The sequence below is a fragment of the Balaenoptera physalus genome (assembly GCF_965194825.1).
Source record: "Balaenoptera physalus genome assembly, chromosome: 3".
NCBI lineage: Eukaryota > Metazoa > Chordata > Mammalia > Artiodactyla > Balaenopteridae > Balaenoptera > Balaenoptera physalus.
The window spans coordinates 123,582,778-123,654,866 of NC_138890.1; the positions used below are offsets into that span (position 1 = coordinate 123,582,778).

The following is a 72,089-nucleotide window of genomic DNA, read 5'->3' on the forward strand; positions in this document are numbered from 1 at the left end:
AGATTTTAGTTTCTTCATTGTACCATACCTGGGCAAAAAAAAAAAAAAAAAAAATCTAAGACTGACTAGAAAAAAGGAAAACATTTAAAAGTAGATTTCCAAGGTCCTTATCATTAAAATGTTAAAATGGAAATAATTATATTGGCAATGAAAATAAGCACTGAACAGGGACAGGCCACAGGGACAACATCCTCAGAACATCAGTGTAAAATGAGAGAAAACTAAGGAGTCGGTCTAATGGGTGTTGACCCTAAAATATATTTGGTAATTGCGTCCTGTTCCTTATCTCTATTTTTGTTTGACAGTCTCCTTCACATATTTCTTTCACCAGCTTATCTGGTGTCATATTAGAGAAGTGTGGACAATTTGAATAGTGTATTACTATCCAAGCTTACAAGCCTGGCTTCTGTAACAAAGATCCCATAATAACAGCGGCTTAAACAGAATAGAAGTGAATTTCTCTTTCACATAACAGTCTGAATATAATGGTGACGGTGTCAGGGACTGTGACTCCTAATTGTTTGCTCTGCCAACCTCAACCCTCATCTTCCATTTGACTCTATATCAGCTACTCCACCTCCTGCCTTCACCTGAGAAGGGGCCTTTTCCTTAAAGGGCAGGTTTCAGAATCTTTGCATATCTCTTTGATTCACATTCATTTGGCAGGAGCTTTGTCATGTGACCACATCTTGGCTGAAAGGGTGACTGGAAATGTAGTCTTTGAACTGGAAGTTATGTGTCCCTGGTAAAACTGAGTGGGTCTCTTATTTTTCATACTCAATTTGCTAATGGTCCTTTGGCATTTCACCTGGCTTTCAGGATTCTTATTATTTTAGGGACGAAACTTACTTCCAGACACACTTTATGTGCTTTGGTAAGAGTTCAGGGTGCTTCCCATCTATTTGTTTGTCAATCACAAACAGCAAGCACCTTACACTAATGATAGTATTTGCTCATGCTTTCCAGTTCCTCCCTGATGGATACCTCTGACGTTAGGCTAAAATTTTAGTTTATTTTTGCTTGTGATAATATTTATCATAGTACTCAAGTTCCACTAAATTTCAACTCTAAAATGCCCTTTAGTGTCTTTAGTTATTGGATTTGTTGTGTGGGTGTCCGTGTGTGTGAATAAAAGTTTTGTTTTATTGGCGAGTGGGGGATGGCCTTCGTTGGGCTGAGGGGTGAGCTTGGTAATCTGAAAGAACAACTAGAAAATCTGGACAAGATTTTTAAAATATTTGGAGACATCTCAGAGAAAACAGCCAGTGGAGGGGCTTCCCTGGTGGCGCAGTGGTTAAGAATCGCCTGCCAATGCAGGGGACACAGGTTCGAGCCCTGGTCTGGGAAGATACCATATGCCGTGGAGCAACTAAGCCCGTGAGCCATAACTATTGAGCCTGCGTGCCACAACTACTGAAGCCCGTGCACGCGTAGAGCATGCACTCCACAACAAGAGAAGCCAACACGATGAGAAGCCTGCACACCGCAACGAAGAGTAGCCCCCCCTCACCGCAACTAGAGAAAGCCCATGCAGCAACAAAGACCCAACGCAGCCAAAAAGGAATAAATAAAATAAAAATTTTTTTTTAAATTAAAAGAAAAGAAAACAGCCAGTGGAAAATATTGGGGCTATATTCTAAGAGAAGAACAAAGCTGAGAGGTCAGGCATTTGGGTTCACTTTGCTCCTAAGGGCTTCTATGAATTCTGCAAAGAACCTGAGCAGAGTATTCCTCAGATGCACAGGTGTGTTCCCTTTATAATAATTCATCAAGCTATAAAATTAGAATTTGTATAATTTCAATGTGCGATATACTTTAAAAAATTTAAAAGGAAGCATGTTTGAAATAAAACAAAGAAATTATATAGAAAATAATATACAAACACCTACAGGCCCAAGATTAAAAGGATTCTATCATTTAAAAACTTTTACTTTCTATATTTGTAGTAAATGTTTATAGTAAATGTTTTGGATATAGCCAGATTTCTACACCCACCTGTGTTTCCCCCATTCTTAGAGGAAACACCATACTGAATTTGGTACACCATTCTTAATGCATGGATTTGTACTTTTTCTATACATATAGTAAACATGAAGAATCTAGTCTAATACTTTGGGTTTTAAGTTTCGTATGGAATATCACTATCTTTTGCTATTTGGACTTATCACTCCATATTGCTTTTGAGATTTATCCATGTTGAAATGCATAGATCAAATTTATTCATTTAGACATCTCTATATAACTTTAGTGTATGGATAAGCCAATTTATTATTCATTCCCCTACACATTTGCTATTAAAAACATTGCTGCAGCAAACATCACTGTACATGTCCCTTTGTTCTCATGCTTGAGAGCTCCCCTTTAGGGGACATCTAGAAAGGAAAAGACAGGGTCCTAGGGCATACGTATCTTCAACCTGAACACATATTGTCAGATTGCTCTCCAGAAGGGTGTCATAATGAAACTCCCAAGAGCAACGTGGAGGACCTCCTGTTACCCCACATTCTTACCAGTACTTGGTATTATCAGGCTAGTTATTATTTTATGTTTTGGGGGAGTTTAAAATGCTATCTCAATGTTGTTTTACTTTATCTGCTCCTGACTACTGGTGAGGTTGATCACATTTTCCTTATGTTCACTGGCCATTATTTTTTTCTCTTTGTGAATTGCATGCTAAAAATGGACCATTTTTTTCTATTGGGTTCATTGCATTTTTCTTACTGATTTTTAGAAGATTTTAAAATGTATTCTGTGGGAAGAAGTGAGAGAGTGGCATTGACATATATACACTACCAAATGTAAAATAGATAGCTAGTGGGAAGCAGCTGCATAGTACAGGGAGATCAGCTCGGTGCTTTGTGACCACCTAGAGGGGTGGGATAGGGAGGGTGGGAGGGAGACGCAAGTGGGAGGGGATATGGGGATATATATATACATATAGTTGATTCACTTTGTTGTACAGCAGAAACTAACACAATATTGCAAAGTAATTATACTCCAATAAAGATGTTAAAAATAAAGATATGTAAAAAGCAAATAAAAATAAACATTATATTTGTTTTCCAAAAAAATAAAATAAAATGTATTCTGAAACTTTATTCTTTGCCTAATAAATGAGTTGCCAATATCTTCTCCCAATATATGACATGTCTTTTTGTCACAATAAAGCTTTTATTATTATTAAAAGTTTTTATTTATTATTAATGACAATGTAGTTCAAATTCGTCATTCTTAAATTTTTGTTTGTGTTTTTTTCTATCTTAATTAAGAAACAACTACTTATTCCAATGACATTACTTTTTATTCTAATAATTTAAAAGTTTTGTTTTTCAAATTTGAGTCTTCAATCCATCTGGAGTTGTTTATGTATAATATGAGGCACGTATGTAACTTAGTATTATATATAGAACATCACAGTTGTAGCAGAAGTTCCATCCTTTCCCCAGCTAACTGAAATGTCATCTCTGTTACAGGCTTATCTCAAATATGTATGTGTGTCTTTTTAGAATGTGCACTGTGTTCATCCCTGAATGAAGGTCTCAGTGTCCATCTGGTATCATTTCTCACCAGCTTTATGGAATTCCTTTAATGTTTCATGTAGTGAAGCTGAAGCTGTGCCACTGACACATTCTTTCGGCTCTTTTTTATACTAAAATGTCTTTATTTGCCTTTTTCTTAAAGGATATTTTCACTGGATATAGAATTCTAGGTTGACAGGTATTTTGTTTTTGTTTTTCCTTTCAGCACTTTTAAATGTTGTTCTTTTATCTTCTCTACATTATTTCTCTTGAGATGGTAGCAGGTTTTTTTTTTTAAGATTATTTTTCTCTTCATTTTCCATCTGGCTGCTTTTAAGATATTCTATTAATCTTTGCTTTTCAGCCACTTGATTACGATGTACCTAGGTGTGGTTTTCTTTGTGTTTATTCTGCTAGAAATTTTAAAGTCTTTTGGAAATGTGAGTTTAAAATTTTCATTGAATTTGGAAAAATTTTCTTTATTATTTCTTTTTTTAAAAATAGATTTATTTATTTATTTATTTTTGGCTGCGTTGGGTCTTCGTTGCTCTGCGTGGGCTTTCTCTAGTTGCAGCGAGCAGGGGCTACTCTTTGTTGTGGTGTGCTGGCTTCTCATTGTGGTGGCTTCTCTTGTTGCGGAGCACAGGCTCTAGGTGCACGGGCTTCAGCAGTTGTGGCTCATGGGATCTAGAGCGCAGGCTCAGTAGTTGTGGCACACAGGCTTAGTTGCTCCACAGCATGTGGAATCTTCCCAGACCAGGGCTCACACCTGTGTGCCCTGCATTGGCAGGTGGATTCTTGACCACTGCACCACCAGAGAAAGGCCCGTTATTATTTCTTCAAATTTTTTTTTTCCACCCCACTCTCTCCTTTTTTTTTTTTCTGTGTCTCTAATGATATATATTTTTTCTTCTTGTCCCATAGGTCACTAAGGCCTTGTTTATTATTTTCACTTTTTTCCCTCTGTATGTCTAAATTTGAATAGTTTCTATTGACCTATTTTCAGATTCACTAATATTTTCTTCTGTAGTTCTCAAGCTACTTTGAAGCCCATCTAACAATTTTTTAACATTTTAGAGACTATTATTTTAGTTTTAGAATTTCTGTGTGGCTCTTTTCTGTAGTTTTTGCTTTTCTGCTGAGCCTGCCTGCCCACCCTCTCATTATGCCCAGCTTTTCCTTTACGTCCTTGAACATACTTCTAATCATTGTTTTGATGCCTTTGTGTGCTAATTCCAACAACTGCCTCATCTATGGCTGTTTTTATTGACTGTTTTCTATCCAAGTTTAGGTCACATTTTCCGACTTCTTGATATTTCTAACAAATTTTTATCATATGGTCAACTTTATGGTTGCTCCATTGTGAGAGTTTGGCTTATATTGTCTTTCTTTAAGGAGTGTAGAATTTTATGGTGGATCAGCTTGATCCTACTGAACCTTGATTTTAGACATTTTAGGATGAGTCTAGATAGCCCTTACTGTGGAGCCAGAGCAGCTCTGCTAAAGGCAAAGTATTTTTGAAGCTTCAGTTGAATGCCTGGGTTGTTCATGAGGTCTCTCCACTCTGGCTTGTCAGAACTCCAATGTTTTAATGTGTCACCCTTAGAATCCCTGATCTCTTCACTGTCTCCTAGAAACTGTTCTCTGCAGGCATCCTTGAGTCCTGCTTTGTGCATTCACAGCTTACTGTTTGGCTTAAGAGTCCAGAGGACCCTTATAGAGATTTTGGGGGTTCTTCCTCTGCACAACTCTCTCCTCCTGGTACCCTACTCCCATAAATTCCAGCCCCAAACTCCATATTGCATTCTCCATCCAGGCCTATCATTGCTGTCTAATAGGTTCCTACTTCCTGTTTGAATGGAAAGTGTCCTAGTCTGGAAAGAGCTGGGTGAATGTGGGCCTCATCACATCCCTTCACTAGAGGATCAGAGCCCAGTGCTGCTTTTTATCCAATGTCTGGGAAGAGCGTCTTCATATATTTTGTTTTATATGTATTTACAGTGGGAAGATGATTGTGATCCTCATTACTCCATTACTGCCAGAATCAAAGGTGTCTACTTAAGAATTTTTACATCTATTATATCTAAATTCCTGTCCCTTCTTTTATTCTCAGCATTATAATTTGTGCTACCTCACCTTTTTTCTTCAGCAATTTAAGTAGAGTCTGCCCTTCAGACTCAGACTGGAGCTACACCATTGGCTCTCCTGGTCTCCAGCTGAAGATCGTGGGACATCTCAGTCTTCATAGCCCCATGAGCCAATTCCTTATAATAAATCTATCTATCTATCTATCTATCTATCTATCTATCTATCTATCTATCTATCTATCTATCTACCTACCTACCTACCTACCTACCTACCTATCTATCGTGGTTTGTCTTTTCATTCTCTTAACCATGTCTTAGAGTGGAAGTGTTTTAATCATAATAAAATTCTGCTTATCAATTTTTTTTCTTTTGTCAGTCATGGTTTTAGTGTTGTAGTTAAAAGTTCATCTCTAAACAAAAGTTCACAGATTTTTCTTCCATGTTTTCTTCTAGAAGCTTTATAGCTTTGCATTTTACATTTATCTCTATGACCCATCTTGAGTTATCTTTTGAGGAAGGTGTAAGGTCTTACCCAGGTTTTTACTGTGCATGTCAATATCCAGTTGTTGACATACAGCACCATTTGTTGAGAAGACTATGCTTTCTCCACTGAATTGCCTTTTCTCCTTGGTCAAAGATCCATTGGATATATTTGTGTGGATCTCTTTCTGGGCTCTCTATTTTGGTTCATTAGCCTGTTTGTCAATTCTTTTATCAAGACCACATTACCTTGATTACTGTAGCTTTATAGTAAATCTCGAAATCAGGTATTGTGGGTCCTCCACCTGCATTCTTTTTCATCAGTGCTTTACTTCCTTTTTTTCCTCTCACTCTCCCACTCTATGCTTCCCCTTACCACATTCCAATTAGCATCAGAATCTTCACCTTGTGTTCTACTTATGGAAGACCAATGTTATGGACTGAATGTTTGTGTCCCCCCAAAAATCACATATTGAAGCCCTAACCCCAGTGCGTCTGTATTTGGAGATAAGGCCTCTAAGGAAGTAATTAAGTTTAAATGAGGTCATAAGGGTAGAACCGTGATCCAACAGGATTAGTGTCCTTATGAGAAGAGACACCAGACCCTTCTTTCTCTCCCTCTCTCTCTCTCTCTCTCCATGCATGCACCAATAAAAGACCATGTGAGGACATAGCAAGAAGGCAGCCATCTACAAGCCAGGAAGAAAGGTCTTAAAAGAAACAAAACCTGACAGCTTTTTAACCTTGGAGTTTCAGCCTCCAGAACTGTGAGAAAAGATATTTCTGTTGTTTAAGCCACCCAGTCTGCTATTTTGTTATGGTAGCCGGAACAGACTACTACAACCAGAATAAGACAAAGTACAACTTTTATAAATATCAAGTAGTTGGATTCTGTTTCCTTAATCCAATCTGGTAATCCTTGTCTTTTAACTGGTGAGGTTAATTCATTTAAAGTTATTCTATCCCTGACAGTTTTCATTTCTATCACTTTATTTTATGCTTTCTATATTACATATTTTTCTTTTTTTTTCCTCTTTTCAAAACAAGTATTAAACTGATATATTTCCCTTAATTCATTCTTTCCTTCCATTGGTTAGGAAATTATACACTTAATCTTTATGATGTTATGGTTTATGGTTTGATTTTTAAAAATGCATGCCTTCTGAACAAAGTTCAAAGTGGATCAAGAATTTTACCACATTTCCAAATATTACAAGGACTTTAGAAACTTTAACTCTGATGGCCCCCCTTCTCTTACATGTCATTTTCTCAGATTTTTATTTCGACTTTGTTTTTATGAATCTCACATTGTTCATAATTATTTTCGTTTTTATATTGGTAACATGTGTTTAGGTTTACCCTATGTTTGCCCATTATTTTGTCCACTATTGCTTTTGCAAACCTCTCTTCCTTCTGGGTCCAATTTTCTTTTTTCTAAGGTAAATACTTTAATAATTGCTTTAGCAAGGGTATGTGGGTGGTAAAGTCTCTATGTCATTTTGTTTAAAATTGCCTTTATTATGCTTTCACTCTTGATTGATAGTTTGTCTGATTTATAATTCTAGGTTGACAGCTATTTTTTTTCAGCAATATGAAGATATTAGCCAATTGTACTCTGGCTCTATTGTTACCACGAGGGGGTCTATTGTCAGTAGTTTTTCCTTTATTTATCTTACTTAAAACTTTTTATTCTGGGACCTAAGTATTCATGCTTTTCATCAATTTTATAAAATTCTCAGCCATCCTCTTGTTACTATTTGACTTCATTATTCTTTTTCTTTTCCCTCTTGAACTTTTAGTAGACATATATTAGACCTTCTCATTCTCTCTTCATGTCACTGAATCTCACTTTCATATTTTTAATTTATCTTCCTCAATTGAGTTTTACTTAATTTCCTTAGATCTATCTTCTAGTTCAATATTTTTGCTTCAGCTGTTTCTAATATGCTCCATAAGCCATTTGGTTATTGCTTAATTTTAAAAGTTCCATTTGATTTATTTTAGTCTTCTTGATATTTGTTTCTTGTGTATTTCTTACAGTTTTGATTCTTCTCATTACCTTTAATTATTTGAACTCAATAATTTTATATTCTCCATTAGAATATGCTGTAACGTGAAAATATTGATCTTCTAACGCTGCTACCTGTTCCATCTTTAGTTTCTTACCCATCTTGGATTGTTTACTTGTGAAAGTTGAACTTGAGAGGCACTTCATTGGTGGGAGTCATGGAGCATGTATGCTTTGGAGTGGTGGGGTCTTTGTATCTGACAAGTGCCCCAGAATTATCATTGGTACAGGGGCACATTGGCGTTCATTTCTCATTGTGAGGATTCCTAAACCTTGAGGACCTTGAGGGTAGTGTAAACTCAAACCCCACATCTATGCCTGGAGCAGACCCAAAATATAAATTGCCCAGGAACTCAGGCAGAGACAGATAAACTTTCCTGTTGCCTTCCTGTGTCACTGCACACAGCATTTTCAGTCCTGTATTTTACTCAGGAACAGCCCTTTAAAGTTTCTAGTTCTCTCTTCATGAGCTTAAGGATTTATTCTGCTACCCTGAGGATCTTAAAATAAAAGCTCTTAGGGCGCTTGAACCAGCAAAGTCCCAACATCCGATTTCCCCCACACTCACTTCCACCTGGGGTTAACTGCCAAGGGAAGCCTCAGCTGTGCCTCATGGGATTGTGCTCTGTTTTTCAGATTACCTGCCACCTGAGAATTTTTCTTACTTTTCCTGTTATCTCAACGACGCATTTTGAATAATGTTATACTTTGTGTACTTGGGGGAAGGGGTTCAGGTAAATGAATTCACATTATTTAGGTAACAAGAAGCCCTGAATTTGCTTCTTTAAATGTCTCAAATTTTGAAGTTTGATGAAAATTATATGCCAGATCTGAAGTTACTTTATTATTTTGTCCACCTAAATGACACTCAAGGAAAAGTAACATACGTTTAATTACTTATTATTCTGCTGTGTTGTAATGATCACAGAGTCAGGGCTTGATGTTTCCCTAGAGTCTATTTTGTAGGAAGTATTTTCCTATATTCAGTAACCCTGTTAGTAGCTTGAATCACTGCACAAACACTCATGTTTCATTGAAAACTCAAGTTTTCATGCATATAAAGAAACTACATCCCAATTGAGGGCTCAAATTAACATGTGGAATACATTAATTAAGTATATTTTATGTTCACTAACTGTATCATACATTAATTTGAATTTATGCTTTTTACCCTGAGAATGTGAAACAAGATGGGGTTTCACAGCTGTTTAAATCTCCTTTAAAGAAGCAGAATTGTATTAATGAAACAAAAAGGAATATATTGGCAAGAGAAGACTCACCTTGAGTTGATAACACATGGATCAAATGCTTCTCTTTGTTAGTTTATGAGCATCTTTAAGGCAGGCAAAGTGATGTACAAATTATCTTAGAATCTCTGAAGTAGAGCATCAAGCTTGCCACATGATAGGTGGTAAATAGCTGTGGAAAGAAGAGAGGAGAGAGAGTGTGAGGATGGCAGGAAAGGAGGAAAAGATGTAAGGAAGAAAAGAAGAAAGGGAGGAAGGGAGGAAGGGAGGGAGGAAGGAGGCAGCTTTTGCCCATCACTATGATACCTATAAAGAAAGAGGAAACCTAACCCACTTCTAGAATCTGGGTGTCTGGGGCATAAATGCAGATGTCCTTAAGTATTACTTCAAATGTTTCAGTTCAGTGAAATCTTACATATTCCATCAACATGATTAAATATTTTAGCTCCTTGCAGCAAAGATTACATAAGAATCTCTTAAGCTACATGCCTGAACTGGAATTTGTGTTTTCAGTGGTGTATGGCACTTGAAAGTCTCTGTGAAGTTGAGGAGCATGCAGCCCATGTCAGCAAATCTTATCACTCCGATGAGTCAAATATTTCTGAGCTGCACCCACGTTTTGAGAGGACTGTTTCTTCCTTTCTTAATGACCTAAACTTCATTTTTATCCTGACCCACTTCTTATAAACTTCCATGTCTTTTCTTTCAGCAAAAACTAAATTTCATAGACAGGATAGGATGGTAAAAAGCTCTTGTTTTCTTCCTGCTCTTGCAGAGACCTCATCAACTCTGTAAATGTTTCTCTTCAAGGGGAGGAGGTATTGTGACTGAACTGTACCTTCAATAAAACTCTTTCCAGCTCAGGGGGGAAATTTCCTTGGCTTGGCCAGGGCATTTTAGTCACACCCAGATGAAATAATGGATGTGAAAGCACTTTGAAAGTCAAGTATCTTGTCAAGCTGTATTAACGTGGTGAGTGTTATACTCTGCACGAGGATATGGGATGAGGATGGTCAGCCATGGGTAGACACACAGCCAAAAGCTAGTGCAGCACAAAAAGGTAGTATCCATTCTGCTCCAATTGTTCCCTCCCTTAGTCCAGGCTGCCATAGAAAAATATCATAGATTGCATGGCTTATAAACAACAGAAATTTATTTCTCACAGTTCTGGTGGCTGGAAGTCTAAGATCAAGGCTCCAGCAGTTTTGGTGCCTGGTGAGAAATCACTTCCTGGTTCATAGATGGCTATCTTCTTGCTGTGTCCTCACATGGTAGAAGGGGGCAGGGAGCTCTCTAGGATCTCTTTTATAAGGTAACTAATACCATTCGTGAGGGCTCTACCCTCATGACCTAATCACCCAAAAGGCCCCATTTCCGAACACCATCACATTGGGGATTGGATTTCAACATATGAATTTGGGGGGACACAGACAATCTCTAGCCCTCCCAAATGTGCAAATCACTGCCCAAGAGTTTCAATATGGGGGAACTACCAACAGTAGAAAAGAAGAGGAATGTACCGTGTTCTGAGAGGAACCTCAAACAAGGAAAGATTGGGGCCATAGACCTGAGTGGACTTGGTTCTCCATTTCTTATGTTCCCTCTGGAGGAGAGGGTGGGAGGAGTAGGGTCCCCTGGTCATAGGATTCTGGTTGCTGTTGATGTCACTTCCTGCCTTGGCAAATTGGACTGGGAGAATGAGTGTAAAAAAGAACATGCTCTCTATTTCCCTCCTCCCACCATTACTCTTTCTTTCCTCATTTGCCCTACTCATCTTTCCTTTAAATATATTTTAAAAAATAATCTTTAATACAATTTTATTGGCTCCCCATCCAGGTAATAGTGTTTCTTCAAGTGTGATCCATAAACCTCTGGTGATTCCAGGGAATGTAGAGACAATTTGACAGTTTCAGAAGCTACAGCACTGATAATAAAATACTAATAATATCACAGCATAAAACGTTTAAGAGCTTATATAGTTGATAGCATATATTTTGCTTCATATTTGGCTAAAACCACTGATGTATAGAATTTGAATAATTTCTCAGCATAAGTGGAGCATATATGAAGAAGAAATGATCAACATATTTTTATTATGTTAATATTGAAAAGTCATGGTATAGAAAGATAACATTTTAAAATAGTTAGCAAAGAGTTAAATACCAAAAAAAAGAGTTAAATACAATTCATGAGATAGGTGTATGGGATCAGTACTAAAGGACACCATTTATATATGCTGCTGTGAACATTAAAAGAGACTAAAGTACTTGAGCATTAGAACCCTACTGTTTGCAAAGAGAATAGTTGGCAGAATATTTCCTGATCTTGATCTAATATTGAAGTAAATGAGGAAAACTGAATACTATTATGTTCTAGCCAATAAGCATATATCTTTTTGGTTCATGAGCAAATACATAGGCATCTTGTATCAAAACCTTGCTTTTTTCCATTAAAGTATGAGGAAGCCAAAGGGAAATTTGTCATAAGAGTTTTTGAAATGAGGAAGGTGAAAACAATCATTTCTCCATGATACTAATGATGTCAATAAACACCATTTCAATGATTTCAAGGGTTTTTCTCAAGAGGGATATCTCAAAATACAGTCAATATCTTGAATAGCTGAAATTCATTACTTGTGAGCTGAAATAGCATAATTTTTAAGGCTAAGAAAATGATACCAGGATTTCTGATACAGATCAAATTGAGCTAAATGTTTGACTCTCTACTGATACTTTTTTTTTTCAAGATAGGGCTGGTGTTGACTATACTATTATAATTATATTATATATTATAACATATAAATATATAATATATACAAAGTATATATATAATATATAATATTTATATTATGGTAGACTGTTAGGGTCTTGATGATAACGTGACATTTTAGTTAAGGCTTGAAGGAAGTGCAAGAGAAGAGCAAGCCATTTGGATGTCTGGGGAAGAAAACTACACTCAGAGGGAACAGCAAGTGCAAAATTTCTGAAGCAGAAACATGCTTGGTGTCCTCAGGGTATATCAAGGAGGTCACTATAGATGAAGTACAGTGAGGAAGGGAGAGAGTAAGAGTGATGAAATCAGAGGTAGCAAAATATTGGGATAAAGTGAGGACTTTGGATTTTACACTGAGATGAGAAGTTATTGGAGAATTTTGAGCAGAGAAGTGTTTATCTCCTTTTTAATGAGTTCACTCTGACTGCTGTGTTGGGAATAGACTGAGGGAGGCAAAAGCAGAAGAAGGGAAATCAATTAGGAGGTTATTTCAGTAACTGAGGCAAGAGAAGACAGTGGCTTATACCAGAGCAGAAGCAGTTGAGGTGGTAGGAAATGGCTGGAGTTTGGGCATATTTCCAGTCACTTATTCAATAAATGCTTATTGAACATTTACATACCTGGTACTATCTTGAGTACTGGAAATGCCATGCTGAGCCAAACAAACAAACAAAAACAAAAAAACAAACACAAACCACCAAGGTCTCTATTCTCTTGAGTTATGGTCTATTTGGTGATGGGAGGTTGGGAGTAAAAACAGGCAATATAGATGCAAACAAATAAGCAGGAATACATACTATGAAACAAGTTAACCAGTATAACGCGAAAGAGTGCCTAGGTGGGTAGATGGACTTTGCTACTTTGAATTGTGTGTCCGGAAAAGGCCACTGAGTAAGAAGTGACCTATCCACTTGGACCTGAGTGAGGAGAAGGAGGCAATCAAGTGAAGATCTGGTGGATGATCATCCAGGTAAAATGAACTACAAGTTCACAATCAGAGAGCTTGCTCAACCAACAGACATAAATTTGGTAGTGTGGCTGGAGCATAGTGAAAGAACGGGAAAATGATAGGAAGTGAGATTAGGGAGGAAAATTACGTAGAACCTTGAGGGCCATAAAAAGGAATTTGGACTTTATTCTAAGTATTTTAGAAAGCCATTGGAAGCCTTTAAGTAAGAAAACGGCATGATCTACTTTATAGTTTTAGAAGATCCCTCTGGAAACTTTGCAGAGAATGGATTCTGTTGGAGACATACAAATGCAGAGCTCAAGTAAGCAGTCGGAAGCATGAGTCTGAGGCTTAGGAGAGAAGTCAGGTTTGAAGGTACAAGTTGAGGAGTAATCAGTGTATGGATGGCATCGAAAGGGAAGGATATAAGTGAAATGACTTCAAAGTGAGTGTGGGTGGTGAAGAGTCAGGACCCCGAGGACTGCCCGGTCTCTTTCAGAGACCACTTGTTCATCTGCTTCCTGTCACAGCAAGACTCTCTAGTTCTTACCTCCCACCCCCTCCTCAGCCCACTGCGATCGGACATCGCTACCCACTGCTTTACTGCATCTGCCCCTGTGACGCTCACCTTTCCCTCCCTGAAACACACAGCAAATGGGTTTTAGTGAATGAATAACAAGCAGGAGAATCGGGGAGAATGAGAGCATTAGAGCGACAGGACACCAACAGAGAAAGAGCAATGTCTCCAAAAACTGAGGAGTGACAAATTAAAGTGTTGAGGAGGGTCTCCACCATATTTGAGAGAAAATTCCTACCAGAAGTACTGTGGCTTGGGTCTGACCTCTCAAATCTCAACTGCTTGCCTGTGTTTCTGATCACCATCTGCTCCTGAATTTCCCAAGGCCAAGCTTTACTACCCATCTCTGTGACTCCAAGTTGGGCCTCCCCAGGGCTGTGCCAGCCTGGCATGCCACCTGCTATCTGTTATCAGGCCTCTCAGACTCTACATTATTCTGCCTGCTAGACTGAACCTCTCTCTCACACCTACTAATACATGTCCCTTTCCCACCATCTCTTGTGTGGCTCTAGTCCTAATTCCTGATTTTGCTAGTCTGTGCATCTTGCAACAATTAATGAGGTCCTGATGAGCCATGTCTCTCAATGTGACATTTCCTATAACTATTCCAACTTAGTATTCTTTTACAGTATTCTTTAGGGTGTGGAAGATAGCTTACGAGTGCTGAGTTTTAAGTCCCTAACTTACTACGCCATAAGAATTTGCAAACCTTAAAAGGTCTCTGGGCTCAGTTTAATACATACGTTGTGATGAAGCTTGACTCCCAGTGAAGCCTGCCCCTTTACAAAGCATGTACTCTCATATGTTTATCAAAATTAATAGAAACAGTGAGGGAAACAGGGACTGAAATGAGGAGCACTTGGTAATAAGGTCTTTTTAATATCTTGTAATGGGAAAGGCTGGACCGAAATTCGGTGGACAGTAAGGGCTTTGCTGCAAATTATAACTCTTCTCCCTGCTGCTTGGTAAAGGAAGACACAAGAGTCCTGAGGGAGTTACTAGAAGTTGAAAAGCAAATGTCACACTAATCTTGAAAAATCAACTTACAATTTAATATATATTTATTGAATTACATAGTCTATTATTTATTTGAAGCTTGTTATGGGTTGAATTGTGTCCCCTACAAATTCATATGTTGAAATCCTAACCCTCAGGATCGCAGAATGGGAAAACAGGTTTGCTGCAGTTGTAATTAGTTAAGATGAGGTCATACTGGAGTAGGGTGGGCTCCTAATCCAATATGACTGGTGCCTTAAAGGAGAAATTTGGACACACACACAGGGAGGGTGTCATGTGAAGATGAAGGCGGAGATCTTCAAACCAAGGAACACAGAAGATTGCTAGCAGACCACCTGAAGCCAGGAGAGAAGAATGGAAAAGATTCTCCTTCAGAGCCCCCAGGAGCCAACCTTGCCAACACCTTGATCTCAGACTTCCAGCCTCCAGAACTGCGAGACAATAAGCTTCTTTTGTTGAAGGCACCCAGTTTGAGGTACTTTGTTACGGCAACCCCAGCAAACTAATACAAAGCTTGAGCAGACATAAATTAGATTTTCTACAATATTTTGGTCACATTTTCCATCTTGCATTAATAAACGTGCAGCACAGTTTGTCCGCACTCCAGAATTTTGCTAGCACAAACACTCATCTCATCACAATCACCACGGGGAGGAAGAAAAAACAAGCCAAGCCGAGGTGTGTGTGCAAACACATGCTCGCTCTTCTGAAGAAACTGAAGGCCCACTTCTTAATTTAGGCGTATTTCCAAAGAGGCTGAAGAAAGGAAATCACATTTAAAACAAACATTTACCCCTGTTGCTAAGTAAATGCCTCACAACATTACTATAGTATCAGACATGAAAATTAAGCCAGAATTATGCAGCTGGGTCTAATGCTGTCTATTCAGGCGCTAGTGATTGACAAAGAGAAATAGTTGCATTTTGTATGATAATTGATTGGGGATGTGCAGCATGCATTTCAAAACCGTGTCAGGACACTTTTGCATATCAGAAAACAATCTCATTAACACATTTCATGAGACGCTTGTGTAGTCAAGGAATTTTAATAATTCCCGAGGCCTTGGACAAGGAATACAATTCAAACCATTTCAGTAACAGAAAAAAAAAATCGATAATCTTTATATTGCCATTGGTAATGTCAAACTCATAATTCCACCTTTATTAATATTTCATCGTTTTATCGGAATAATTACTACTTTGTAGTATAAGTAAAATTATGTGCTTATGGAAACATGGACATGAGCAGCATATTTCTTCCATTCAGCTGACACAGTAAAATCTACTGAAATCGGGACTAGGATGACAGAGGGTATGCAAGAAAAATGCTGACGTCTTATTTGTTGTTTTCAAATTTATACAAAACCCAAAGGGTAAAAACCAGCCTGAACAACAGGTAACCTCCCCAAGCTTGATCCGGTGGTTTAACTTCATGAAACTTGCACTGAACGAGACATTAGGCTTCGCACAGCTGACCAAGGACTCAGGAAATCACCGTTTCTATTCTGATGCCACATTCTTGATCTGCCCCACTCCCATCCCGCCTAGACACACAGGGCTCAAGACTCCTTCTGAGCAATTCAGACAGGATGGAGCAGCACATGGAATCCGCCTAGCAGACCCTAACCAGCCTGGTTTCCAAAGCCCGTCTGTTAGAACTAAGGTAAGGGTGAGTCATGGGGCCCATGTTCACCACCCAACCTGTTTGGGAGCATTGCTCTGTCATTTTCACAGCTAGACCTGCAGGCAACATGTGCTCTGTTATGATAGGGCAAGGAGTGCTCAGCTTATCAGGGATCTGATTGGCAGAGCAGCCTTAGTACTTTATAATAGTTGTTAGAACTGTTTACAGAACAGTTTTTTGCACCTCAGGGTAAATCATGTGGCGTGAAGCCATGCCCCATCCCATGGGGAGCTGGAGGCCAGTGGGAAACTTCAGTTTTCCCAGGAAGGGGGAACCTCTCTCTTTACTCTAAGCACTACAGAGGAGGCACTAAATTTAAATGGAAACAAGAAAGATGTAGGTGAGATCTGAAGAGCTTAGGCTCCTACAGGAAGAAGAATGGTTTGTCTTTCTAACAGAATTCAGAGTTTCCTTGGAGGGGTTTTATACAATGACAAGGAAGATTTCTCTTTCACCCATTTTGGAATACCTATATTCCATGTACCTTGGAAGATATCGAAGAAATATGTCAGACAAACTGGTGCCTCATGGTTTTAAAGGACTAGGACTCTGTTCTTTTCTGTTGCTATGAAATCCCTTGGAACTATAGGAAAGAAATTAGTTCTTCCAACTCTTAATCAATGAACACCTCACATTCCACCCATGGGTTCTCTTCTTTTAGGTGTCTTTGCTGCTAATCCTCTTTCTTTTTTTTTAATAGAGCTTAATTTCCAGCCCCTCCCCCTTCCAATCATTTATTCTGTTGGTCTTTCTGATGACCAACCCCATCTTTTTTTTTTTTTTAACATCTTTATTGGAGTATAATTGCTTTACAATGGTGTGTTAGTTTCTGCTTTATAACAAAGTGAATCAGTTATACATATACATATGTCCCCATATCTCTTCCCTCTTGCGTCTCCCTCCCTCCCACCCTCCCTATCCCACCCCTCTAGGTGGTCACAAAGCACAGAGCTGATCTCCCTGTGCTATGCGGCTGCTTCCCACTAGCTATCTATTTTACATTTGGTAGTGTATACATGTCCATGCCACTCTCTCATCCTGTCACATCTTACCCCTCCCCCTCCCCATATCCTCAAGTCCATTCTCTAGTAGGTCTGTGTCTTTATTCCCGTCTTGCCACTAGGTTCTTCATGACCTTTTTTTTTTCCCTTAGATTCCATATATATGTGTTAGCATACTGTATTTGTTTTTCTCTTTCTGACTTACTTCACTCTGTATGACAGACTCTAACTCCATCCACCTCACTACAAATAACTCCATTTCATTTCCTTTTATGGCGAGTAATATTCCATTGTGTATATGTGCCACATCTTCTTTATCCATTCATCCGATGATGAACACTTAGGTTGCTTCCATGTCCTGGCTATTGTAAATAGAGCTGCAATGAACATTTTGGTACATGACTCTTTTTGAATTATGGTTTTCTCAGGGTATATGCCCAGTAGTGGGATTGCTGGGTCATATGGTAGTTCTATTTTTAGTTTTTTAAGGAACCTTCATACTGTTCTCCATAGTGGCTGTATCAATTTACATTCCCACCAACAGTGAAAGAGTGTTCCCTTTTCTCCACACCCTCTCCAGCATTTATTGTTTCTAGATTTTTTGATGATGGCCATTCTGACTGGTGTGAGGTAATACTTCATCGTAGTTTTGCTTTGCATTTCTCTAATGATTAATGATGTTGAGCATTCTTTCATGTGTCTGTTGGCAATCTGTATATCTTCTTTGGAGAAATGTCTTTTTAGTTCTTCTGCCCATTTTTGGATTGGATTGTTTGTTTTTTTGTTATTGAGCTGCATGAGCTGCTTGTAAATCTTGGAGATTAATCCTTTGTCAGTTGCTTCATTTGCAAATATTTTCTCCTATTCTGAGCGTTGTCTTTTGGTCTTGTTTATGGTTTCCTTTGCTGTGCAAAAGCTTTTAAGTTTCATTAGGTCCCATTTGTTTATTTTTGTTTCTATTTCCATTTCTCTAAGAGCTGGGTCAAAAAGGATCTTGCTATGATTTATGTCATAGAGTGTTCTGCCTATGTTTTCCTCTAAGAGTTTTATAGTGTCTGGCCTTACACTTAGGTCTTTAATCCATTTTGAGTTTATTTTTGTTTATGGTGTCAGGGAGTGTTCTAATTTCATACTTTTACATGTACCTGTCCAATTTTCCCAGCACCACTTATTGAAGAGGCTGTCTTTTCTCCACTGTATATGCTTGCCTCCTTTATCAAAGATAAGGTGACCATATGTGCGTGGGTTTATCTCTGGGCTTTCTATCCTGTTCCATTGATCTATATTTCTGTTTTTGTGCCAGTACCAAGCTGTCTTGATTACTGTAGCTTTGTAATATAGTCTGAAGTCAGGGAGCCTGATTCCTCCAGCTCCATTTTTCGTTCTCAAGATTGCTTTGGCTATTCGGGGTCTTTTGTATTTCCATACAAATTGTGAAATTTTTTGTTCTAGTTCTGTGAAAAATGCCAGTGGTAATTTGATAGGGATTGCATTGAATCTGTAGATTGCTTTGGGTAGTAGAGTCATTTTCACAATGTTGATTCTTCCAATCCAAGAACATGGTATATCTCTCAACCTATTTGTATCATCTTTAATTTCTTTCATCAGTGTCTTATAATTTTCTGCATACAGGTCTTTTGTCTCCTTAGGTAGGTTTATTCCTAGATATTTTATTCTTTTTGTTGCAATGGTAAATGGGAGTGTTTTCTTAATTCCACTTTCAGATTTTTCATCATTAGTGTATAGGAATGCAAGAGATTTCTGTGCATTAATTTTGTATCCTGCTACTTTACCAAATTCATTGATTAGCTCTAGTAGTTTTCTGGTAGCATCTTTAGGATTCTCTATGTATAGTATCATGTCATCTGCAAACAGTGACAGCTTTACTTCTTCTTTTCCGATTTGGATTCCTTGTATTTCCTTTTCTTCTCTGATTGCTGTGGCTAACATTTCCAAAACTATGTTGAATAATAGTGGTGAGAGTGGGCAACCTTGTCTTGCTCCTGATCTTAGTGGAAATGGTTTCAGTTTTTCACCATTGAGGACAATGTTGGCTGTGGGTTTGTCATATATGGCCTTTATTATGTTGAGGAAAGTTCCCTCTATGCCTACTTTCTGCAGGGCTTTTATCATAAATGGGTGTTGAATTTTGTCGAAAGCTTTCTCTGCATCTATTGAGATGATCATATGGTTTTTCTCCTTCAGTTTGTTAATGAGATGTATCACGTTGATTGATTTGCGTATATTGAAGAATCCTTGCATTCCTGGAATAAACCCCACTTGATCATGTTGTATGATCCTTTTAATGTGCTGTTGGATTCTGTTTGCTAGTATTTTGTTGAGGATTTTTGCATCTATGTTCATCAGTGATATTGGCCTGTAGTTTTCTTTCTTTGTGACATCTTTGTCTGGTTTCGGTATCAGGGTGATGGTGGCCTCATAGAATGAGTTTGGGAGTGTTCCTCCCTCTGCAATATTTTGGAAGAGTTTGAGAAGGATAGGTGTTAGCTCTTCTCTAAATGTTTGATAGAATTCGCCTGTGAAGCCATCTGCTCCTGGGCTTTTGTTTGTTGGAAGATTTTTAATCACAGTTTCAATTTCAGTGCTTGTGATTAGTCTGTTCATATTTTCTATTTCTTCCTGGTTCAGCCTTGGCAGGTTGTGCATTTCTAAGAATCTGTCCATTTCTTCCAGGTTGTCCATTTTATTTTCATAGAGTTGCTTGTAGTAATCTCTCATGATCGTTTGTATTTCTGCAGTGTCAGTGGTTACTTCTCCTTTTTCATTTCTAATTCTATTGATTTGAGTCTTCTCCCTTTTTCTCTTGATGAGTCTGGCTAATGGTTTATCAATTTTGTTTATCTTCTCAAAGAACCAGCTTTTAGTTTTATTGATCTTTGCTATTGTTTCCTTCATTTCTTTTTCATTTATTTCTGATCTGATCTTTATGATTTATTTCCTTCTGCTAGCTTTGGGGGTTTTTTGTTCTTCTTTCTCTAATTGCTTTAGGTGCAAGGTTAGGTTGTTTATTCGGGATGTTTCCTGTTTCTTGAGGTAGGCTTGTATTGCTATAAACTTCACTCTTAGAACTGCTTTTGCTGCATCCCATAGGTTTTGCGTCGTCGTGTCTCCATTGTCATTTGTTTCTAGGTATTTTTTGATTTCCCCTTTGATTTCTTCAGTGATCACTTCGTTATTAAGTAGTGTATTGTGTAGCCTCCCTGTGTTTGTATTTTTTACAGATCTTTTCCTGTAATTGATATCTAGTCTCATAGCATTGTGGTCAGAAAAGATACTTGATACGATTTCAATTTTCTTAAATTTACCAAGGCTTGATTTGTGACCCAAGATATGATCTATCCTGGAGAATGTTCCATGAGCACTTGAGAAAAATGTGTATTCTGTTGCCTTTGGGTGGAATGTCCTCTAAATATCAATTAAGTCCATCTTGTTTAATGTATCATTTAATGCTTGTGTTTCCTTATTTATTTTCATTTTGGATGATCTGTCCATTGGTGAAAGTGGGGTGTTAAAGTCCCCTACTATGATCGTGTTGCTGTCGATTTCCCCTTTTATGGCCCCTCTAAGTATTTTTTTAACAGCATTTTATAAATTTTTGTTTTGTGTCTTCATTTTCATTCTTTTCAGTCTATTTTCTATCAATATTTCTGATTTCTTCATGATTAATTTGTTATTTAGGAATATGTTGTTTAATTTTCACATCGTCATGAATTTCCCACATTCCTTTCTGTGTTTTGATTTCTACTTTCATTCTACTGTGGTTGGGGAGAATACTTTGTATAATTTCAATCCTTTTAAATTTTTTGAGGCTTTATATGAGATTTTTAGAAATATTTTTGATAGATATTGTCAAATAGCCCTCCCAAACCAGTACATATCTTCCCACTATGTGATTGATTAAAATATTCAAAGGATTTGTCAAAAACCAGAGTGAAATAAAATCTTTTGTAATTCCCTTTCTGAATTTATTTAGTTAATCACTAAAATTAGCTGAAATTATGTTACTCTTGTGGAGATCACAGAATGATAATTAAAGTGCCCACTTAACACTATGGTTCATGCTAATGCTGCATATTTATAATACGTTATCTGTAATCTTCACTATAAAATAGGTATTAATATTCCCATATTGCAAAGGAAGAAACTGAGTGTCAGATCATTTAAGTAACTTGTCCAAAATCACATAGAAAATGAAGAAGTATTGGAATTAAGACTCAAACTTATTTCTACCATCATACTCTTCTTCTAAGGCCAAGGAAAAATGGTCACACAGAGATCATGCTTTTCCCTCATCTTTCCTTGCTTCTGTAATACCCTAAGACCTATCAGGAGTCATGTTCAGACTATTCTCAGCAGCCACAAACTTCCATTTTCTATTTCTACTTTTACCTTTTTCCCATTCCAGAGGCCAACTGCGTCTTATAATTGGACAACATGCTTATTGGCTTCTTCCCAAGTGAATTATGTCTGCACAGTGGATTTTGCATTTTAAAATACTGAATCATTCATACCTTTAGATGGGGCATGAGCTCTCTAGTAATCTACTGTGCTCACAGCCTTATTCTGACTGGTATTGGCCTAAGCAAAAATGTGTGTTATCTGCCTGATCCTTGGGGATCTCTGAATATGTGAGTATTGATGTAGAACCTTGGCTCTTTTTTTTTTTTTTAACTCAATCTATGGTAGGAAATGTATTTTACATTTTGATCCAGTACACACTCATTTCCTACATATGTATGTAAAAGAACACACCCTTACTATTGATACATTCTATTATTTAAAAAACTCTGGTCATGATTCAATAAGTTTATTTCATGAGACAATAATGGGCTATAACCTATAATTTAAAAATAACTTACAGTTTGAGAACCCAGAGAAAAGGCTAAACTAGGCCAGTTGTTCATTGTGTACTAAATAATAATTACTCATCATTAAGAATAAAGACACATCTTTCTTCCCACCCCACCTCCCAAGTTCTAAGGTCAAACCTTCTATAATTATTGTCCTCAACAGCCAAGTCCCCAAATGCTTGACTACTTTGACCCCTAGAAAGCCACAGTAAATGATAAGCAGAGACTAGACAAATTACACTACTCAATTGCACGTAACCTTTTTGAAGTCTCCTTCGACTGGATTTCCAGCACACCCACATTCGTATTGCAAGACCAAGTTTAGAAGAAGGTAAAATAAGGAAAATGGAAGGCTTGGCAGGAGGGGAGGAACTAAACAATGAGTTACTTGGTTGGGGCTTTGGGCCAGCATGCCCTGCCCAGTAAAGGAGTTCATTCTATGGCTCCTAAAAGGTTAAGTATTAAAGCTCTGAAATGGGACTTGGACCAGCCTGAGCTTCCCTGGAAGCTGAAGTAGAGGCAAAGGCGTGGATGGTGACATGAGTGAGATGGGTCTGAAGTCCAGAGACAAATACTTTGTGAGAGGCAACAGGGCCCAGATGCCCATCAAGGGTCACTTTCAGGCAATGCCAAGGCAAAAATCAGCCTGTGATTCCCTCTTTGGGAGAGGCCATAATGATCCACTTCCACTATGAGGATGTGGATACCTTTTTCATATGTCTGCCCCCCTGCATTCCCCCACCACCCCACCCACCCACTATGATTGCATTATTTAATGGGATTAAGAAGGTTGATCTAACAATGAGGCATCATTCAACACACTCTACTCTGAATAAAAATTTAAAAGAACAATATTTGGAAGGGACACTTTCTGGGCAGCTTTAAACAAACAAAATTACTTAATAACCCTTGTGGAAAAAATTACAGTAGGTTACAAGAGGGGAGGAAGCCATGGTAATTGGAAAAAATGTATGTTCCTTTGGAACGACTTAACTAATAGAAGACACTTGGTTTTGTTAGTAATAATTGAAACAGATTTCCATGATGAAGTAGGTGAAATGCTCCCATGCTTGGAATTTAATAGAGAATTGTTTTAACATGTTGCCTTTTCCTTTGCTGGTATTCTAGAGTCAAAACACAGAGTTTCTCTATAACCCTAGCAATACTTGTATGGAATTCGGGATTGTTGAGGGTAACTTAGATCTCTTCCCAAAGAGTTAGTTACTGCAAGTATTAGAAGGATCTTGATACACAGTCATATCCATGGCACAGCAATACATCCTCCAGCAAAAATGGTTTCTATCAGTTTCTGCTTAGTTGACTATACACACACATACACACACACACACACGCACACACAATCTCAGAGTTTTCCCTGGAACATGCATGAGGTCCTACTTGACCTATTTATATGGCTATAGCAATCTGTTCAATTAGGCTCTCTGGAAGCTTTCCTTGGTTTTCTGAAGTTAAGTCCATCTGTTTTGCTGCAATTTAGTGCTAATATTAGTATGACTTGGAAATATAAGTTCAAAACCCAGTCTAGTTGTCCCACTTATATCCAGGGACACATACCCTTTTTGTGGCTTTTTCATAACCCTCCTATAGGTGATGTGCTTTGCTGAATACAGCTTGAGACTTATCCATCATTGTTCTCAGGCAATTTCTGTGCCTCATTAGTCAGGATAATTGAGAATCAGCTGGATTTGTCAAACAAAGTCCACTGGCTTAGCTTCAAATTTTTCTTGCGTTTGTCCTACACTAGATGACATTAGGAAAACAGTATTGGTAGCAGATCAACTCTTGTACCCAATCTTGTACCTAATGGCTTAGCTGCTTGACATAATAATGTATGTACTCTGCAGTGATGTCTACTGGCATGGGGTGAGACAAAATGCTGTCTGGCTGGGACAGATAGGGTCCCCACTCCTGGAAAATAAACATATTTGCTGGGTTATTCTTGGAAGAGCTGTTTGAAAATTCTTCAAGCAAGGGGTAGAGAGTGGTGATGAATTACAGACATAATGCCAAATGAGTCCCCACCTCCCCAGCTCATAAGTCCCACAGTTGGCTACAGATGAAAGTCCATAGGGATAGAAGCAGAGATTAAAAGTGCTGGCAGCTTGGACCACTCCTTCCTGTGAGCTCATTCTATGCATAAAGTGAAAGAAAACCTTATGAAAATCCCAGACTTTGAGAACCTCAACAACCTGGACATTCAGAGTCAAGGATGACCTGCACCTAGGACCACAGCTGTACTGCACAGACCTCTCATTCATTCCCCCAACCTTCTCAACCATAGAATAGAACATCCTATGGAGAGCAGTAGCTAGAGATGTGAAGCCAGAACCCATGAGAGACCATGACTACTGACAGGCAGATTCTTCATGTCCAGAGTCAGAGGGTGAGCACCTAAGCCAAGTTCAGCACAGCCATCTTACTAAGCCTCTGTCTGGCTGCACCCCCCTCTCCTGCACTTCCAGGTCTCTAGCCCTTGTTTAGACTCTCCTGTTGAGCCTGCTCAGCTACTCTCTTTCTCTCTCTTATTGCACATTAATACTACTCTTTGAGTGGTTACTGGTGACTTATAACTTCAATCTTTCTTCAGCTTCTAGCACAAACCATGAGTATAGAATTCATGGGTTTTGTAATGAGGCAGATCTGGATTTGATTTCTAGCTTTTTTTTTTTTTTTTTTGGCCTATTTGCAGTGACACCTTGAGCAAGATGCTTAACTTCCCATCTGTAATCCCTGCAGGATGGCTGGAAGAATTAACTCGCCCTTTCATTCAGCAAATGTTCATTAAACATCCTAAAATAGGAAAAGCAGAAAGCACAGTGCCTGGCATATAATAAGTTCATGATCAAGAATAATTATGCTTAATGTGATGAAAATAATAATAGAGACAGAAGTAATATTAAGCACCAATCTGACCTCGTCCCACATCCTTAGCTACTTCAGTCTGAGATCAGTAAATATTGATCCATTGCCCATAGTTTCTATGGCTTTGGTTGGGCCTCTAACTTCTAGTTCATTATCACTATACATAGCATTTCTTTCTTGGCTTGGCTCTTGCAAAGTTCTCAGGTTGTAGTCTTGCCTTTTTATCTGGATAATATAATCATCTACGAGAATTTGAACTCTTCACAAGCTTTGTGTATCAAGTGACACTCACTAGAAGAGTTCCTGTGCGGAGGAGCCGTTGGATGGCATCCTGAGATATCTCCACCTGCCATATGGTGTGGCAAATGTCATGAGGTAATTGCTTCCTTCATTCCAGGCCAGCTTGCCAGGAACCTGATGCTACCTCTGTAACACATGATACCAGTGGCTTAACTGTTCTAAGGCCTTCAAAAGCAACTACTTTGCATGTTCTAACGCCATGGATTCCCTAAAGTCTTCACCACCCTACAGAGCTGGGCTTTCCGAGTTCCTCCTCCTAAGTACAGCTCTCTAGTTTTATGTTAATTGTGCTTGTTCCTACTACTCATTCCTGGAATTGGTCTAAGTTAATAAGAGTGTTCTGAATACAATTACCAAGTGACTGTTCCCTTAGAATTTATGGTTCATACGCCACAGCTAATAATATCATAACTTGAAAGAACTTGTAACTGTTTATGAATGTTCTGTCTATTTTATTTTCTTTACTTAGAACAAAATACTAATTATGTTTTTTTCTTGTTCTACAGCTGTTTATGTCATTATATGACAACATCTACAACATGGGTGTCTAGAGGGCATTGTCTTTCTTTAGGTGAACATATTGTCTAATTTATTAAACACATGTAATGGATAATTGATCAAATTAGTGACTTTACATAAGAGGCCTTGTACAACAAGGTTTTTATTTAGTTATTTCTCTTGGTCACATCCTTAGGGTTAGGTAAGCAACAACATAATTCATCCTTAACTTCTTGCAACCTGTGTTTACTAATTGCCTTGTTAGCTGTTTTGATATTTTTTCTTAGGGCTGCATTCAAGTCTCTCAATAGAGTGAAAAGGGCACGTGGGAGAGGGCTGGAAGGAAATGGTGAAGCCATGCTTCACATAGGCAAGCTCAGTGTTGCTGAGGTTTCTGATTTTTCAGAATATTAATAGATACTAGAAACCAAAAGAAAAATCAGTGGACCAGACTTAATTGATGGAATGGCAGTGTACAACCCCTGATTTACTATCCTTGGGTTCTTGCTTCCTTGAGTATTCTTCACATAATAAAGGCCAAGGTACTTAACAATGAGATCTATGCTGTTGGAGGCTGAGGACATTACATTATGCTAAGAATAGTAATTATTCTTAGGATTTTAAACATATTTTAGAGTTTTTTGGCTGTCAGTGGTTGATCTGTCAACTTTTCAATTGATTCTGGAGAATATGTGTGTGTGTGTGTGTGTGTGTGTGTGTGTGTGTGTGTGTGTGTAAAAGAAATGACCCTCCTCAGTTCTACAGCTAGGTATTTTCTTATTAGCATAACGTACATGTATCTATAGGACTTTGTTTCTACATTCATATAATGTCTCAGAGGGTTTTCTCCCACCGTAAAGTCATGGAGATACAATTCAGATTTTTCTCCCAAATCTTCAAGAATTTGGCAAAAGAAGCATCTAACCAGCATTTTGGTTGATAGACCCAGAGGTGTGTTACTAAGTGTTCAAAAGGGCTTTCTCCTGTGGTTGGCATATCATGTTCCCTGGACTTCCGTACAGTGTGAAAATGTTAGTAAAATCTAAATTCTCGACTTCTTTAATCATCTGTTTAAGGAACTACTTAAAGCTCATGCCACAACTACTGAAGCCTGCGCGCCTAGAGCCCGTGCTCCGCAACGAGAAGCCACCGCAACGAGAAGCCCACGCACCGCAACGAAGAGTAGCCCCCACTCACCGCAGCTAGAGAAAGCCCGCGCGCAGCAACGAAGACCCAACGCAGCCAAAAATTTAAAAAAATAAATTAAATAAATTTAAATAAGTAAATAAATAAATAAAGTTTATTTATTTATTTAAATAAATAAATTTAAAGTTTATTATTTATTCCTTATAGTTTCTTGATACGCTCTTAATTTTTCTGTGTCCACCCTAGAAAGCATCTTAATAGACTCACACAGAGATAAATGCTGATGGAGCAGGGAGAACTGAAGGGGAAAGCAGAAGCGAAGGGAAAAGAAGATTTCATCATTCAAAGAAACTTTATATCTTTGACAAGTACAACTGGAACTTCTGCTGAAGAATAACTAGAGGAGTGCACAATTAAACCCCCAAAAATCTCTAGCACTTTCTAGTAGCCTTTACCCTCACAGCCTGCAGATAGTTTATTTAATATTTCAAACACATGCTTCCCTTTTCAAAAGCCTGGGATAATTCTTAGATAAAGCAGAAGAAATGTGACCTATCCCTAAACAAAGATTTTGCTTATATTGTCCCAGCAGGATATTTTCTTGCTCCATTAGATTTCTAGTTCTTTGTCTTTCACTGATTTTTAAAATAAATTTTGTAATCTTAAAAAGCAACAAAATTTTTGGGAGAAAATATTTGCAAATGAAGCAACTGACAAAGGATTAATCTCCAGCAGCTCATGCAGCTCAATAACAAAAAAACAAAGAACCCAATCCAAAAATGGGCAGAAGACCTAAATAGACATTTCTCCAAAGAAGATATACAGATTGCCAACAGACACATGAAAGAATGCTCAACATCATTAATCATTAGAGAAATGCAGATCAAAACTACAATGAGATATCATCTCACACCGGTCAGAAATCTAGAAACAATAAATGCTGGAGAGGGTGTGGAGAAAAGGGAACACTCTTGCACTGTTGGTGGGAATGTAAATTGATATGGTCACTATGGAGAACAGTATGGAGGTTCCTTAAAAAACTAAAAATAGAACTACCATACGACCCAGCAATCCCACTCCTGGGCATATACCCTGAGAAAACCATAATTCAAAAAGAGTCATGTACCACAATGTTCATTGCAGCTCTATTTACAATAGCCAGGACATGGAAGCAAGCTAAATGTCCATCATCGGATGAATGGATAAAGAAGATGTGGCACATATATACAATGGAATATTACTCAGCCATAAAAAGAAATGAAATGGAGTTATTTGTAGTGAGGTGGATGGAGTTAGAGTCTGTCATACAGAGTGAAGTAAGTCAGAAAGAGAAAAACAAATACAGTATGCTAACATCTATATGGAATCTAAGGGAAAAAAAAAAAAAACGGTCATGAAGAACCTAGTGGCAAGACAGGAATAAAGACACAGACCTACTAGAGAATGGACTTGCGGATATGGGGAGGGGGAAGGGTAAGATGTGACAAAGTGAGAGAGTGGCATGGACATATATACACTACCAAACGTAAAATAGCTAGCTAGTGGGAAGCAACCGCATAGCACAGGGAGATCAGCTCTGTGCTTTGTGACCACCTAGAGGGGTGGGATAGGGAGGGTGGGAGGGAGGGAGATGCAAGAGGGAAGAGATATGGGAACATATGTATATGTATAACTGATTCACTTTGTTATAAAGCAGAAAGTAACACACCATTGTAAAGCAATTATACTCCAATAAAGATGTAAAAAAAAAAAAAAGCAACAGAAGACTAAAATTGCAGTAGCATTCATTGGGATCTTTATAGTTGGATCACGATGTAGTGGATACTGTCCTGTACCACTCTGATGCCCCCTTCAGGACCAAGGTACTCATCTCCTCAGTTGCCAGAAATGTTGGCTGCTGATGGCTCGCAGCTGAGTCTCAGCTCCATACAGTATTTGCTTGTGGACAAAGGGACCTGACTCACCCAAGTTAACATACCTTCCCTGGAGGCGGCCAGAATCCAGTGACTGGTTCTGGTGACCTCCTAGCCTCAATTTGGGAAATCCCTGACATATCATCACAGTGCCATAGATCCCAGAGAGACCTGCTAAGGCCTCTATTGCAACCACATTGGAGTTCAATTTCTCTTTCTCACAGTCTTACTTCTCTCATTTCCCCTGCAAACTTCTTGCATACAAGTCTTTATCTCAGAGTCTATTTTCTGGGGAATTGACAAAAGAGAGTTGATACCAAAAGTGGTCCTAGGAAGCAGCCTCTAAACTGGAATTTTTGAACTAGATTATTTGCCAGCCAGCTGCCAATGAGAACCCCATCACTAGTGACAGGTTGAGGACTCAGAGCCCCCAGTGTGTGTGGGTAGTACTGGTGCAGTTATTAATGCTATTACCAGTGGCAAACTGGAATGAGATACCAGCTAAAAAGAGTGCACTGGTTGGTGCAAGATCTGAGGAGAGTTTGAGAAGTATGGGGGAAGTAGAAATCATGAAGATTATGAAATTGGATGGCTGCTCTTGTGCTATTGATGTATTAGGATAAAGACAGCAAAATGCTGAGGAAGATTAATCCCCAACATAAGACAAAATGTGAAAGTCAGAGGGTCTTATTGGCAGCATAGAAAGAGACTCATTTCTAATAACTGAGGACAGAAAAATCTGAGAACCAGGCCCAGAACTTAATTATCAGGATAGTAGAGCTCAGAGAAGGTTGAATACTCAACCCCAATCAGTCTGCTTCACCAACATCAATTTCTAAACTTGGGTCTATATCTCAGATTGGAACTCACTGACAGAAAGGGAAGCCATGTTCTGATCAGAAAGGGCCCTGCAGCATCATAGCAAGAGTGTACAGGAATGAGTCTCCCAATTGGAATGGAACAACATCTACTTCCTTGGGTAACAATATACCAAGGAAAGGGGATAACCAGACATTTTGAGAACTCCTTGGGAAATGTTCTGTGTTAATGTTGCTAGCCTAGGACTTAAAGCATCATCATAGCCCCTGTTAGAGCGGTGGCATCTGAGTGCCAGGTAATAAATGGGATCATGTCCTGTGTTTGGCTCAGAGGGTCCAGTTGGTGGACCCTTCAGCATGGACGGTCATGCTTAGAAGTTGGCAGAAACCCTACATTGGTTCCTTGGCCTGTGGTGAAATAGCTATTATAGTGGGTAAGTCGAAGTAGAAGTTTATGAAACTGCCCCTTCCTCTATCCAAGAGAGTGAATCAAAAAGATTTTTGCATCCTGAGTAGATTGTCAGAGGTTAGTGTTACCCTTAAAGACCTAGAGGGTGGTCACCTTCGCTTCTCCATTGAATTTACCAGTCTGGCCCCTACAAAAAGCAGATGGATCCCCACTGATGATACTGGACTTCCACTAACTCAACCAAGCATTAGCCCTAACTGTAGATGCTATGTCGGATGTGGTATTTCTACTCAAACAGATCGACATATCCTTAGGAACATAATTGGGCAGATGACTTCTTTTCCAACCTTATCAAAGGAGGATCAGAAGCAATTCCCATTCATGCAGGAACGACAATATTTAAGATCTTGCCTCAGGGCTCCATCAATTCTCTAACCCTCTGTCATAGTGTGGTATGAAGGGACCAGAACCATCTGGATATTCCACAGAATATCACATTGGTTCACTGTATACATGGCATGTTAATTGGACTTGAAGGCTATTGCAAAATACCTTTGTTCCTGAGGGTGGGAGGTAAACTCTATAAAGATTTGAGTTTCCTCTATATCAGTGAGGTTTTTAAGTGTCCAGAGGTCCAGGGCATGCTTAGACATTCCTCTAAAGTAAGGGACAGATTGTTGCATCTTGCTTCTTCTGTCACTATGAAGGAAACACAGGTTCTAGAGGCAGCATATTTCACAGCTGGGAATACTGCTCCAATCCATTTACTAAGTGACACTAAGGCTGAGAGCATTAAGTGGAAAATAAAGTAGCAAATGCAGTCCATGGGATAATCATCCCTGTACCCTGGACCACAAAATCCAGCAGATGCTACGGTACTAGAGGCACTGGTATCAAAAAGAAATATTCTGTGGAGCTTATAGCCAGCCCTTACAGGGAAATCACAATGTAGACCATTACGGTTCTGGAGCAAGGCCCTGCCATCTGAAGTCTAGAATCACATACACCATTCAAAATACAGCTCCTGCTACGCTACCGGGCCCTGGTAAAGACTGAGCTTCTAACCAGATCACGAAGTGACTATGAAGCCACAGCTGTCCATTATAGATAGGTTTTGTTTACCAAGCCATAGATCATGCAGTCTCAAAAGCAATCGTAAGATGGAAATGGTACATCTAGGATCAGAGATGAGCAAGGCCACAGACACAAGTAAGCTGCACAATCAACTGGTCAAGATTGCCATGTCATCAACCACTATTTAACTGGCTTCTCTCTCTCAGCTCACATATCTGACCACATGGGAGTCCTTCAGACCAGCTGAAGGAGGAAGAAAAAGACTGAGATTATTCATAGATGAGTCAGTTCAAATGTGGGCACAGATGAAAATGGACTGTTATTGTACTACAGTCTTACTCAGGAATGATCCAGGGAAAGGACAGTGAGGAAAAATCCTGCTAGTGGGCAGAGTTTGGGGCAATGCATCTGGTCATCCACTTTGTGTGGAAAGAGAAATGGTTGAGGGAAAAATAGACATGGATACTTGGGCAGTAGTGAATAGTTTCACTGGTGGTTCAGGGGTCATGAAGGAATAATATTGAAAAATAAAGAAGACAGAGGGCAAAACATGGTGATGGGCACAAAGGGTGAAGACCTTTTTTTTGCCTGTCAACACTCCCCAGAGAGCATCCACCCAGGAGAGTGCTTGCCAGGGTTCTAGGCAGAGAATAAGTCCTCAACAAAGATGTATTAACTGGGAAATAACAGGTAATGGTGGTTGTCCCCAGGAGAATGCAATGGAAAAAAACTAAATGTTTGCATCATATAGAGGAACAAAAACCAAAATATTCTCGGTTGAGATAGGTTTTTAAATATGCATAACTAGAAGCAAAAATGAGATAACAAAGCAACATCAAGTGACATTTAAATCTTACATTGTTCTGATGAAGAGGATGTTTTAACTTGGAGTCAATGAATGGGCCTCAGCATTTCAAGGGAGATTTTTGTGAAGCTGAGTGGATGTTTGTGTGTAGGTATATTAAATGGGAAGTGTTTCACTACCTTAAACACTGGCTAGTTCAAAGAGCAGTGGTTGAAGAGTCAGGGGACCTGCATTCGAGCCTCCTCTTTCTACAAACAAGCTTTGAGACTTGAATCTTTCTAGACCTTGATTTCTGCATCTATAAATAAGGGGGGAAGCCTAGATCAGAAGCTTTTTTCGTTTTTCCTGCTCTAGCATGTACGTGTCTTTGTGCAACCCAGGATCATATGTGATACCTAGACATGTACAATCAGACTTTGACCATAGGCAGCAGCCCCAATAAACTGACCACTTTAGAAATTCCCATGCCTCAACCACTACAAATAGGAGAAATCTTGGTCAATAACGTATTTAAATTACTGTTCAATTATGAAGTTCTATCTTTTTTATATAGCTTCTAGAAATAGAAATTGTTATGTAAGAGGCAAACACTAGGCTTTTTTTAGGGGGGGGGGTCTCTTTTCTTGAGCTTCTAGAATACTCCAGGACCCACACATTTTTGTTTTTTCAATTGCCAGTCACCTTTTAGTAAGTGTGTCTTCATCTTGGCCCAAAAACGCAAATAGAAATTAAAAAAAGAAATTTATAATGTTCTAATGCCACTTTTATGCACTCTATGCTTTTCCTGTGAAAACATGAAACATTTCCTATGTGACTACAAGTCTACAGAAAAACAAAAAGAGCAAATAAAAGTGAATTTGAAAATATTTATTCCACAGGGAGGGTGTTAAGTAATTAAGAAGACATGTCTCAAGTGCCTTAAATACATGAATTAGATTAGAATAAAATGCAAAATATGACCCCACCCCATAAAAGGGCATTTTGGCCCATACAAGTATTTTTCTTAAAAAAAATTACTTTTGGATATACTTTAGCAAAATTAAACAGTAATAAAAGATTAGCCACCAGGAAAATGCAAATCAAAATAACAATGTAATACCACTGTGTACCTACTGGGATGGCTATAATAAAAAAGATAGATAATAGGTTTTGATGAGGATGTGGAGAAACTGGAAATCTTATACAGTGCTGGTGGGATTTTTAAATGATATAGCCACTTTGCAAAACAGTGACAGTTCCTTAAAGATTAAACATAGATTTACCCAGACTTACCATATGCTCCAACAATCCTACTCCTAGGTATATATCCAAGAAAAATGAAAATATATGTTCCCACAAAAGCTTGTACATGAATGTTCATAGCAACATTATCCATAATAGCCAAAAAAGTGGAAACAACTCAAATTTCTATCAACCAATGAGTGGATAAATAAAATGTGGTATATCCATATAATAGGATATTATTTGGCAATAAAAAATTGTGAAGTATTGATACATGCTACAACATGGATGAACCTTGAAAACATTGTCAAGTGAAAGATACCAGATGCAAAAAGTCACAAAGTGTATGGTTCTATTCAAATCAAATATCCAAAATAAGCAAATATATAGAGACAGAAAATAGATTAGTGGTTACCTAGGGCTGGGGTTGGTGGGGGGAGAAATGGGGAATGACTACTAATGGGTATGAAGTTTCTTTTGTGGTGATGAAAATCTTCTAAAAGTGATTGTGGTGATGGTTGCACAACTATGTGACCATAATAAACATCATTGAATGGGTGAATTGTATGATATGTGAATTATGTCTCAATGAAACTGTTGTAAAACATGATAGAAGAAAGACAAACACTCAGAATATAAGATATACCACACAGTGCAATGAAGAAGTGAATGCAAGAAATCCTACTATGACAGCTAGGCAGCCAGCTGACAGAAGTTGATACATATTAGAGCAAACAAGACTACAGGAAGAATACCTTCAATAAGAAAACAAGTGTCACTACACACTTATACAATTTAGAAGTACAATAGAGTATTGATAAAGTAAAGACATATATCTCTTCTGATAAATAAGAACAAAGAAAGGCAATTAGAAGAAATACACACAAAAAAATCATCACCCAAACACAGCATGACATTTAGCAAATGATGCCCAAGGAAAAGTACTGTCTGAAACACTAAGCTACACCCCCGCAGGCTGAGTAATTCAGGCGTGAGGAGATGACCAATGTCACTCAGAATTCATAGGTAATGTACTTGGGCCAATAGCAAAACAGCTAAAATTATTTTCTTGTGATGAATTTGCACTTTTCCTGAAAGTGAGTTGTCACTTTGATAGAATATTTGTTCACAGAACAGTCTTTCCCTTTTAATCATTTATGGAAAAACATTCAAAAATATGTTTGCATCTTAAAATTTGTTTTTCTTTTATAAAAATAAAAGGGCTTACATAAAGGATATTTTCGGATTTTTACTTGTGAATATTTTTTAGAAACAACTGACTAAATTTTATCTTCTGGAAAATTTAAACTTATTCCCATGTAAGAAACATGTAGCTTAAAAAAATAACCTCAATATCTTAAAGATTTCATAACCTCTTTTTAATTTATAATGAATTTTTAGGAACCAACAGCTCTAGTTTTGCTCTAGCTTTAGAAAACTTTTGGCTGAAGTTTAGCAGCTTTTAAAATTTCAACTCAATTTCTTTTCTTTCTATGCAATTCAAATATAACTATCAGATTATTCTTATTTAAAAAGCGAAATCATTACTTATAGCTTATGTAATTTATAATAATTATAATTTTCTACTTCTCCTGTTTTTTCAAAGTCTTTCTGACATGGCCATATGTTACTTTTAAAATAAGAAAAGTGTTATTTAAAATTTTAAGCTTGTCTAGTTCTAGTTCTACTTCTAGTTCTAGTTCTAGCTCTTCCTGGTTCAATCTTGGGAGATTGTACCTTTCTAAGAATTTGTCCATTTCTTTTAGGTTGTCCATTTTATTGGCATATAGTTGCCTGTAGTAGTCTCTTATTATGGTCCTTTGTATTTCTGTGGTGTTGGTTGTAACTTTTTCATTTCTAATTATGTTGATTTGAACCGTCTCCCTTTTATTCTTGATGAGTTTGGCTAAAGGTTTATCAATTTTGTTTATCTTTTCAAAGAACAAGCTTTTAGTTTCATTGATCTTTTCAATTGTTTCCTTAGTCTTTATTTTATTTATTTCTGCTCTGATCTTTATGATTTCTTTCCTTCTACTAACTGTGGGTTTTGTTCTTTTTTCTCTAGTTGATTTAGGTATAATATTACGTTGTTTACTTGAGATTTTCCTTGTTTCCTGAGGTAAGCTTGTATCGCTATAAACTTCCCTCTTAGAACTGCTTTTGCTGTGTCCCATAGGTTTTGGATTGTTGTGTTTTCTTGTTAATTTGTCTCTAGGTATTTTTTGATTTCCTCTTTGATTTCTTCAGTGATCCATTGGTTGTTTAGTAGCATACTGTTTAGCCTCCACATGTTTGTGTTTTTTACAGTTATTTTCTTGGGTTGATTTCTAATCTCATAGTGTTGTGGTTGGAAAATATGTTTGATATGATTTCAATTTTCTTTTCTCTTTTAAAAAATTTTATTTAATTTTTTTTAAGTCTTTATTGAATTTGTTACAATATTGCTTCTGTTTTACATTTTGGTTTTTTGGCCGCAAGGCATGTGGGATCTTAGCTCCCCGACAGGGATTGAACCCACACCCCCTGCATTGGAAGGCAAAGTCTTAACCACTGGACCCCCAGGGAAGTCCTGATTTCAATTTTCTTAAATTTACCAAGGCTTGCTTTGTGGCACAGCATGAGATCTATCCTGGAGAATGTTCCATATGCACTTGAAAAGAATGTGTATTCTGCTGCTTTCAGATGGAATGCTCTATAAATAGCAATTAAGTCCATGTGATCTAAAGTGTCATTTAAGGCCTGCATTTCCTTATTGATTTTCTGTCTGGATGATCTGTCCATTGATGTAAGAGGAGTGTTAAAGTCCCCCACTATTATTGTGTTACTGTCAATTTCTCCTTTATGTCTGTTAACATTTGCCTTATGTATTGAGGTGCTCCTATGTTGGGTGCATATATATTTACAATTGTTCTATCTTATTCTTGGATTGATCCCTTGATCATTATATAGTGTCCTTCTTTGTCTCTTGTAATAGTCTTTATTTTAAAGTCTATTTTGTCTGATATGAGTATTGTTATTCCAGCTTTCTTTTGATTTCCATGTTCATGGAATACCTTGCTGCATCCCCTTACTTTCAGTCTGTATGTGTCTCTAGATCAGAAGTGGGTCTCCTGTAAACAGCATATATACAGGTCTTGTTTTGGTATCCATTCAGTCAGTCTCTGTATTTTGGTTGGAGCATTTAATCTGTTTACATTTAAGGTAATTATGAATATATATGTTCTTATTGCCATTTTGTTAATTGTTTTAGATTTGTTTTTGTAGGTTTTTTTTCCCTTTTTTTTTCTTTTGTTCTCTTCTCATGTAATTTGATGACTATCTTTAGTGTTATGTTTAGATTCTTTTTTCTTTTTTTGTGAATATTTATAGAGATATTTGGTTTGCAGTTACCATGACATTTTGATATGGCAGTTTATATAGACAGGTAATTGTTTTAAGTTGATGCTTACTTAATTTCAAATACATTTCAAATACCCTTACTCTCCTCCTCTTATGATTATTGTTTAGATGTCATATTTGTGTGTGGATGATTTCTTGCCTTTAGAAAATATGAACAGACTAATTACAAGTACTGAAATTGAATGTGTGATTTAAAAACACCCAACAAACAAAAGTCCAGGACCAGATGGCTTCATAGGTGAATTCTACCAAACATTTAGAGAAGATTTAACACCTATCTTTCTGAAACTATTACCAAAAATTGCAGAGGAAGGAACACTTCCAAATTCATTCTATGAAACCATCATCACCCTGATACCAAAACCAGACAAATATACCACAAAAAAGGAAAATTACAGACCAATATCACTGATGAACATAGATGCAAAAGTCCTCAACAAAATATTAGCAAACCAAATCCAACAATACATTAAAAGGATTATACACCATGATCAAGTGGGATTTATCCCAGGGATGCAAGGAATTTTCAAATATCCACAAATCAATCAGTGTGATATACCACATTAACAAACTGAAGAATAAAAACCATATGATCATCTCAACAGATGCAGGAAAATCTTTTGATAAAATTCAACATCCATATATGGGAAGAACTCTCTAGAAAGTGGGCATAGAGGGGATGTACCTCAACATAATAAAGGCCATATATGACAAACCTACAGCTAACATACTCAACGGTGAAAAGCTGAAAGCATTTCCTCTAAGATCAGGAACAAGACAAGGATGCCCACTCTTACCACTTTTATACAACATAGTTTTGGAAGTCCTAGCCACAGCAATCAGAGAAGAAAAAATAAAAGTTAAAGGGATCCAAATTCGAAAAGAAGAAGTGAAACTGTCACTGTTTGCAGATAACATGATACTATACATAGAAAATCCTAAAGATGCTACCAGAAAACTACTGGAGATTATTAATGAATTTGGTAAAGTTTCAGGATACAAAATTAATACACAGAAATCGGTTGCACTAACAATGAAAGATCAGGAAGAGAAATTAAGGAAATAATCCCACTTACCATCACATCAAAAAGAAGAAAATATCTAGGAATAAATGTACCTAAGGAGGCAAAAGAACTGTACTCTAAAAACTATAAGAAAGACACTGATGAAAGAAATCAAAGATGATACAAACAGATGGAGAGATACACCATGTTCTTATATTGGAAGAATCAGTATTGACAAAATGACTATACTACCCAAGGCAATCTATAGATTCAATGCAATCCCTATCAAACTACCAATGGCATTTTTCACAGTATTGGAACAAAAAATTTTTAAATTTGTATAGAAACACAAAAGACCCTGAATAGCCAAAGCAATCTTGAGAAAGAAAAACAGAGCTGGAGGAATCAGGCTCCCTGACTTCAGACTATATTACAAAGCTACAGTCATTAAAAGAGTACAGTCCTGACACAAAAACAGAAATAAAGATCAATGGAACAGGATAGAAAGCCCAGAGATAAACCCACACAACTATGGTCAATTAATCTATGACAAAGCAGGCAAGAATATACAATGGAGGAAAAACAGTCTCTTCAATAAGTGGTGCTGGGAAAACTGGACAGCTGCATGTAAAAGAATGAAATTTGAACATTCCCTAACACCATACACAAAAATAAACTCAAAATGGATTAAAGACCTAAATGTAAGACCAGATATCATAAAACTAGAGGAAAACACAGGCAGAACACTCTTTGACATAAATCGCAGCAATATCTTTTGAGTAATGTAAATAAAAACAAAAATAAACAAATGGGACTTAATTAAGCTTAAAAGCTTTTGCACAGCAAAGGAAACCATAAATCAACATAAAGACAACATACAGAATGGGAGAAAATATTTGCAAATGATGCAACCAACAAGGGATTAATCTCCAAATATATAAACAGCCAATACAGCTCAATATCAAAAAAACGAACAACCCAATCCAAAAATAGGCAGAAGATCTAAATAGACATTTCTCCAAAGAAGACATACAGATGGTCAAAAGGCACATTAAAAAAATGCTCAACATCGCTAATTTTTAGAGAAATGCAAATCAAAACTACAATGAGGTGTCACCTCACACCAGTCAGAATGGCCATCATCGAAAAAATCTACAAACAATAAATGCTGGAGAGGGTGTGGAGAAAAAGTGACCCTCCTACACTGTTGGTGGGAATGTAAACTGGTACAGCTACTATAGAGAACAGTATAGAGGTTCATTAAAAAACTAAAAATAGAGTTAACATATGATCCTGCAATCCTACTGCTAGGCATATATCTGGAGAAAACTGTAATTTGAAAAGATACATGCATCCCAATGTTCATTGCAGCACTATTTACAATAGCCAAGACATGGAAACAACCTAAATGTCCATCAACAGATGAATGGTTAAAGAAGATGTGGTATATTTATACAATGGAGTATTAGTCATAAAAAAGAATGAAATAATGCCATTTACAGCAACATGGATGGACCTAGAGATTATCATACTAAGTGAATTAAACTAGACAGAGAAAGGCAAATATCATATGATATTGCTTATATGTGGAACATAAAAAAATTAATACAAATGAATTTATATACCAGACAAAAATAGACCCACAGACATAGAAAACTTACAGTTACCAAAGGGGAAAGGAGGTGGGTGGAAGGGAAAAATTAGGAGTTGTTTGGGATTAACATAAACACATTACTATATATAAAATAGATAACCAACAAGAACCTACTGTATAGCACAGGGAACTATAATCAATATTTTGTAATAACCTATAAGGGAAAAGAATCTGAAAAATATACATATATATGTATAACTGAATCACTTTGCTGTATGCCTGGAACTAACACAACATTGTAAATTGACTACAATTAAAAAAAGAAACAAAAATTAAACTCATCAAAATTATCTTTGAAAATATTAACATGTAATGTTATATTCTTCAATAAATACTATCAGGTTGATTGGCTAATTAAAAAAATAATAATTTTCTGTTCATCATACCATACCTCAAAATATATTAAAGATAGATTAAAAGCATATGTCAAAAAAAACCCTTAAAGTACAGTAAGGAAAAAAAAATAACAAACACTGGTTTATTATATACTAGTATATACTGGAAGAGGGAAGTTTTTAAAAGCCTCACATTCAAGGTAAAGCCAAAGAAGGAAAAAAAATAGATTGGCCAACATAAAAATTATGTTTGTACATAAAGGCATACCTCAGAGATACTGCAAGCTCAGTTCCAAACCACTGCAGTAAAGCAGATATCAGGATAAAGTGAGTCACAGGAATTTTTTGGTTTCATAGTGTATATATAATTTATGTTTACAGTATGCTGTAGTCCATTCTGTGCAATAGCATTCTGTTTTTAAATTGTACATACCTTAATTAAAAAATACTTTCGTGCTAAAACAAATGCTAACCATCATCTGACAATGCAGGGTTGCCACAAACCTTCAATTTGTAAAAAATGCAGTATCTGTGAAGCACGATAAAGCAAAGTCCAATAAAACAAGGTATGCCTGTACATGTGAAATGAGAACATTAGGATAAATGAAAGACAAAAAGAAAACAAAAAGGGCATATTTATAACATGTAACATACAATGAAGTTATTTTTTTAGTTAAAAAAAGAGATGTCGGGCTTCCCTGGTGGCACAGTGGTTAAGAATCCACCTGGCAATGCAGGGGACACGGGTTTGATCCCTGGTCCAGGAAGATCCTACATGTCACGGAACAACTAAGCCCATGAGCCACAACTACCGAGCCTGCGCTCTAGAGCCCACGAGCCACAACTACTGAGCCTGCGTGCCACAACTACTGAAGCCCGCTCATCTAGAGCCTGTGCTCCACAGCAAGAGAAGCCACTGCAGAGAGAAGCCCGCGCACTGCAATGAAGAGTAGCCCCCTCTCGCCATAACTAGAGAAAGCCCGCGTGCAGCAACAAAGACCCAATGCAGCCAAAAGAAAAAAAAAAAAAAAAAAGAGATGCCAATAAAAATTAAAGGGCCAAAAACTAAGAAATTCACAAAAGAAGAATTACAAAGGGACAATAAAATATTTACTCTCACTAGTAATCAAGGAATGCAAAGTAAATCACAATTGAGATACTGTTTTTCATAACAGTAGAAGTTTTATATATAATGTAACAGTATATGATATAATATAAAACTTTGTATATTAGCAGGCCATGAATTTGCTGAAAGAAAAGATTTTTGTATGAAAATTAAATATGAAAAGCTCTTACCTCTTTTTCTAAATTAAAAATTCTTTTTAGAATATGTTCTGGGGATGTAATGTATGGCATGATGATTATAGTTAATAATACCATATTACATACTTGAAAGTTGCTAAGAGAATAGATCTTCAATGTTCCCATCACAAAAAAGAAATGATAATTATGTGATGCGATGGTGGTAATCATTTTGCAATATATAAGTGTATCAAATCAACCTGTGTACACCTTAAACTTACACAGTGTTATATATCAATTATAATCTCAATAAAGCTAGAGAATAAATAAACTTTTTAATGAGGGACTTTCATGTATCATTGAAAAACTATCCATCTTACTGTCACTGAACTTAAAAATCTAACACAGTGGCTGGCAACTAAATAGTTAATATTTATCTGAATGAATTCATAATGATATATCAGTTTAATGAAACAGTCTTCCCAGAGTTCTTTTTTCTGCGTGGCTGAGTCTTCACCCACAGAGCCTCATGAGGCAGCTGATCCTGCAGAAGTGGTGGGTGGAGCTCTTTTGACAGCCTACAGGGCCCCAAGGAAATAAGGCCCCATTGTGTCCATTGTGTCCAGTCCCGGAAGGAGCAGCAATTCCATAGGCAGGCAGGTCTCAGCAAGCCCAACCATAGGGGAACCATTCAGGTCAGCTCTCTACAGGCTCGTCTGTTGAGCATGTCACCCATGAATAATTAACAAATAATGCTAGAAGATTTTCCATTTTTACCGTCTAACAAAAAATAATGTTGGAAGCTAAATTTAAGCTCCTCTATTATAATTTACTTCTGTCAGTCAGCTTATGTAAAGCCTACAGGTTTCCACTTACTTAGAAGTGAGGTTGCATTTGTTTAGGGGCCTGGTCCCCTAAACAGGATTGTCCCAGAGACTGTTACCAAAACATCTAAGAAATTAATATTTAATAAGAGCTAACATTTATTAAGCACATACCAAATTCCAAGTGTTGTTCTAAGTATTCTACATATTTTAATTCATTTAATCCAATGAGAACATTTTACAGTTGAGGAAAATAAGGCTCACATAAAAGATAACTGACTTGCCCAAGGTCACACAACTACAAATGGCAAGGCCAGAATTTAAACTCTGGTGACAGGGTGCCTGAGACTCTGTTCTTAACTACCAAGATATTTGACAAAGAGAAAAGAGAAAAAAGGACTGACTATGGAAGAATAGTTGGCTATTTTTCTAATTATAAATTGTTCTAGCAAATATAGAGTTGGAAATTTATGATGTGACTAAAGAAACAAAATTACTATCTCAAAATTTAAAGGAGAACAAAAAGGTTTCAAAGGCAGGTAGCGCTGGCTGGGATGGTGGGTTAAACGTGGAACTGTGGTTGCCAGCGATTTGCGTCTTTTAACGTGTACCAAGCCAACACATTAAGCCTCATTACCTCAGTCATATTGAATTACATTTTATAGTTTAATAAAATGTGAAGTTAGACCATGAAGTGCAGTCATCAGCTCAAAGTGCTGATGTGTTCTCTGGCAAAGGATCAACTGGACAGACCTGATTCCCAATCTTCCCCACTGATGAAGGTGATCAGATTATGACACTTTGGCCAAAGCACCAAATGCTTCTTTTTCTGCATCTTTTTTCAAGATGGTTATGTTAGAAGTAAAATAGACAAATTATATTTTTATCTTTTATCATGATTTCTCTTTTCCTTTTGATAAGAAGGCCATGAGTAGAGAGACTGCTGGAAAAGTGTAGCCCAAGATTGTGAAGACTCTAATACGAGACAGAGCCTTGCTTAGATTGACTCCAGTGTCAATAGAGTAGAGACCATTAAGCGTGCTCTTGGGGTTTTTAGAAAGATCCTGGTACTTTGGTAATTAGACCCTATTAGCTAAGCTGCAGGAAGAACTTGCCTCATGCCCAAGTTGTTTTGTTCGTTTTGTTTTTTAATCTTTATTTTTATACGGGAAGAGGAGGGTGTTACAGTGAGGCTTCAGAGCACGTATGTTGAACTGATGCTGTAAAGGTCCCTCAAAGTAAAATAAAGATAGGATGTCAGAAGAGAGGAGGAGGTAAGAATGGCTTATGCCCTCGAGTCTCTTTCTATTTTCTCTCTAGTCAGTTACTCCATGAATAAACAGAAAGAGTCAGCAGGCTTCTCTTACAACAGTGGTTCACAGAATGTGGTCCTTGGTCTATCAACATAAGCAACACCTGGGAGTTTGTCAGAACTGCAAATTCCCAGGTCTACTAAATCAGAAACTCTGGGGGTGGGTCTCAGCAATCTGTGGTTCAACAAGCCCTCCAGGTGACTCATGCACACGCAAATTTGAGAGCCAGTAGCTCAGGTTACTCCTAAGCGTTTCCCATCTGTTGAAAATTAATAGTCAACAATTAATATTTTGGAAGCAAATAACTGATGTTAACCCAAATGCACAAAAATAGAAGATTTTGCCATTATGAGTTGTCTCCTGACTCATGGAGCTGTGTCAGATCCTCATCTTAAGTCCAATTTAATGACCTAACTCAGGTATCACATCCAGAGTTGGGAGTGACGGGAAATAAAAGCCAATATTTCCTCATCTAAAAAGACCATTTGAAAAATAAATATTTTTACAGATGATATTTGTACCCTTGTCCAATTATTTGCTTAAAACATATTCTTAGCAATGGACTTTCTGAGATGAAGACCACAATTATTTAAAATTGTAATCTGTTTTGCTAAATCCCCCTTGAGAATATTGTGATAATCTACACCCTCATCTCATGGGTGCAACGTCATCGCTTGGTACAATTTTTCCTATTTTTCCCAATTTAATTGGCAAAAAAATACAGCATTTTAAATTTGTTTCCCTCTGATTATCAATGAGATTAATTTATCAGATGGATTTACTTGTCACCCGTATTTCTTCTCTGAATAGCTTTTCTTTATTCTTTTTTTGCTTTCTCACTTAGCTTCTTAGCATACACTGATACTGATAGATTTCCTATTGTATCCCAGGGATAAATACCAGCTAGGCATGATACATATGCACATGAACACCCACATTCACTCACTCACATGCACACGCTGGATTCAATTGACTAGTGTTTTTAATATTTTTTATCTACCTTCATAAGAGTAATGGGACTAGGTATTTTTTTCTTAAATTTGTCTCATCTGATTTTGATAGAAAGATTATACTACCCTTACAAAATAAGTTGGGCATTTTTCCTTTATTTTTTTATGCTCTTAACAACTTTTATAGTATATGGATTATCTATTTCTTTACGTTTTGAAAAAGTTGCCTGAAAATTTGTCTGGGTAGGTGGGTGTTTTTTGTGAGAAAACTATTTTTGCTATAATTTCAAACTTTGATAGTTACTGATCTACTGAGATTGTCTACTTATTCTTGAGTCAATTTTGATAATTCATATTTTCTAGAAGAATATTTTATAAATATTGATGCAAAAACTTGAATAAAATCTGATTAACCAATTATAATAGAGAAATTCAAAGGCTACTGAGGTCTCCACAACTTAATAGTCTGTTTTTTTTTTTTTTTAATTTTATAAATTTATTTATTTATTTATTTATTTTTGGCTGCGTTGGGTCTTCGTTGCTGCGCATGGGCTTTCTCTAGTTGCGGTGAGTGGGGGCTACTCTTCGTTGTGGTGCGCGGGCTTCTCATTGTTGTGGCTTTTCTTGTTGCGGAGCACGGGCTCTAGGCGCGCAGGCTTCAGTAGTTGTGGCACATGGGCTCAGTAGTTGTGGCTCGCGGGCTCTAGAGCTCAGGCTCAGTAGTTGTGGTGCACGGGCTTAGTTGCTCTGCGGCATGTGGGATCCTCCCAGGCCAGGGCTCGAACCTGTGTCCCTTGCATTGGCAGGCAGATTCGTAACCACTGCGCCACCAGGGAAGCCCTTTAATAGTCTGATTTTTTAAAAATCTTTTTATTTTGAAATAATTTTAGACTTATAGAATAGTTGCAAAAATAGTACAGAATTCCCATCTTTCTCTAGTGTTAACATCCTATGTAACCATAGTAACATTACAAAAACCAGGAAATTAACATTGCTGTAATACTATTAACTAAACTATAGACTTCATTCAGATTTCACCAGTTTTTTCACTAATCCTGTTCCAGGATCCAATTCAGGATCCTGATCATTGTACTTAATTGTCATGTTTCTTCCAGTTTGTGATAGTTCCTTGGTTTCTCCTTGTCTTGTAAGAACTTGACACTTTTGCAGAGTACTGGTCAGGTATCTTGTAGAATAGCCTTCAGTTTGGCTTTGTCTATCATTTTCTCAGAATGGATTACAGTTATGTATTGGGTTGGCCAAAGAGGTCATTCGGGTTTATCATAAGATGTTACGGAAAAAACCGAATGACCTTTTTGGGCAACCCAACATATTGGGAAGAACACCCGAGAGATTTGCCCTTCACTGGGTATCCTATCAGGGTTTAAATGATGTCAGTAAGTCTTACTATTGATGATGTTAACTGTTCTCATTTGGTTAAGGTATTATCTGCCAGGTTTCTCCACTGTATCTTGAGGCAGGTGATACTTTGAGGTTATACAATGTCCTGTTACTCTTAAACTTTTACTCACTAATTTTAGCAATCATTGGTGGATTGTACCTGTAACAACTACTATGGTATTCTATGGTGATTTTCTGTTTTCCTCATTTCTTCTACATTTATTAATTGGACTTCTTTGGTAAGGAAGAGTAGTCCTTTCTTCATCCTTATTCATTCAATTATTTATTTATACCATCACAAACTTATAGATATTTAATTATCCTTTCCTAATTCTGAAATCAACCACTTCTTCAAGTAGCCCTGGTTACTTTTATTGGAAATGGTATTTTGACACTAAGATCTGAGCATGGATATTTTAATCTTATTTTATATTATCTGTCTTTTAGAAAGTGAGTTAAATTCATTTATATTTTGTTATGGAGACTGACATATTTAGAGTAACTTCTATCACCTTTTTAAAAATAAGTTTCTGTTTACTATGCATTTTCTTTCATTCTTTTACATCTGTCCTACCTTCTATTAACTTGATGAAATTTACTTTATTCTCTGTTTTTTCTTCCTCTGACTTGGAAGCTGCAGAGTGTATTATGTATTTAGTTATGACCATTAAATTTTTATTATAAGTATTTATCTAAATATTTTTCTAGCAAAGTCCAGCATTATTCAGTATTCCTAGCCCCCTCCTATACAAGGCATCTATCCATAGCATCTATACACTGAATCCTCTTCATCTTCAATAACTGCTCTAATTTTACTTCAACATTTAAAAAACTTTTTATTTGAGTATACATATAACATGTGTACAATTGGATTAATTTTCATAAAATGGACAATTAAACACACTGTATAAAATGCATGCAGATCAAGAAACAGAATATTATCAGTACTCACAGAAGTCCTCACTAATCCACTCATCCTGGAATCACAGCCTCCCCCTAACCCCTTCCCTGGGTAACCATTACTTGACTTTTAGCAGCATAGATTTGTTTTACCTTATTTTGTATTTTTATGTAAATGAGTTTTTGTAGCATTTACTCTTTCACTTTTAGCTTCTTTCATTCAATATTATTTTCATGAGATTATATTTTTGCATATAGTAAATAGTTTAGTCTTACTGCTATATACTATTTTGTTGTGTGAATATAAAACTTATTTATACATTCTCCTGTTAATAGGCATTTGAATAGTTTCCAGTCTTGGGCTACTTCTGCTGCCTTTTCATGAACATGTACAGAAGTCTGAAGCCTGCATGACTTTTTCTCCCATTTTAGGTGATCTGTGACTTCTGTCTCAATCCTTTTAGAACTATTTGCCTTTGAATTTCAAAATGTCATAAGAAATTGTTGACAGCATTCCAATAATTTCACCTAGTGGAGTAATTATTTTTACTCTGCACAGTTTCTTTTAATTCAACTACAGTTTTTTCTTTTGTATTTTTAACTTTTTTTAAAGTACTTCATTCACACTCATTATTCATATGCAGGATATCTGTTTTTGCATTTTATGTCTATTACTTTCTATTTTATTATTTCCAGCTTTCTGCCCTTCCCCTCTGCATGCTTTAGAATTTCCTCCTATTCATCTTTCAGGCTACGGATTTGCCTTTCTGCATTTTTGATTCTTTTCTCTATATCTATATCTCTGTCTCTTTGACTTACACTACCATTAAAAATTCGAAATAACTTATTTGTTTTTATAACAAAGCTGGTACTTTTAAATTTCCAGTCTCTTATTTCATCTATTCTCTTTTTTTCTTAGTTCATGTTTTTCTCTTTTTTCTATATTTCCTTTAAAATGAAAATATTTATTATCTACTTTTTTTCAGTTTCCCAGAATAAATATTTTCTAAAACGATGTTCTTTCTTGGAATGTAGTATTTACTTTCCTTTTTTCTTACAGATTTTTTTCAGAAGTCTCGTTTATCCCTTTGCTTGAGTTAAAGAGACAAGGCTATCTATAACTGTCATTTTTAAATAAACAAACAATAAATAGTATAGATGGAGTCTTGTATTTCCTCTCATTGTACTTGGGTGAATTTCCTGTCTCTCCTTTGAATCTAGGCTGAATGCCTGACTGGACAAACTAATGTCATCTGTTCAGCCATTTAAGTCATTCAGAAGTCTTTTGTTGAGCAGATAGTTGGGATTATGGATGCTTACGATTAAAACAATGTTTAATTATAAGCTTTTCCTACATATGTTTGAAACTAGTTCATCAAATTCCAGTTCCACTGAGTTGGGAGAATATTCTGTTTTATTCAGTCGGCTCTAGTTACCAGCCATACTGGTTCAAATTCAACATCAAGAAATTCCCACTACTATGTCCTTTTTGTTTGGTGAAAGGGCATATATTTTTTTCTTCATCACCAGTTTCTTCCCTTCACATACTACCATCCACTTTATATGTACAGCAGAAATAGCTCCAAGTGAGGTGAGTTCCATCTCTTCAATGATGCATATTCTAGACACTACTTCTCCAGATTACCACTGCTAATAAACTTCTGAGTCAAAGAAGCCCCAGGGAAAACATCCCTTGCTTTCCTCAAGGGATCTATGACTTCTAAACACAGCACACAGATGGTTTCCAACTTCAGTGGTTTCTCCTAACTCTTTCCGTCTTTGTCCTTTCAAACTAAGGGATATTTAGAAGAATGTTCTAGAAAGATCTATTCTTATTTGTCGCAATTCATACTCCCCCATCTTTCTCTCAGTTGTGTGGTAGCTCACTGAATCATTTTCTGCTATGTTTCAAAGGTCATTTTTTTCTGTTAGAAATGTCAGAAATTTTAGAGTACCAGACTGACACTATTACAAAGATTAAATGCTGGTATAATTTTTATATTTCCCTCTTTGTAGTCTTTGAGTCGGTTTTGATGATTAGAAGGGAAGGACTGTTAAAATTGCTTTCACTTCCATCTTCTACTAAACCCGTGTATTTTCAGTATTAGATGTTGTATATCTTTTCTGTTTTTCTTAATGAATCCTGTATGGACCTAAGCCTTATAGTGTATAATATCTTGGGACAATTCACCACTTTCTTTATCTGCTTAATAAGTGTGGCTTTTCATAAATTAGGTTTAATACATATGGAGTTTAACTGTGGTTATGGCAACATACTTCCCAATTTGCTCACTTTTTTCTTTCCCTCTTTGATTTTTAATGAGGCAATTATACTCTTTTTCACATATGCAGAATTCTTCTGCTGGGAATAATATTGCGACTTACTTTGCCAATAAAATTTCTGTTGCAGCAATATGGCAGGAAGTAAAGTGTTTTTTCCATAAAAATTCAGTTTTAGTTCATTTCTTGAAGGTTTCCACTGCATAAATCGAATACACTGTAATCTATATATGAATAAGAAAGCTTCTGAAATCGCAAAAGATGATGAGAGATACTTTAACAGTGCTTTCATACAATCACTTTGTTTTAAAAATTCCTTTGCATGGTAGAGTGGTATGGGGCTAGGGGAAATGCACATGTAAAGTAAGTTATTACAAATAGCATTTGTGATCTATAAACCTCTCGTTTCCACCCCTTTCACTTTCTTTTAAGATCAGATATGAATTGAGGGCTCTCAGTGCTCAACATCATAAAAAAAAGAAAGAATACAGAAGCAGTGGGGCTGCTCTACAGTATGTCCTTCTGCAAGGGTATCATCTCTTTGAATTATTAAATCTCTTTTAAGAGTTTGTGAGTATGGTCTGATAAAAGAATCTATGGTGTAGTAAGTCAAGACTGGATTAGGAATCAGGTGATATGGGTCTAGTACTGCCCTTGTCCTATACCAGTTGTGTGACCTTGGGTGAGTCACTTTACTTCTCCAAGCATCTGCTTTTCAATCTTTAAAATAAGGGGGTAACATTAGAGGTCCCCAAGCTTCCTTCCTGTTCTCAGACTCTGAAACACAAAGAGACTCAGGTGTGCAATTACAAATGAGGGGTCTGCTGAAGCTCCTGAGCATGAACAAAAGCAGTCAAGCAGGCAGGGAGATAGAAATAGTTTCAGTAGCCCCTAGGATATGCTTAGATATTGTCCAACTAAATATTGTGGGAAAACACTTTGATCACTATGCAAATCACTAGAAACTCATTCAGTCAAATACGAGAATAGGCTTGACAATTTAAAACCAATTGTGACGCCAGTACTGCTGCCTCAGACACATGGCAGATATCACTCATCCTGTCTGAGCATCGGCACTGAGCCCGTCCCTCCCCCTCCCCCTCTCAACACAGCATTCCAGAAACTGCCCTTGTCAGTGAGGGTCAGCATGTAAGATGTCACTGCTTTGCCATTCTAAACCCTAAAGAGTTACTCAATATCCACAGTAAGTTCCATTTTCAGAAACCTGAGGGAACTTGCTGTGCCCTACACTGCTTGCCAATTTATTTACTGAGAAATGCCCTGCCATCTTCCTTGAAGAAACTTCACAACTGAAAACACATGGAGAAAACTTTGAGAAGAAACTTCTATGAAATATTCTTGGCTTATGGAATTTAGTTTATCTCTACTTTAGTTTTAGTTATAATTGATCCACTGTAAGAACACGATATTAATTCCTTCTTATGCGGACAAAGCTTGAAAAAAGTGAAAAGAGAGCTTTAGAATCTTGCCCTCTGGTAGAAGCACTGCTAGAAACTTTCTACAGAAGTTTCCTGACCTGGAGCATCTCATTACAGTGGGAATATACAGAATGACCTAATTTCAGGACTCACTAGCATACTCCCAGCAAAAGTACACTACTAGATCCTTGGAGAAAGAGTGCATTCTTAATTGCCATTTTCCATTTATATAACAAATATTCAATGTCAAAAACTAAGAGAGGGAGGGAGGGAGGAAGGGAGGAAGGGAGGGAGAGAGAGAGAAATCTAAAGAGAAAGTTAAAATTGCCTATTATCCCACTATTTTTGAAAAACTGCCATTAAAAGTATTGATATGTAGATATTTTTTAAACAAATCAATAATCAGAACATCTACCTGCTAAAAATGCCCATTTTTTAAGCATTTCTCTGCTCTCAAGCACATTTCATGTGTTGGCTAAAGTTTTTTGAGGTAGAGAAGATTCTTTCTCACCTAATTGAATCCCTCAAACCATAAAACTGAGACACGGCTTTTAACACTCAGGTTTGTGTCCTTTGGATTGTCCATTAGAAACAAAGATATATTTTTATTGGGAATGGGACCCAGAAACTCGAATCAGAACTAAGGAAACGTCCGGATTCGTCAGTCTCCAGTTTCCTTTTTAAGCATTGCCATCTGAGTCTCTCCCTTCTCCACCCATCGCTTTGTATAGGATGAGCACTGTTTCAGTATTTCTCTGAAGCATAATTATGCCATTGCCTGGAGCCCAGTGACAGTGACCTGATGTTTAAATCAGCGTTGTTATAACAGTGAGCATGGAAGTGGAGGAGAATGAAGAAATAGACTGCACTTTACTACGTTTTCTAGTGCTTTTTAGCCTATTGGCCCACCTGCAGGAAGGATGGAACTTGAGGAATTATGCTTGTTTATGTTAAGTAACTGGTCTAACTCATCAGCGGAGGAACATTTGGAAAGGTTCTCCTTTTCTTTGGAATGTTGGCCAGTCCTGCATCCTTCCCTCCACATGGTACGAAATGTGAACTGCTCACTAACTAGGATTTTTAGTATCCATGTAATTTCTGAGGAGTGGCACTGTTCTTCTTACCTGTCAGGGATCAAAAACCATGTGACTGATATTCAAAGAGAACCAGAGGGAACCCCTCTTTTAGGAAAACACAACTGTCAGTGAGATAGTTAAAGAAGAAGGAACAGGGTGAGTAATGTCCACTAATGGATGACCACATGCAGCCAGGACACATGTCCCATGTGAATGGGCAGAAGACTGCAGCAAGGTGCTCCTTTTCTTGCTTAAAGCCCAATGACACGGATGATGGGAGGACAGTTCTGGCAATGTTTCTACAAGAGCACATGAAACCCCGAAACACCAGACCCAAATAAAAGAACTGCCAAACCCTAGAGAAAACCATAACCACAGGGACTCCTAAAGCTTTCAGCAGGGCCAAAAAAAAAAAAAAAAGACTAAATCCACCAACTTGATTAAATGAGCTATTCATCTTATGGACTGTGGTTCATAATTGTCATCCTATTACTTGGGAATCAAGGATGGATCCTGGTAGTGACCCAGTTAAAATTGAGGGGATAGAAAATTAAATTGTTGTGTCTGGTTTATCTTTTTTTTAAGTGAACAATGAAACAACTGCAAGGCATATACTGCATACTTCATGTCTTGGATCAACAAGGGAGCTATGCCAAATGTCAGATTAAATATTCCACAGCTGAAGTGTTTGCATAACTTTTTGGTGGCTACCATTTAAAGAAAGAAAAACAGTGATGGGCCTTTAAAAAAAATATTCCCTTAACTTGACATGCTCACGGTGTCCTGCCAGCAATTGCTCTCAACTTGGAAGGCGAGGCCACGCATATCTCGTCCCTCGAGGGACAGTGCCAGCTGGCAAGCGAGTCTCTGTGTTTCCATTCGCCCCAGGAGCATGAAGTCCCACTGTGCGCCCTGAAGGCCACAGCTGCACTGCTGTACTGTTTAACCATCTCTGCTTTGGCTAAGAAGCAAGGCATTTCCAGAAGGAATCTCCTGGTTCCTGAAGTGTCCGTCATGTTTCAACAATGCGTTTGCAATGGACACGTGCGTTTTCAGTCTGGGCTGGCTCTGTGGACCTGCCCAGGAAAGTGGAGGCAGGTCTCCTTTTGAAACAAAATAATAAGTCTGGACAAATCAGCTTTATTGTCATTGGCTCTGGCGTGGCCTGGATTAATTTTAGCTTTAAGTTTCTAAAGGATCGCTCAAGAGGTGACACTCTTCAATCTCAGATTATTTGAGGGAAGAGAGGGAACTGACATATTTTAAGTGCCTACTAAGTGTCAAGGGCTTTGCATGTATAATCTCAATGACTTTTCCTAACCATCTAAGGAAGTAGTTGTTCCTCTATTCATTATACCAATGAGGAAATGGAGGCACTGAGAGGGTCATTCCCTTGCCCAAGATCACGTAGTTAAGAGCACAGGCTGTGAAGTCCAATTGCTTTGTTTTATCCCAGACCTGCCACTTACTCTCTGTGACCTGGGGCAAGTCACTTCACCTCTATTCTCCAACTTTCTCTTCTGGAAAATGAGAATACTAATAGGAATCCTCCATCGAGGACTAAATAATGTGTGTAAAGTGATCAATACCTAAGCTGGTCAATACATTCAGCCCTTGTTACATGACAGTACAGAGATTTCAACTCATTGCAGCTCCCTTCCATGCTGGTGCTAATGCCACCTGCTCACCAGTTTTGCTGACCAATGCCACTCTTCTCCATGAGGAAGGCTTAAGTCAACACTGATATTCAAGACCCAAAGCTGAAGGCAGATTTAACGTCCTTGTTCTAAAATTACTTTCTCTATTGAGGCAAACAAGGTCTGCAGCTCTGGCTCAGGCTCCTATAAGAGAAGCTCTTTCTGAAAAGGAACCAGAAAGAGAGGAGAAATGGTGGGAAGTATAGAGGCTGGAGGGCTCTACTGTCTCATCATCCAGGCCAGGGGCTTGGATTCAGAACTAAAAGCTGAAAATTACCATGTGATATGTTTTCTCATGACAGCTGATGTCTAGTGTATTCACTGCAGCCAAAATCAGAGTTAAACTGGAGATGCTAACTGATATCAACCATCACAGGGCCTGTCAGCCTGGCCCTCAAGCCCTGCCTGGGAGCTGCCAGGCTCTTTGCTGGGCCTTGGGATGCAAAGATGGGTAAGACATGGTCTCTGTCCTTGCAGAGCTCAGACAAGTGATCAAACGAGCCTAAACAACACAGGGACCTTGCTTTCCAGCAAGGCTGTTTAAAATCTAGATCCTCTGAAATCCATTCATAAAGAAACACGTACTTTATTAGCTGTCTTCTAACCAGAAATTTCTGGAGCTTTGTGAAGAGGCTTAGGTAACTTTCTTTAATAATCCTCAGTGAGAAATCAAAATCCACAAGTAGGAGGGAGGCCCATAATGCAACCAGCTCAGTTAATCACTTGGAAGTTTTTCCAGTCTTGCAAGGATTTCTTGGGCACCAGTTGCCCCAATAACTACCCCCAGGGACTTGGAATCAGAAGACCTGAATATAAGTTCCAGTCTTGCCACTTACAAGCTGTATGATTTTAGCCAAAATCACTCAACCTATCTGAGTCATATTTTTTTATCTGTAAAATGGGGAAGATAAATAATATTCAGACTACAGGTTTATTATCAGAGAGTAAATAGATTAATGTCTTTGAAAGCCTTCTTATGCAGTAAAGACTTGTAAATACTTGTTCTTGTTACTTCCATTCATACTTTCTCTTGCATTCATCTTGGAATCATTTGTATCGTATGACTTTTAGATTCTAAGTCTCTTGCTTTATAGTTTGATGTTTGTGAATATTTCAATAAAGAAAGGGTGGGAAAGAATAGCATCAGTGAACAATTTTTCAATACCACCTCCATGAAGAACAATAGGTGAAAAGAGGGCATCTCTCACTATTTTATTTTTAAACAATTATTTGTGAATTATTTACTTTATGTCAGGTATTGTGCGAAATACTGTGTGTGTGTAAAATCCCACAACATTCTCATTCTCACAACAAACTCCTCAGTATATCATCATTTCCATTTTACAAATAAAGAAACTATGGTTTCAAAAGCCTAAGCAATATCCTCAAGGTCAGAAATCTGGAACCAATTGAACTGGGATGTGAATTTCTATCTGCCTAACTCCAAAGTATGGGTTCTAAACTATCCTATATCTGAAGTGATGATAATAATAATCTGAAATGGGAAAGGGGTGACTAATAACGATGTCCACTTATTATGTTTATAGGAAACTGAAATGTGCTCACTTACGACTATCTTTGTGGGTTGGATAATAATTATAAATATGTACCTGTGGATAGAAATGTATGAGTTATGATCTAAGCAAAAGATGAGTGAAAAATATAAAAGACTATGTAAATATGTGGTGCTTTTATACAAGCCTCTTCTTTAGCAGGACCTCTATTTTCCCTGAACTGACCTTGAGGGTCTTATATCATTATCGACTCTCTTAGCTAGAAATAATCTCATCAACTCTGAATTCCCAGAGCCTGTTAGAAGAATATTTTTTATGACTAACATTCCTGCCTCTGGACATTTGCACTTGCTGTTTTCGCTGCCTGCAACATTATCCTCCAAGAAACCTGTTCAGCTCATCTTCTCACTTCATGTAAGTGTCTGTTCAAATGTCCCTTAGCAGACTGACCCTCCAGTCACATGACTTGACTAGGTCTTTTCTCATCACATTGTACAAAATAGCCAAGTCCCCCTTACCACGATTTTTCCATTGCCTTACTTTATTTTTCTTCAAAGCACTTCCTACCACTGAATATATTATTTAATATTTATGTATTTGTTTATTGACTGCTTCCATGACTCACATAAAAGCTCTGTAAGAACAGGGAATTTTTTGTTTGTTTGTTTATTTATTGCTGCCCCAAATCTAGCACTTGGCACATAGTAGATGCTGAATGCGTGTCTGTTAAACAAATGAATGAATGAATGAAGAACGAATGAATATGGCCCTTTCTCTTTTGTATCATAGTTGGTTATACACGAGTCTTACCTCACCTAGGAAACTGAACTTTCTGAGGTCAAGGTCTGTACCTGGCTCATTTTTACATCTCTCTAGTTCCTAACACAGTACTCATAATTTGTTTAGTGATTGAAAATTTGCAGAGATTTTATATATGTCTCATTTGTGATCTAAGGACTCTATAATATAGGTTGGTATTTTTATCCCCATCTGTTTTAGTCAGTTTGGCCTGCTATAACAAAATACCACAGACTGGATGGCTTAAAAAATATACATTTATATCTCACAGTTCTGGAGGCTGGGAAGTCCAAGAATAAGATGGCAGCTGATTTGGTTTCTGCTTAGACCCCTTTTCCTGGCTTGCAGACAGCCACCTTCTCACTGAGTTCTTACATGGTTGGGGAGGAGGGGAGAGAGAGAGAGAGCGAGAGAGAGCTCTAGTCTCTTCTTCTTATAAGGGCACTAATCCCATTCATGAGGGCTCCACCCTTACCACCTCATCTAAACTTACCTACCAAATCCCCACCTCCAAATACCATCATATTGGGGTTAGAGCTTCAACATACGAATTTTGGGGGGACACCAACATTTGGTCTAAAACACCATCTTACAGATGAGAAACCATAAGTCAGAGAAATGTAATGATTTTTCCCAGGTCGGAGATAATGGATAAGTCAGATCTCAAGCCCAGTTCTTTTCTCTACAAGTCTAGGACTCTCTCTTTGAAGGGCCACTTCCTCTCCCTGTGTTAGGCTCATAAACAACTACTGAACCAGGAAAGAATAAATGGATACTGAAGCAGTGGTCTCTTAGAGGTACAGAGGAGACAGGAACTGTAAAAGACTTTCATACAGTCAATGTAAACGTAGATTTCTACTTTCAGGTTTTCTTGAATATTATTTTTTAATCAAACATGGTTTTAAATTTTTATTTTGTGATAGGAAATCTATCCTCACACTGTTACCCCCTCTGCCTTCAGGTTGAAGGAATAGAGGCTCTGTGAGGTAGAATAATTTGAATAGGCCAGATAGCAACTAAGTTGAGAGAGACAGGATTTGAACTCAAGCCAGGCTGTCTCTTTTTATACCTGCAAGGGAGCTCAGTTCTTAATATGGCCATTGAGAAAACACTGTGTGTCCTATTTGGCTTGCTTTCTCTGGTGGGCATGGTTTAGAATAGAGTTCTCTTCTCCCATAGAAGTAGAAAAGACATAAGCCTCTGAAAACATGAAGCTTTGGTTATTAATTCTTCCCTCCTAAGTGTGTGTGCATGTGTGTGTGTGTGTGTATACACACAAACATATATATTTGGGGGGACATCCTTAAAGGACATGCATTTTTTTCCTGGATTTGATGAGCTCTTTAATCTCCAAATACTTGTGTAATCTGTCACTAAGCCCCAGAATTCCTGGAACCCTTATATAAAGTCAACCCAGATTCCAAACTTAATGAGATTTATCCACTACTAATCTCCATATCTATTTTTAACAGAAATATCTTACTTATTTTCAAGACAGAACATGTCTCTATAACATGCCATTGCAGCAAATTCTACATCCTTGTAGATCAGAGTATAAGACAGAGTACAGGGTTAGATCTCAACACAGAGAATGCTTTACCTTTTATGTTTTAGGTTGGACTACAGATAGAAGGAAGAACCATGGGGTTTAGACATTAAGCAGACTAATTCAAACTCAAAGCTACATTTAAATTTGTTTGCCTGGGAATGCCTGATTATGTAATTCCATTCTCTGTTCTACTACCATGGGCCAAAACAAACCAAAACAAAATCCAAAACCTGCCTTGTTTGATGCCAATAATAAATTCACATGATAAGTTGCCTTTCCCCGGTACCCACTATACATAAAAAATTGCATGTACCGAGTGTGACCTAAGCCAAGAACCTTCAGAGGAGCCACTTCAGAAGGTCTCCACCTCTGAAGCCAACAATGCCAATCCTTCTTCGGAACTGTTCATTGGAAGTGGAGCCATCTTTTAAGGTTAGCTTGGGAAGAGAAACAGAAATGCTTGGAAGACAAAACAAAGATGCCCATTCTACTTTTTGCACCTACAATATGAAGGATTTTGCCTGATTAAGAGGGTGCTAAGGACCATTAAAGCTCCAATATTATCCGATGATCTGATTTTCCCCATATAACACGCTGTTCTGCCAATCCCAATCTTATTTTCTTTCTTCACAGAAATCCAAACAACTTGACATGGAGTAGGCAGTTTAATATGATTTCCCTGTGAGTAAAATAAAATGAATTTTCTGAGGTTGGAAATTGATTCACAGCAAATCAGTGCTGGAACAATCATTTTCTTCTTTGGCCTCTTATTCTGGATTCACAAGCCACACAGCACATGACACAGACAATTAGCTGTTTATCCTACTTCTGGCTGGCTTCAGAAAGCGTCAGCGTCCGTGCTAGAATAATGAAGAGAACACAGGTGTGCAGCATTTCCAGCAAATCCAGAGTTCCTGGGAAATAAATGTTTTCAAACTTTAAAATGTACTAAAGCAGCTTCTTATTTAAAGTGTTGACACGGTAAAGGATCCTTTTCTTTAGCAGACAATCACTTTGCCAGCTTTTCTATTTGGCAAGTCTAAATTTTTATAAGTTGTATTTATTTAAAGCGAGCACACCCGTGAGTAAACAGAGAGCATTAACCTCAGGAGAGTGACATAATTCCTGGTGGACGGGCTGGAGCTGGTGTCTGGCCATGAGGGTTCCTCACTGTCATTGCATTTAGAAGCTAAGAATCTTGGACGTGACATTTCTTAAAAGCACATATTTATTGCTCCCAGTTGTATATGACTACTTCCAGAGTACTTTCATCATGATACCTAAGCAAGGTAAATAGAAAACATTTTTAAAATGAAGTCTTCTGAAGAGTCATTCTTGAATGTAAGTAAAAATAAAGTGTCAAAACAGCAATTCAAAAAAAGAGGATGGCTGCAAAATGTTAAGATGTAGGCATGTACTCTGAATATTTTCTGAAGTAGACACAGAGACCTTTCTCTCTTCTCCATGTTGCACTCTGTATTTCCAAGCCCTCATTTAACTAAGCAGGGAATGGTTGAAATAAGCTGCTTTGAATATGAAACTAATCTGGGGAGGCTACAAAAGAGTCATTTTATAATAGCACCGGATCTGATAAAATTTTAACCTCCAAGTTTTCCTGAGGGACACTGTGAGCAAGATTTTTATTAAAATCCCCAGTTTCCAAGGCTTCAAGAGACACCATTGGCAGTGCAGGCTGTCATCAGCATCACTTTTCACTTGATATGATGTGCGGGGTGCTTTCTGAGCCTATGCAGAACCATCGTGTTAGAGACTGAATGTTTGTCCCCCCAGAATTCACATGTTAAAAAGCCTAACCCCCAATGTGATGGTATTAGGAGGTGGAGCCTTCGGGAGGTGATTTCATGAGGGTAGAGCCCTCATGAATGGGACTAGTGCCTTTATAAAAGAGACCCAGAGAGCTCTGTTGTCCCTTCTACCATGTGAGTACACAGCAAAAAGACAGCCATCTATGAACCGGGAAGCGGGCTCCAACCAGACAACAAATCTGCTGGAGCCTTGAATTTGGACTTCAGCCTCCAGAACTGTGAGAAATAAATGTCTGTTGTTTAAGCCCCCCAGTCTATTACAGCATTTTGTTATAGCAGCCTGCACAAAGACACATAGTAAGCCCTGATACTGCCTGACTGCACTGCTAAGAAGCAAATTTTATAAAATTCCCCTTCCTTCTTATAAACTCCAGCATTTTACCCGCAGCACCTTGTAAGCCCATACAAATCCCTGTCACATGTTGCTTAGCTTCTGTAAAGCTATTTATAGCTCAGGTTATATCCTCCTCCGACTCCTCTTTTTTTCTCCTCATTTCATAAATTGAGTGTCATGTTTCAACTTGTGAGGCTTGTTTTAATTGTTCCCTCCATCATTCCCCATGTTAGGGATAATTTGCAGTGGTTAGAGAAAAAAATTTATGCATCTGCCTAACATTCAGTGAACATCTACATGCAAAACATTGTGGAGCATCCAAAGTTGAATCAGGGTCAGATCCAACTCTCACATAGTTTCAATTTATAGGAAAGATAAAACATAAAAAAGTATGTTACAAGAAAAGGACGGAAGAAACTGTTAGATATTAGTAGCAAGTTCCAAGGAAAATGACATTTGGTCTCCCCTGGAGATCAGGAAGAGTCTCATGGAAGTCATTTTTGGATTGAGCCTTGAAATATTCTTTTTAATTTTATAGGAAGCAATATATTTTATTTTTCTGACATCACAGCCCCAGCAAGTGGTTTTGTACCGAATTTGATGGAAGTTCCGCAGAACACTTTGTGTGTGGGAGCAGGAAGAAAGGGAAGTAACCACAAAATTTCCAAAAACAAAACCAAAACCCTAGATAACTGTTAGCATCCGTTCCATCCCACATTAATAAAATTCACCTGGAAATTCCGCATAAAAGGAGACCAGAAAACAAGAGTGGAGGCAAAAGAGGGCATATTGGCAAAGAAAAAGTCACCCGGGAGGAGAAAGTCACAGAGCATTCCAGGGACAGACCTCACTCTCCCTCCCAAAACCAGGAGAATGCTCAGCAGGGATGTTGAGGCTTTACTAGATCTATCTCCCCAAAATAATGCTGAGTACGCAGCACCCAAGGGAAAAGAAGGGAGGGAGGCAGGGCGTGAGCAGGCTGGGGGTGGGCACGAGGGAAAGAAGCACACTTAATGGAGGAGACGGTGAAGGGTGAAGGAGGTGGATGTGTATATCGAGAGAGACAGACAGTGCTGAGGCGCACTTAAACTGAAAAGCAATGTCTTAAGTTTCATTATTAAAAAAAAATAGATTTCCTTATTATTCCTACCCTACACTGAACTTAGTAACAGTTAGTTTTTTTTAAATTAATTGTGTGTCTGTGTGTGTGTGTTTCATTAATATTTTGCTCTTGCCTGAGAGAGGCCAGGGATCGTATTGGGTTGAGGCTTGGCATGGTTACACCTGTACCAGGAAGGATGCCCAGAGTTTCCACAAACCCTGAACCTCCCAAGCCAGGCAAAGCTAATACATTCTGGGGGCTGGTTTGCCCATCATCCCCTGTGCAAAAACCCAGGTCTAGGACCCCAGGGCTGTTTATGGCCTGGGACTTCCCCTCATGGAACCATTTCAGTGTCTGGCTGGGCTTCTCAGGTGGAGTGTAGAGGACAGGTCCAACTCAGGTATGACTTCCTGCAGATCTAGGTCCAAAAAGACTGAAGACAGGCTATTCCCCAGCACAGTGATGGAGTCAGGACCCCTCGGGCCCCCAGGCTTTTAAAGTGCTGAATTCTTAATTGGGTGTTAGAATGGCCAAATGTGCCTTCTCCTGGGACACCCATGTCTCCAGGAAGTTGCTCTGCCTCCATTGGGGCCATGGTAAGAAAATGATACCTGCTGTGGAAGAGACTCATCTTGGAGGGAACTCCTGCGAAAACCCATCTGTCCTTGAGATGCCATCTCAGGCTCCTGGGACCCAAGACCCATCATAGGATTGTGTGACATCAAATCAGACCCCATTGAAACACCATGAGGAAGCATGTTGGTTCCCATGGTAACCAAGGAGGGCATCTGGTTATAGTGAGGAGTGGCTGGGTCATTCCCATGGGGTTGAGTGTTGGCATCAGAACCTGAAATTCGAGGATTTTTATGTATTAATGCCCATTCCTGGCAGGTTATTCATTGATGAGAAGTTGAGTGAAGGAGCTGGAGGGGAGCTTGTCATCTGAGTCGATTGCCGTCTTGATGGTATGATGGAATAATCAGGTAGAACTGGACATTGCAAACTTGAACATTTAAGACACCACAATGGAGAGCACGCTTGGTGAAGGATAGGCTCTGGAGGCGAGTTGTACTAGAGAGAAGACATCTGGATATTCACAGAAGCAGATCATCCACAGAGCAGCAGCAAACCCTAAGAAGGCTGTTTAATGAAGGCAGCAGCGTCTGGGCCTGCCATCAGGCCTACCATGTACAAAGGAATCTGGAGGCACTTGAGGTTTCCTGAGGGTGAGCCCAGCATTGATGACTGGACAGTACATGGTGGGAGGTTGCAGAGGGTTCAGACCAGGAGAATGCACAGGGCTGCTTGCCACAGATTTATTCAAGGGCTTTTGCCCCGGGCCATTTCAAACTGGAGGAGCTGTGTTGAGGCTAATGGGGTTTCTAGAAGGGTTGAGATGTATTGGTGGCTAAGACAGAGCTGGCCATTAGTCCTTCTGGTGGGTCCGATTGTTTCTCTGAGATTCTGCAAACCACCGTTGCTTCCTGGACCTTGAGACACGGAAAGCATCGCCTAAAGCCCAGGACATACTCCTGCTGAGGGCGCTCACCAGATGGCAGGGGAGCCATCTTCTGCTCCGCAGGCAGCATCTCAGGGCCACCTGAGTGCAAGTCATCATCTCCCCAGGGCACACTGAGCCTCTCATCTTTCGAGGTATCGTCTGAAAGTTGGATCCCTTGTTGACATTTAAATGGACATTTCCTTTCATGACATTAAGGACCATCTCAAAGTCAAATTCCCAACCAGGGCTCATTGGTGGGGAATTGTTTTTGGAAAGTTACCCTGGCAGGACTACAGGAAAATGGGAATGTTCTCTGAGAGCCTGGGATCATGCTAGTCATCTCCATGTTGGACTTTATTCCTGTTATGCTTATCCCAGGGAGACCACCTTGAAATTTCTCTGCAAGCTGCTGTTGAAACATCTCTGCAGACAATCTTTGGGGATTTTGGAAGCAATCCCATCAATCAAAAAGACCCCCTGGCCAGGAATGAAGTTTCAATTATTTGGAATGTTTGACATGTTGTCTGGCCAACTGACTCCAGAAAGATGTGGTCTGGATGCAGGGTTGGTGACATTTGCCCTTCCGTTTCAGAGATTATCATTCCTGCAAATCCAGGAAGGCATATCTGATCCCTGGTATGTTGGAGTCGAGGGCTGTGTCCCTAAGAGCAGAGAACATGGTGTAGTCATACTATCAGAAGATGGTTCTGCTTGCCCAGGTGCCCAGCCTTCACTAGGGGTCATCTGGTATCTAGGGAGAGGCCCTTAGAGAAATTCGAAGGTCTGTGCAGATAAACCTCTGTAACCTGGAGGGAGCACTAGGGTACAGCCACTTTTCCCTGATACCTCTTATTCTGTTTATTAAAAACTCCTGCTATAATTTCAGCCAAACTATCTTCTCAGGAGTCATATGATCTGGGTGGTTGGGTCTTAGGGGCCCAGACTGGGAGTTCATGGAAGGTGGAATCCCTTCATCTGGACAAAAGGGCACATCTCTGCATCCTGGAAGGACAAGTGGAGCTTCCACAGCTGTCTGGGACCCAGGTTCCCTACCTAAGCTTTGTTACTAAGCCACTCTGGCCTGTATCAACCCTTCTGCTTTCTTTGGAGGTTCATTTAACACTCCAGCATTCTGCATGCCTTGTGCTGCTATGAATGTCTTTTCATCAGGGGAAAGCATAGGCTAGATTTGAGAGTTTGTAAGGAGTGCTCCAAATGCTGAAGCTGCTCATGATGTAGTCTATCTGGGGTTTATCCCAGGGTGGGGGGATCTCCACTGGACACTAGTGGAGGGAGGTGGGGAAGGAGTACATTGGGATCTGCCAGAACCATTGTCCCTGTAGGAGACAGAGGTAACTGCTTGGTTTGGGGGCATCAGGCCTGGCGCAGTACCATGTCGGAGCAGTGGAGTAGAGCTGGCAGGGCTGCCTGCAGAAGGAATCAGTTTGTTCTCTACCCCAGGCTTATCGCAGGGGACATATGGGAGCAGCAGGTGTGGGTGCTGGTGCCAGAATGCACAGAGTTGGCTGTGGTTTGGTATTCAGGAAAGAATTCCAACCCTGGTTGGCTGGAACTGGGAGAGGTTTCAGGTCATTCCAAAGGCACATATCTGCCTGTTCACAGAGGTTTGCTTCTCTCTGTCTTGCTGCTGGGGATGTCATGGATATGAAAAGGGACAGCAGTTTCAACTTGACCCTTAGTGCAGAATCTGCAGCTTGAAAACATACACACCATTTGGTCTAATGTCTTCGGAGCAGGTGTGGGCTTTGGATAATAGTCTGGCTGTGGAAAGGTCTGGAAGAGCTGTGGGTCGCGTAATATGATGGGATCATCAGTGGGTTGTGCACTGGGAATCCTGGGACTTTAGTGGTCAGCAGAATTCCATTCATCAGTCCCAGGAGCTCTGACCAAAGCAGTGAGGCGGTGGGGGTGGGGGGGATGGTGAATACCTTGGCACCATTTGCAGCCCCATTCTTCAGGTCCAGGCTCCCACCAGGCCCAAGGAGTGCTTACACTGTATGGCTCCCACTCTTGGAGTCATAAAGAGGGGGGACTAGGATTGACTGGCCAGCCCCCTTATTTTCTCTGCCTGGAGAACTTGAAAGGCAGGTGGGGATTCCCAGATGGGGTCATCACTGTAAGGGAAGGCCATCATCTCCTGCTTTGACTTGGACTCTTTTTTTTTTTTTAACATCCTTATTGGAGTACAATTGCTTCACAATGGTGTGCTAGTTTCTGTTCTATAACAAAGTGAATCAGCTATACATATACATATATCCCCATATCTCGTCCCTCTAGCATCTCCCTCCCACCCTCCCTATCCCACCCCTCTAGGTGGACAAAAGCACCAAGCTGATCTCCCTGTGCTATGCAGCTGCTTCCCACTAGCTATCTATTTTACATTTGGTAGTGTATATATGTCCATGCCACTCTCTCACTTTGTCCCAGCTTACCCTTCCCCCTCCCCGGGTCCTCAAGTCCATTCTCTATGTCTGCGTCTTTATTCTTGTCCTGCCCCTAGGTTCTTCAGAACCATTTTTTTGTTTGTTTTTTTAGATTCCATATATATGTGTTAACATACAGTATTTGTTTTTCTCTTTCTGACTTACTTCACTCTGTATGACAGACTCTAGGTCCATCCACCTCACTACAAGTAACTCAATTTTGTTTCTTCTTATGGCTGAGCAATATTCCATTGTATATATGTGCCACATCTTCTTTATCCATTCATCTGTCGATGGACACTTAGGTTGGTTCCATGTCCTGGCTATTGTAAAAAGAGCTGCAATGAAAAGATACTTAATACGATTTCAATTTTCTTAAATTTACCAAGGCTTGATTTGTGACCCAAGATATGATCTATCCTGGAGAATGTTCCATGAGCACTTGAGAAGAAAGCATATTCTGTTGTTTTTGGATGGAATGTCCTCTAAATATCAATTAAGTCCATCTTGTTTAATGTATCATTTAAAGTTTGTGTTTCCTTATTTATTTTCATTTTGGATGGTTTGTCCATTGGTGAAAATGGGGTGTTAAAGTCCCCTATGATTGTGTTACTGTCGATTTCCCCTTTTATGGCTGTTAGCATTTCCCTTATGTATTGAGGTGCTCCTATGTTGGGTGCATAAATATTTACAGATGTTCTATCTTCTTCTTAGATCGATCCCTTGATGATTATGTAGTGTCCTTCTTTGTCTCTTGTAATAGCCTTTATTCTAAAGTCTATGTTGTCTGATATGAGAATGCTACTCCAGCTTTCTTTTGGTTTCCATTTGCATGGAATATCTTTTTCCATCCCCTTACTTTCAGTCTGTATGTGTCCCTAGGTCTGAAGTAGGTCTCTTGTAGACAGCATATATACGGGTCTTGTTTTTGTATCCATTCAGCCAGTCTATGTCTTTTCCTTGGAGCATTTAATTCATTTACATTTAAGGTAATTATCAATATGTATGTTCCTATTACCATTTTCTTAATTGTTTTAGGTTTGTTACTGTAGGTCTTTTCCTTCTCTTGTGTTTCCTGCCTAGAGAAGTTCCTTTAGCATTTGTTGTAAAGCTGGTTTGGTGGTGCTGAATTCTCTTAGCTTTTGCTTGTCTGTAAAGGTTTTAATTTCTCCATCGAATCTGAATGAGATCCTTGCTGGGTAGTGTAATCTTGGTTGTAGGTTTTTCCCTTTCATCACTTTAAATATGTCCTGCCACTCCCTTCTGGCTTGTAGAGTTTCTGCTGAAAGATCAGCTGTTCACCTTATGGGGATTCCCTTGTATGTTTGTTGTTTTTCCCTTGCTGCTTTTAATATTTTTCTTTGTATTTAATTTTTGATAGTTTGATTAATATGTGTCTTGGCATATTTCTCCTTGGATTTATCCTGTATGGGACTCTGCACTTCCTGGACTTGATGGACTATTTCCTTTCCCATATTAGGGAAGTTTTCAACTATAATCTCTTCAAATATTTTCTCAGTCCCTTTCTTTTTCTCTTCTTCTTCTGGGACCCCTATAATTTGAATGTTGGTGCATTTAATGTTGTCCCAGAGGTCTCTGAGACTGTCCTCCATTGTTTTCATTCTTTATTCTTCTCTGCGGTAGTTATTTCCACTATTTTATCTTCCAGGTCACTTATCCATTCTTCTGCCTCAGTTATTCTGCTATTGATTCCTTCTAGAGAATTTTTAATTTCATTTATTGTGTTGTTCATAATTGTTTGTTGGACTTTGACTCTTTCATGGTGGAGTTCCTCCCTTTAGGGTTACTGTACTGCACTGGTTGAATGACTGAGCCTGCAGTCACAGACAGGGACAGGCTCTCTGCGTTCTTCTTGGACCACAGCAGAAACAATTGCTGAGTCAGTGACAGTGGCTTGCTGCTTGCTGGGTGCGTTCCTTCATGTTGGCTGCCAGTATACCTTGTTCCTCTTTGTTTTTCTGTGCTCTGGAAGTGGGTCTTGCAGCTTCAGCATTCTCGGAGTGTGCTTCCTGCTGCCAGAGGAGAACCTTGCATGTTGAGGGCACACAGTACAAAAGGGTCACCATGCTGCCATGCTGATCCTGGAGCTCTGGGGTCTAGAAGCCATGTTCTCAAAGGCAACCCCCACCTTTCGGGAGTTCAATTTGCTCTTCAATCTACATTGGGACACAAAAGAACTTTCCAAAGATGATCTCTGCCACCTTAACTGAAGTGACTTTCTAGGTGAAAATTGGGCTGACACCAGCTAGTTCCACATTTAGTCCCTGGAGGCAGGGTGGGGGCAGGGAACAGGGAGTGGGCTTGGGTCCAGGTCCCAGCCAACTGTTCAGCTGGGTGGCAGCCTCCCCTCTTCTGTCTCCCCACTGCAGCTCTTAGAGTGTTTTAACCACTGGAAGGACCATGTAAAGAAAGCATATAAGAAATAAGCTTGGAAAGGTAAGTTGGCACAGATTTTAGGAAAGTCTTAAATGCTAGATTATAAATTTGGAGGGTTTCTTTGGTAGGGAGTGGGGAACTACTGAAGATTTCTGAACGCAGGAGTAACATGATCTTGACTTGGCTTTAGAATGATTCACTCTCCCATTACTGTTTAGAGGAAAAAGAGTCAAGATACTTCCAGATGCAAGTAAGAGAATACCAAACCAAGATGGTTTGGATGATAGAGATTTATTACCTCATATAATAAGAAGGCCCATAACTGTAAAGAGAGATTCAGTTGTTTTTCACAGAGCAATGATGATATTTGAAACCAAGAGACTGACTGAGGGTGTCAAGAAAGGACACAGAAAGAACAGCAACAAAAATTGACCACTAACAGAAATCTGGAGAATGTCAAGGAGGAAAACTGGGAAGCAGAAAGACAAAAAAATAAATTTCTTATTATCTGATTTTTGCTACTTCTAGTTTAGTATGAGAGCTCACCTCTACCCCCTAAATGATTATTTTTAAATGAAAATAGTTCAATATGAATACTCATTCTCTCAGGAATATTACATTCTCATTTCAGAAAACCAATTTAGCCAAGCATAAGGATAACTGAAAGAGTCCTTTCTCTATAGACAAGACCTCTGATCCATTTCAAAATAATTTTATTTACTGTCACCAAAAGCAATTAGAGCACTCATCCGTAGTCACTGGTCATCTTACGAGAAGTTTCCACATTCAGATAGGGAGCACCCCTGACATCTGTAAAGAAACTCAGCAACCCAGAGCACTGTTTCCTCACTGGAGACAGGAGTGGGCAGCTGCTACAGCTGTCTGTAACCAGGCAAGGTGCTCATCAAGAATTTCAGAATGCCCAGGTCAGGGGCACCTCTTCACATGTCTTGGCAGAGTGTCCTCCAAGACCTTACTGTGATCACCATGAGATCCTATTTTGCACAGCAGGATAAAGGGATGTAGATTTGAAACTGAAAAGTGAAAACACTATTCTCCATCTTTTACTTTTGACTGAGCATAGTTAACACATCACCTCTATCATTCTTCTGAGCACTCCGGGTGCGAGTGGCAATACTCAGCCAAGGCAGGTGTCACTCAGTGCTCTGTCACATAATTGTTTTTTTTTTGCCAATAGACCAAAATGACACAGTTATAAGAAATGGGCACTAATGATTCTGCGAGGAAACCAAAGGGGATGTTGAACCTTTGTAGGTGATGAAGTTGATGCCAGACAACCTGCCCTTGCAGATTGATTCTACTGCCCACACCTAAGGACTCAACTCCTTGCCCTTGGGGTGATGTGCTTTTGCCACAGACAATAATGATAAGGTCTAAATTGAAATGAACAGTGCTATGTTCTGTAAAATTATACCAGAGCTTTTAATTTAAAAAGCTCAATTGTATAATTATTAGGTTGATCCCTCAGATACCATGTATTTTTTGAGTGGATCTGAATGAATGAAAAAATAAGTAAGCATCTATAGATGTATAGATAGAGGTATAGGCAGTTAATATTTACTGAGCACTTAGTATGTGCCAATATGTTTACATATGTTAAATCATGTAAACCTTATGAGGAAGATACTGTTATCATTATATTCTTTTCATAGATGAGAAACAACAGGAATAGAAAAAGACATTGATAGATGGGTTGCAATGAGTTCCAAAATCAAAGTAACAAATGGAATGTCAACAATGACATTTGCATATCCCCAATTTATACATACTTATCTTGTCTTTTTTTTTCCTCCCCTTTCTCGCAGCTTCACCACACAAAACAGTTTTGAACCTGGCTAGGCTGAGCAACCATCTTCAGGACTGTAAGGGAAAGCTGCTGTTAATTAGCAGCTCTTAATTAGCAGCTTTCCAGAAGACAATGTTCCATTCTCCTCTGGAACAATGTGTCCATGGACATTTGCCTCCAAGAGGTAGCTGGTAAAGAGCTCGTGGTGGCTCTTCTAATCCAGTCTTCATATTTTGCAGTTACAACATGCCCTCAATTCAATGCGTTAAGTAATTAGTTCTCAGCATCTTGTGAACTGAGGACCTATTTCCAGAATGATTTAGTGCAGTTTCCTCTGAAGTCCTTGATAACAGAGGAAATAATTAGGCTCAGAAGGGTTTTACTTAAAACCTTGTGTCTCTACTTATCTAAAATGACTGTGCTAATTAAGCCTCTCATAAATTTCCCTGCCATGCTTCACTCTGAGGACTTGGGTCTTCACCTCAGGTTTTCCCTCAGGGTCTGGCATAGTGCTGGGAACATCCTGAGGTGGGAGCCACTCAGACTGTTATCCCTAGAGACATGTAATTCACTTTGGGACACAGGCTCTTCTCTTGTACAGCCATACATTCAAATGTGTTTTTGTTTTTTTCTGTAATCATATTTAAGTCAGTCGGCTTGAGGTTAAAAAAATATTGGTCTAATCAGGGCTACATCAAGTGTGGTCTACAGACCAGCTGATGGTCTTTGGATTGTTACTGGCCATTTCATGGAACAATAAGTATAAAACATGGGAGCAAGCATGTAGAAACTTTTATAGCAGTTTGACAGAATAATTTCTTTTATGTCCATTAAATTTAATAATTTTTAAAAAATGGGTCTTATATTTTTATGTCATTTTTTTGTTTCATTTTTATATAATTCATCTTCTAACAGTTGATTTTTTTCCCTTCGTAAGGATCATATTTCCTGCTTTTTTGCATACCAGGTAATTTTTTTAAAAATTGGATTGGGGACTGTGTAAATTTTCACTACTGGGTACTGAATTTTGCTGTATTCCTTTATGTAGCTGTGGTCTTTGTTCTGGCATGCAGTTATGTTACCAGGGCTCAGTTTGATCCTCTCAAGTGTGCTTGTGGGCTGCCTCCAAGCAATAAGCTGGGGTGATAGGGCTCACCTTGTTTGTTTCTTTTCTCTGAAGGGATCATACTCCTAATGTGACTTTTGTTCAATATCTGAAAACCATTGTTTCGTATATTATTCTGGTTTCCTAATTGTTTAAGGTAGAAGAGTGAATCAATCCCTTTTACTTCATTATGGCTAGAAACAGATGTACTAGGACTTCATCTTAACATCCTTCATCTTGATATCCAGTAATTCACTGGTGGTAATTTTACTGTATTTTATAAAAGTATCAATCTATAATGGAAGACAAGTTAAACAACAAAATAAATTGAAAAAGAACAATAACAAAAAAACCAAACAACTCAATTAAAAAATGAACATACAATTTGAAAAGACATTTCACCAAATAAGATTTACAAATGGCCAATAAGCACATGAAAAGATACTCAAAATCACTAATCATTAGGGAAATGCAAATCAAAACCACAATAAGATACCACATTATACCCATTAGAATGGCTATTTTAAACAACAATAAGCTCCAGAAAATAACAAGTCTTGGTGAGGGAGAAACTGAAACACTTGTCCATCACTAATGGAAATATAAAATGGTGCAGTCTCTGTAGCAAACAATATGGCAGTTCCTCAGAAGATTAAAAATAGAATTACCCTATGATCTAGCAATTTCACTTCAGGATATACACTCAAAATAACTAAAAGCAGAGACACAAACAGATATATGTACACCATATTCATAGCAGTCTTATTCACAATAGCCAAAAGGTGAAAGCAACTCAAGTATTTATAGGATGAATAGATTTTTTAAATGTGGTATATCCGTACAATAGAATATTATTCAGCCCTAAAAAGGAAGGAAATCATGACATATTCTACAACACAAACGAACCTTGAAGACATTGTAAGTGAAATAAGCCAGACAGCAAAGGACAAATACTGTATGATTTCACTTACATGAGGTACCTGGAATAGTCAAATTGATAGAGTCAAAAAGTAGAAGAGGGGCTTCCCAGGTGGCGCAGTGGTTGGGAGTCTGCCTGCCAATGCAGGGGACACGGGTTTGAGCCCTGGTCTGGGAGGATCCCACATGCCGCGGAGCAACTGGGCCCGTGAGCCACAATTGCTGAGCCTGCGCGTCTGGAGCTTGTGCTCCGCAGCGGGAGAGGCCGCGATAGTGAGAGGCCCGCGCACCGCGATGAAGATGAAGAGTGGCCCCCACTTGCCGTAACTGGAGAGGGCCCTCACACAGAAACAAAGACCCAACACAGCCATAAATAAATTAATTAATTAATTAAAAAAAAAAAAAAAAAAGTAGAAGAGTGGTTGCCAGGGGCTGGGGAGAGATCGGAATGGGGAGTTATTGTTCAATGGGTATAGAGTGTCAGTTTGGGAAAATGAAAAGAGTTTTAGAGATGGTCACTGGTGCTTGCACAATAACATGAATGTACTTAATGCCCCTGAACTGCACGCTTACAAATGGCAAAATGGTAAACTTTATGTTATGTGTATTTTACCACAGAAAAAGAATACTTAAAACAAAAAAGCAACTTCATCTCCCCTCCAGATAGCTTGAGAATCGTTGAATTTCAGAGGCTGAAGGTAGGAAAACGCCTAAGTGAGGGGGAGTTTGATAAACTTTCTACCAGGGTTAAAAGATGACAAACAATACCCTTTCAGGCCACCCAGGCACTTCTGGCCAGGGAACCAGGAAGGTCTGTCACATCTTACAGAACCTGCCACGATGGCTATTTTTGTATTATCTGTTTTCCTACTCAATTAGCAGTGAAATCTTTAACAATGGTCTTTGTGGTGGGCTTCATGGACAGTGAGGAAAGCAGAATCTGGGGATGCTGTATTGTCTTCTGCAGTACGTATTAGGGAGACACCTCAAGAAATTGGTGAGGGGATGGCTGCTCTGAAGAGGAAAGAAAGCAATTAAGTCCCTGTGGCCTGAAGGAAGGAAGAGAGACAATACCATCCCAGGGCATGCTGTTTATCATGAAAAAAGAGAATGCTATTAAGTAATATGTATAACACGATGCCATTCCCAAATATTAGGAAAATAAATATATATTTCTATGTATTATGCATAGAAGAAAATCCCCTGGAAGAATATAAGACAAAATAACACTATAGTAATATCTTATACATGCCCATATGTATGTTTATGTTGGCTTATATGTGTATGTATATATAGAGAGATATATATGTATAGTCAATTTGTAAATTAAAATATCTCTATGGAAAACAACAACAACAACAACAAACAGATATAATATGGTTACAAACATATAACATGGTTATATCTGTGTGGTCAAATCATAGGTGGTTTTTATTTTCTCTTTGTAAGTATTTTTTAATCATCTGTTGTTTTCACAATGGGTAGGTAAAACTTTTATATCAGGGCAAGAAAGCATTTTTATGTAAAAATTAGGAAAGGATTGTTAGGAGATGTTATGTGGTCCAGGCTTGAGATACCTTTAATTGTTTTTGGAGATTTATGCATAAATTAGTCTATGTTGCATTATCTCTCATTCCATTTTTGTTTTTAACATTAGAGATCAGACCAGCAGCTTACACATTATAAGGTAACAATGCCTACCATTTTACGTGGAAATGCATTTCATTCATTTAGGTCAGATGAGATTAGAGTAATTAAGGTCACTGGACTTTGCCATTTAACAAATCCTTAAATCCAATTCTAATCTCATTCATTAATGCCACAAACAAAAGGGTTAATTGCTAACATAGAATGTTTCAGATCCACCCTGGCACAAATGTTATAATATTAGATGGTATTAATGCCTTGCTGTGTAACTTTAGAGAAGGGCTGATGTATTCAGT

The 72,089-nt window shown here is 38.3% G+C and overlaps 1 long non-coding RNA gene across 1 annotated transcript; it reads left to right on the forward strand.

Moving 5' to 3' along the window:
* Nucleotides 1-19,906: 19,906 nt before the first annotated feature.
* Nucleotides 19,907-40,794, forward strand: LOC309658624. The gene is made up of 2 exons (XR_014262331.1): nucleotides 19,907-25,528; nucleotides 27,028-40,794. It is a non-coding gene; the product is annotated as an uncharacterized lncRNA (long non-coding RNA).
* Nucleotides 40,795-72,089: the final 31,295 nt, after the last annotated feature.